This window comes from Chelonia mydas, chromosome 3 (assembly GCF_015237465.2).
Source record: "Chelonia mydas isolate rCheMyd1 chromosome 3, rCheMyd1.pri.v2, whole genome shotgun sequence".
Taxonomy (NCBI): Eukaryota; Metazoa; Chordata; order Testudines; family Cheloniidae; genus Chelonia; species Chelonia mydas.
Window position 1 is genome coordinate 10459987 of NC_057851.1, and position 72089 is coordinate 10532075.

General features: G+C 44.8%; 3 long non-coding RNA genes across 3 annotated transcripts; 2 read left to right on the forward strand and 1 right to left on the reverse strand.

Annotated features, from left to right (window-relative positions):
• Positions 1-9534: 9534 nt before the first annotated feature.
• Positions 9535-10671, reverse strand: LOC122464899. The gene is made up of 2 exons (XR_006289315.1): positions 10642-10671; positions 9535-9673 (listed from the first exon to the last, which is right to left on the reverse strand). It is a non-coding gene; the product is annotated as an uncharacterized LOC122464899 (long non-coding RNA).
• Positions 10672-37464: 26793 nt separating this feature from the next.
• LOC119565682 lies at positions 37465-42082 on the forward strand. The gene is made up of 4 exons (XR_005224493.2): positions 37465-37590; positions 39348-39435; positions 40769-40892; positions 41861-42082. It is a non-coding gene; the product is annotated as an uncharacterized LOC119565682 (long non-coding RNA).
• A 6253-nt stretch (positions 42083-48335) lies between these two features.
• LOC119565683 lies at positions 48336-56228 on the forward strand. Its single transcript, XR_005224494.2, has 4 exons — positions 48336-49167; positions 51541-51678; positions 53070-53196; positions 56005-56228. It is a non-coding gene; the product is annotated as an uncharacterized LOC119565683 (long non-coding RNA).
• The last annotated feature ends 15861 nt before the right edge of the window (positions 56229-72089 follow it).

Here is a 72089-nt window from a genome sequence, read left to right on the forward strand (position 1 = left end):
ATGTAATGTTAGATCGGCTTCTCTCCTGGGTGCCTTGTTCAGGTTTGTAATATGTCTTTGGAAGGGGTTTGGAACAGGGGTGATCTGTCCATCTAATTCCTCAGTCATTACACCCTACTGCAGTTGTCTAGTCAGTGGAGGGAGGCAGCAGTTACCTCTTTCTCCACAGAGACATGATGGAGACACTGGATGCTTCCATGCCAAGTGGGGAAACAAGAAAGAAGCACATCAACCTGACTGGCCAGCTCAGTCCTCTTCTTTCCACACAGGTGCTGGTTTCCCTCCAGCTGCTGACTGGAACTCAAGCATCTGTCTTTAATTGCAACCTGGCTGTAGCACTGATGAACACACCTGGGCTTGGGAGGAGCTGGAAACTGTGGGTGTCACAATTTGGGATGGACAAACAGCTCCAGATAAATAACAATCAACCTCTGCACAAACAATAAGAAACACCTCCTCTTCACCTTTCTCTGCCAACAAACCTCATCTTGGCCTCCTTTGAGAACCGACTGGATGGTGGAGTGAACCTTTACTGAAGTTTGAGGAAGATCAACCTGCCCTCAAAATGCTCTCATCCCTTGTTGATATTTAATCCAGGTTACTGCCAGTTAATTGGAAAGGAGAAAATTACATTGAGCCTGTGCCCCATTTTGTATCTTTATAAGGCATCCGTGAACCTGAAGGACTTTCTTTTTGAGAGTGTTTTTTTTTCTCCTTGTGATTTAACTTAGACATATCAGGAAAGTCAAGTTTAGTCTTCACTCTTTTGCTGGAGGTCTCTTTGGAGAGCACAGAGAAATGTCTGTCAGGTCCCTCTGCCCTGGAATGAAAGGGTCAATCTGTGGCATCTTCAACCACAATTTTCTCCTAACTACTTAAAAACCATTAGAAGGAAATAGTTGTTAACAACAACAACAACAATACACAGACAGTTTTAATCATTTCCTTGGCACCTGTGCTGTCCTAACCTTACCAGTTTTCTTCTTTGTGCATGAGTCTGTCTATCTGGTCCCACAGCATACACCTGGCCATTTACCTAAAGATATCAGAGAGGCTAGACACCCAGTAGAGCATATCACAACAGAAAGTATTTGGAAGAAAGTGAAGCCATTGATTGGAATGAGCTCTCTCCAATCCTGTATAGATGAACTGTAGGAACAGACCTCCTGAGCAGACCTTATTTGCATGGACGCACCTGATTTGCCGCAGTGATACATTTTGGCTGGTTTTGATTAAAATTCACTTACACTTAGATGCAGGGGTCTTGAAATCACAATGGTCCCTTCTGCCCTGGGAATCTATCAATCTGTGAAATGGTGTTCTTTTTATTGTTACTGAAGGGCCGGAGAATTGGATTCAATATGCCCTAATGGAGGGGTCACCAAAAGTGTGAACTCACTCCCTGTGTGGGGGTAGTGAGCCAACTCCAACTGAAGAATAAAATTAGGGGGAGAAATGTTTATGTTTGGTGAGGAGTCTGTCTAAGGGTTTTAGAGGCTATTTGACCTTTCTCTTCCAGTGTTTAAAGAAGGAGCTAACTACACTCAATTACAAGCCTTTGTCACTTCTTACTAATCAGTAGCAGTGAAAATGTTGATAAAGGCATCTAGGGTCTTTTGCTATTATACAGTATTAGGCTGTCTCCTGAATTCTATTGAATCTGGAAGATGCTTTCTAGCAGATGTTGGCTGTTCTAGGGAAGCTCAGCGTTCCACAAGGGAGACGCAGCCACATGAAGAGAAATATTTGCTCCTCTCCTTCTTACATCCAATCTGTTGTTTAATGCTCTTGGGGGCTCAGCACACATGCCCCAGCCCAGGAACAGGTAAGAAAAGAGGCTTTTAGCTACTTCAGTGCATCTGAAATCCTGGGACAGCTGGCAGCTGCAATAGCCCCAGCATATATTAGAACCACCCGAGTGGCTGCTCTTCCTTAACAGCAGATTTACCATTGCTGCCTGCAGTAGGCCTGTGCTAGCTGACTCAGGCTGAGGGACTGTTTAATTGCAGTGTAGATGTTCAGAGTTTTCTGGAGCCCAGGCTCTAGGTCCCTTCAAGGTGGGAGGGTCCCACAGTTCTGGCTGCAGCCCAAGCCTGTAAGTCTACACCACAATTAAACAGCTCCTTAGCCTGACCCCCGGGAGCCCGAGTCTGTTGACACAGGCCAGCAACTGGTGTCTAATTGCAGTGTAGACATACCTTAGACGTAACAGCGCACAGCAATGTCTCAAGTACCACCCCAAACCAGTGCTTGGCACAGGGACAATAGAGACCAGTTATGGCAGCTGTATCCCCCTCATGCTTTGGGAAACTTCTTCCCGAGCCCCTTGTGGTGTGGTATCTCCCATAGGATAATCCACCAGGGAAAACAAAAGTAAAAGCTCTCGGGTAGACTGTAGGATCTTTGTCTCCCCTATAACTGTGTGTATGAGATATCAAAACAACAATTAGAAATTTTAAAATAATGTAGAAAGCAAATGGAAATGGGGAAGTAGATAGTAATCAATATCAATTAGAAATACTGAAGAGCACAAATATGCTCAAGGAAGCTAAGGCCAAGGATGACAATGACAAGGAATTTGTTTTAGTGTTTCAGCAACAAAAGAGATTCTAACAATACTACAGGTCCATTTCTCCCTGGAGATGGAAAAATAATTTAGAATGATGCAGAAAAAGGCAGAAGCGTTCAACAAATATTTCTTTTCTAGAAAGAAGAGGGATGGTGCCTGCATATCACATGAGGATGAGGTATAGAATCATAGAATATCAGGGTTGGAAGGGACCTCAGGAGGTCATCTAGTCCAACCCCCTGCTCAAAGCAGGACCAATCCCCAACTAAATCATCCCAGCCAGGGATTTCTCAAGCCCGAACTTAAAAACTTCAAAGGAAGGAGATTCCACCATCTCCCTAGGTAACGCATTCCAGTGCTTCACCACCCTCCTAGTGAAAAAGTTTCTCCTAATATCCAACCTAAACCTCCCCCACTGCAACTTGAGACCATTATTCCTCGTTCTGTCATCTGCTACCACTGAGAACAGTCTAGATCCATCCTCTATGGAACCCCCTTTCAAGTAGTTGAAAGCAGCTATCAAATCCCCCCTCATTCTTCTTTTCCACAGACTAAACAATCCCAGTTCCCTCAGCCTCTCCTCATAAGTCACATGACTTATGTTCCAGTCCCCTAATCATTTTTGTTGCCCTCCGCTGGACGCTTTCCAATTTTTTCACATCCTTCTTGTAGTGTGGAGCCCAAAACTGGACACAGTACTCCAGATGAGGCCTCACCAATGTCAAATAGAGGGGAATGATCACGTCCCTCACTCTGCTGGCAATGCCCCTACTTATACAGCCCAAAATGCCATTGGCCTTCTTGGCAACAAGGGCACACTGTTGACTCATATCCAGCTTCTCGTCCACTGTAACCCCTAGGTCCTTTTCTGCAGAACTGCTGCCTAGCCATTTGGCCCCTAGTCTGTAGCGGTGCATGGGATTCTTCCATCCTAAGTGCAGGACTCTGCATTGTCCTTGTTGAACCTCATCAGATTTCTTTTGGCCCAATCCTCTAATTTGTCTAGGGCCCTCTGTATCCTATCCCTACCCTCCAGCGTATCTACCTCTCCTCCCAGTTTAGTGTCATCTGCAAACTTGCTCAGGGTGCAGTCCACGCCATCCTCCAGATCATTAATGAAGATATTGAACAAAACCGGCCCCAGGACCAGCCCTTGGAGCACTCCACTTGATTCTGGCTGCCAACTAGACATGGAGCCATTGATCACTACCTGTTGAGCCCGACAATCCAGCCAGCTTTCTATCCACCTTATAGTCCATTCATCCAGCCCATACTTCTTTAACTTGCTGGCAAGAATACTGTGGGAGACCGTGTCAAAAGCTTTGCTAAAGTCAAGGAATAACACATCCACTGCTTTCCCCTCATCCACAGAGCCAGTTCTCTCGTCATAGAAGGCAATTACATTAGTCAGGCATGACTTGGCCTTGGTGAATCCATGCTGACTGTTCCTGATCACTTTCCTCTCCTCTAAGTGCTTCAGAATTGATTCCTTGAGGACCTGCTCCATGATGAGGGAGTACATTATTAACTAAGAAAGATGTTAAAAATCATCTACTATGGATATATATTTAACTGGTGATAAAATTGGTGGATGAGACAAAGTTTGGTGTAGTGATAAAAAAGTTTGAGGACAGGGTAGTCACTCTGAGTGGTTCGGTTTGCTTGGTCAGTTGAGCCCAATTTAAACAAATCCAATTTTATATAATCAAATGCCAGGTCATATGTCTAGCAAGAAGGAAAGCAATCCAGACCTATAGAATGGGGGACTGTATCTTGGAAAGGAGTGATTGGTGTTGGTCCTGCTTTGAGCAGGGGTTTCGACTAGATGATCTCCTGAGGACTCTTCCAACTGTAATCTTCTATGATTCTAAAAAGGAATAAAGAAGCAACGTTACCTGAGCTCCCGGTGCAATGCTGTGGCAGAAAGGATTAATGTGATCCTTGGATGTCTAAACAGATGAGTAGGGACTTGGAGTAGGGAGGTGAAATTCTTGTGTATCGTGCACTGGTGAGACTGATACCAGAATACTGTGTCCAGTTCTGTTGTCCAGCAATCTAGAGAGGGAGCAGATAAGAGCCACAACAATGAGTAAAGAAATGGAAAACAGGAGCTCTATCTAGTTAGCTCAGACAGGAGAAGGTTAAGAGGTGACGTGATCACAGTTCTTAAGTACTGTGACAAAGTTTCTCCTCTATCTTGGTGGGTCTTGGGCTTATTGGCGGATTTGCTCACCTTGGAGATTCACAGCAGCCCTCAGTTTGGCCGTTTTCGTGAACCCAGAGTCCAGGTCAGCTCCTCCTGTGTCTGACCAGGAGTTGTGAGGTTTGGGGGGAACCCGGGACCGCCTTCTACTCCAGGTTCCAGCCCAGGGTCCTGTGGAATGCAGCTGGCTAGAGTGCCTCCTGGAACAGCTCTGCAACAGCTACAACTCCCTGGGCTACTTCCCCATGGCCTCCTCCCAACACCTTCTTTATCTTCACCAAAGGACCTTCCTCCTGGTGTCTGATAATGCTTGTACTCCTTAGTCCTCCAACAGTACGCGTTCTGACTCTCAGCTCCTAGTGCCTCTTGCTCCCAGCTGCTCACACACATGACACAAACTGAAGTGAGGTCCTCTTTAAACTCGGGTGCCCTGATTAGCCAGCCTTAATTGATTCTAGCAGTTTCTTGATTGGCTGCAGGTGTTCTAATCAGCCTGTCTGTCTTAATTGTTTCCAGAAAGTTCCTGATTGTTCTGGAACCATCCCTGTTGCCTTACGCAGGGAAAAGGGACCTACTCAACCTGGGGCTAATATATTTGCCTTCTATCACTCTCCTGTAGCCATCTGGCCCGACCCTGTCACAGTACCTACACTGGGGGGGGGGGGGGAATGTCATAATGTGCTCTTCAGTCTATCAGACAAAGTTATGACAAGATCCAGTATCTTGAAATTGACAGTAGAGAAACTCAGACTGGAAACATGGTGCAAAGTTTTACCAGTCAGGGTAATTAACCATTGGAACAATGTACCAAATGCGGTGGTGGACTCTTAATCACTGAGTCTGCTCTCTATTAAAGTGTATCCTGTAAATCAGAAGTGAATTCACTGAAGCCATCATAATAAACTGGGATTAAACTGGTGAATGATTTTCCCTAAAATACTAGAATAATTTTACATCATGGAAATATTTTGGCTATTTCAATCAGTCACCTGATCTCCCAAAAGCCTGTCCAATGTGGGCCTGTTCCAAGTGTCTTCTAGTGTGGCCATGGGATCACTGAGTGAGCTGAGCAGGATTTGGCCCTTTTGAGGTAAGAATTCACAAGATGCTGCAGAAAGAGCTTTGCTGAAATCCCAACATGTCACATTGGTGATGAGCCGCTCATTTTATAATTCCATCACACAAAGCCACCAGGCATCTGGCAAGGCTTGTTTTCTCCAAACCCTCATCCTGCTTCTGCCCAGAGTTCCATTATCCCCTCCACAGGGATTCGTGTCTTTTACACTATGATCTACCAGGGTAAAAGTGACTTCTGGGATAGTAATTCCCAGGATCTCTCTGTTTCCATTTGTTACAGTGTTAGCCAGGAAGGATGTTTTATGGTCAGTCAGTAGAAGGGACTGAGAAAGCCTGGGCTCATTTCCTATCTCTGCCACAAATGCATTGTGTGACCTTGGGCAAGTCACTCTGGGCCAGGTTTGTAAAGGGCCAAAGGAGAAACCTTGGCTCTTTGTCACTCTGGGATGAAACTTCTCAGGTGTCAAATAGGGTTAATAATATTTCATCTGTCTTGTCTATTTTGATTGTAAGCCATTTGGACCAGACACCATTTTTTTCTTAGGTACATGTACAGTGCCTAGCGCAGTGGGGCTCTGAGACAGATTGAGGCCTCTAATCATGGTGATACTACTAATAATTGAAAGTACGGTTTGAGCAAAAAGTACCCTGGTCATTCTGTTTACCATTTTTAAAAACTGGCACAACATTAGCTTTCTTCCAGTCTTCTGGAACTTCCCCAGTGCTCCACCTCTTGTTGAAAATCACCATTAGTAGTCCATTGAGTCCCTTAGCCAGCTCTTTTAAAACTCTTGGATGCAGTGGGGCTCTGAGACAGATTGAGGCCTCTAATCATGGTGATACTACTAATAATTGAAAGTACGGTTTGAGCAAAAAGTACCCTGGTGCTGCATAATAACAATCAGTCATTCACCACAACAATCTGCATCATGGAAGACCCTTGGGACAGGCCCACAGAACAACCTCACACAAGAAAACGCATCAGATAATGTGTTTGGCACAGGGTGGAATTCATAACTCTTGCTGCAAAGCCCTCGAGCCAGCATGAGACCCCTAAGAGGTATGGTACAGAAGAAATCAATTCTGTAATTTCCACTTGACACACCCACAGCCTCAAAGCACCCTCCAGCGTCTTCACTGCACTTCACTGAGTCTTGCTCCCACCTCCTCAGCTACCAGCCTCTGCCTGTATCCTAAGAACAGCCTCAACCACCCCCATCTTCCCAAACCATCTTAACCCCACCCTCAATTCCTCCTAATATCTTAGGCTATGTCTACACAGAAGTTGGAGGTGTAATTTCAGCTAGCCAACCCAAGTACAAACCTAGGGTTTCAGACAGAATCATACTTGAGGCGGGGAGCCAGTTCTGCCATTTGCTCTGCCATGGCTCCACTTCTGTTTTTAGTGCACAAGATCAGTCAGAGCTTGTGCGGGCTGTGACACCCTTTACCTCAAAGTAGCACCCTGGCACCCCATCTTCACCACTGTCATATACTTAGGGTATTTTTGGTACAAACTATACCTTGTGAGGTATCACTTTAAAAGCCTTGATCTGCTGAATGCTAATATCCTTTTGGATTGTATGTACTATCATTGTATGTGAAGTTATGAAATATTGTTATATGTGTCACTGAAATACGTTGTGAGGTTGGGAATGTCCACAGCCAACCTTTCAATTACAACAAAAGAGTAGCCATCATCAGTCAGATGAGCATGAATGGATCATCAACACCCAATCCACTATTCCAGAGACCTCTTGGAGAAGGCACGTACGCCATGGGGGTAGACTAACTCTGTCACTAAGAGGATCTTTTTAGCCTCTGGAAGAAAGTAGAAAAGAGGGAAAGTGACATCATCACTTGTCCTCTCTCTCCTCCACCCCCATCTTAACACCTGGCAGAACATCTGAAAGACAAAGATTTTGAACTGGGGAAGTTGGTCCCAGGCTGGAAGGTGGTCCAGCCTGTGTATTGAGGAACTGTAGCCTGCTTGTAACCTCTGTTAGGGTGAGACACTGCTTGATTCAAATCTAGCTTAGTCTGTTTAAGTTAGGATTTAGACTGGAAATTTATTTTTGTTCTTAGGTAACCAGCTTTGATTTTGATGTGTGCTACTCATAATCACTTTACAATCTATCTTTCTGTAGTTAATAAATCTGTGTTATATTTCACTTAAAACAGTGTGTTTTGGTTGAAGTGCTTGGGAAATCTCAGCTCAGATTACAAAGGTTGGTGTGTGTCTTCTCCACACTGAGGGAGTGGCAAACTATTTCATGAATTTGCACTGCCCAGGTAAGCCTACAATTCAGGGTGTAGGGCTGGATCTGGGTGGAACTGGCTAGAGCCTCTCTATTGGTTGTTCATGAGTGGCTGGGAGACCATTTGTGTAACTCAGTTGGGTGTGTCCCTGCCTGTGGATGACTGTTGATGTGCAGTGCCTGCCAGAGCCTTGGCGCTTGACATTAGCATTCTAGTGTGACAGCCAGGCCCAGTTGGTGCATTTGGAGGGGCTCAGCGATCCCACAGTTCAGGGTGCACCCCAGAGACCCTGTCACAGTGGGTACGTCTACCCGAGCTGGAAATGACACTTCAACCTCCAGTGTAGACACACCCTTGTAAGATGGGAGAGCTGATAAGCTCTGTGCAGCTGGTGAAGGGAGAGGGCTCATAATCCATGATCTATCTACATTTCTAAAGTCTATAACTGGCACACCTGGCTCTCAGCCACTAGATGACAGAGACAACAGAAAGATGCTCCTGCTAATTGAGCATCACCCTTAAAGTAGGAACCTGCTGTCTCACAGGGCAGCCTGGTGGAGTTTTGTGACATATAAAGGAGATAATCATGGAGAGACAACAGCCTCTGAGTAAGGCTGTGATCGATTTTCAAATGTTGATCCTCCACATCGAAAGGATTAAAAATAACCGGCCTGAAATTTTTGATGCATTGTCCAATGGCTGAGGTTAATTTCAGGGAAACTTTGGGATGGGATCAGTTATGGCTTTTGGGAGATCATGTGACTAAAGGAAATGTCAGAAAACTTTTTCTTTTGTAAAATTGTTCTTGTCATTATGAACAATCACGAGCTTGATTCTCATCTCACTTACTCCAGTTTACACCAGTATACCTACGATGATTTCAGTCCAGTTACTTCTGGTTTACAGAAGTCAGTGTAACACAGCCAGGGCTTAGACGCAGCTTGGCCTGATTTTTTCTTTTTCTTACTGTGGACAATGAAGTTTTAGAGCAGAGGAAAGGTCTAGGTGAATGGAGCACCGTGGTGAGGGTTGTACACCGTACAGTCAAGCTGTGACTGAACCAAGCTCCTCTGATACCACCAACTCATGAGATATGTAACAACTGTAAGAAATAAAGATCTACTCAAAAAACCTAACTGAAAAACATACAGAGATGTGTGTACTATGGTCTATAAATACCCTTGTGTGGCATTAATATGTGAAAGGGACATTTTAATTTAATTTACTTCAATTTCATTTTATTTTTAATTTAAAAAAAATAAACCAGATGGATTTCTAAAGGAGAAGAATGATAGAAACAGCCCCTGGCCTCCCACCAACACAAATACACACTTCAGCATGATGATCTCACATCAGTTTGCTTTTATTAAAAGGACAGTAACAAAACTTACATGGTGATACAAGGTCTCCCTTCTGGAATTTTTCCAGCTCACAAGGTTCTTTACCGCCCAAATGAACAGCATTTCAGGGTTCCATTGAAGCAGGATCCAATGATTTTAGAAGCAGGTGGCTGTCTCCCAGAATCCCAGAGATCCTGCCTAGAGAATTAGTCACTCCATATACACCTGCATGAAGAATGGAGACTCAAATTTTTTAATGTTTCCCATAGAACAAGAATAATATGAGGCTGGATTTCAAATCAAATGTCACGGGACAAATTGCGCATTCACTGAATGGTGCGTGAAGTGGTTTTGGGTTAACTCCAGCACAGGGAATCCATCACCCCTACTGCAATATCCTTTTATAGTGTCTTAACAGACATAGTATCTAAACTGCTGAATTGGCTGCCTACAAAAAAGGGATAGTTTAGAAAAGCAGAATTCACAGCCTTGTACAGTTGTTCTATCAAACACACCTTGTCTACAGCTGAAACTAAAATGACAGATCGGTATTTAGATGATAGATCACTAACTCTGAAGGAATGCAGGGAAATCGTAATTCTACCTGAAGCCTGACTCTGTTCTGGTGGCAGTTCCATGCTAGCAGCCCTGCCTGGTGATAGCACAGATCTCTGGGCATGCTCAGTGAATTGGCCAAGAGAGCAGGGCACTTTAGCCTAGGTCCCTGGCTCCCACTCTGCAGGCCCAAGGAGCTCCCAGCTTCACATCTCTTGCCCCCAGTCTGGCTCTCTGGTGTTTTAATTGGTGGGAAAGTCTCTCCCCATCCCATCTCTTTCTCTAGGACCTGTTCCTGCTGCAACATGAATGTGACCAGCTGAGCAGCCTGTGCAATTTATGGCACCTACAGTCAGAAAGAAGCAGATCAGGAATAGGACGGGCTGCAGATTTGCAATGTGGCCGAGTTAACTTTAGAGAGGGACCTTCATGCTTAAACCAATTCAAATGCGTTCAGAACAACGTCATCATTGATGTCACCCAGATTTTTAAAATGACCAGCCCTGGTTTGCAAACAGGGGAAAATAGAGCGCTAAGAGCTGAGCATCTATAAGGATTCATCCACTCTTAAATGGAAGGAACGTAATAAATATTTCTGTTCATGCCGGAGTGTTGCCCTTTTGGAATGTTGACCTTACCTTCAACAGCAAATGCCACTTGGATAGTACCTGCCAAGGTATTTAGAATTGAAGGGACATTGCCTCCGCCTACAGTAACCCACAATGTGACATTTGCTCATTTGGATAATCCAAGCCTGGGAGAATCCTGACAAGGCAGAAGAGTCTTAATCATCATTCTGCAGAGCAAGGTAAATAAAGGCTGGATTCCAGGGTGCCAGGCATTTCCCATTCACTGGGACCTGGCCAAATCAACCCAACTATCTTCCAGTGCAGAAGTTTATCACAGTGTTCGTGCTATTTCAGGGTTTTGTTCAGTGCACATTCAATGGCAGCCTCTGAGAACACAATGGAGCGATTTAATTAAACAGGGATGCTGACGCTTCAGCTGCAGAGTTTAGAACCGTAGCTCTGAGTACAGGCTTCCTTCACTGCCAGAAGCCTTTAAGGGACAGAAAGCAAGTGGCTGCCTGCATTGCTAACTTCCCTTTGTCACTGAAGGGTGGTTTTAATTCCCTCTGGCTCAAGCAGTGATGTGCCAGGTAGCATCATCAATGCAATCTGACTGAGTACGGTGAACTGGTTCAGCACTGGGTTGGATGACAACAACTTTCTGAAAGAGAAGGGCTTGAAAAGGTCCCTACTGGTTTGAACACCTGCCTGTCTGTGAGACTCTGTTTAGGTTTTCTTCTGAAGACTCATTCAAGAAAAGTTTCCTCATGACCAACTGCCAATTTTTGGTTATACTGGAGGGGCCTGGTATGTTGAAAATGCAGCTCAAATGTGCACAGCTAAATCTTTCAGAATATTTTGTTTAGAACATTTGTTGTGTTTTCACAAAACTGTCTACAACCAACAGATAGAAACTGAAACCGACATGATTCATTGTCATGTCTGCCAACGCTGTTCCACCCCCGGATGATATCATTTCTCGAAACAAAGCCAAGCACATTGTTGTGGCAGGTTTTGAGGCACAGTAAGACTCTGAGAGGAGGGGTTGTTCCCAGCTGTGTAACTTCTCAGTGGGACATGAGGCCTGAATTTATAATAAGTGAGTTTGTGAAAGGCACAACATTATTAACACTAGTCAGCAGCAGACATTACATTTTAAATCATGGTCTCCAGACCTGTGCACCTTCTGCCAAGCTCAAGGTATATTGAAAGGGATAGGTTGACTTCATTTGGTCAGCATCCCATCCAGAGGTTCAGTTCTGTGATTGCCCGTTATAGGAAGAGTATGTGTCATGCGGATAGAATGTGGGGTGGTTTAAGCAGCAAGCCTCAGCAAGATCTGAGGAGAACACCTAGGGGACGTGGATTTTATTTTTTTGGTGTGGTAATAATGCAGTCAGAATTATTGGTTTTTCTTAGGGCTAGCCACTGGAACTCATATGAAAAAGTTAGAATAATTTTTCTAATGAAAAGCATTAGACAGCCTTAGTACAGACTCCCACAAATCCCTCTGTATCATCCCTCATTTTCGTGTACATCTTACCTGGGGCAGTCAGGAGCACTGAGAAGACAACAGCAAAGGGCAGGTAAAGGATCTTCATGGCTGAAGGTTGGCCGGGAACTCAGTGTCACTGGAGAGAAGAGACACCAAGACAGAGAGGAGACAGAGGACATTAAGACACTGGGGATTGTGAAATGCTGAGCTGTAGAAATATTGCTTTAATCCAAATGACATTTTTAAGATATGTCCTGCTATCTCTTGAGAATAATGATTATTATCCGCACAGCACCAGAGCTCCCCAGGAGGATTTCAGAGAAATACAATTGTGTGAGGCAAGATATCTTTTAAAAGCAGATGTTTTGTAAATAATTTTATTTAGGCAATTACTTACATTAGATTTCCCATGGAAATCACCTTTTCCTTAGCCAAAGTACAGACTCGAGAATTATTGCACATGTATGTGTTTTATTAGCCAAAGTAGAATTAAAGCAATTAAGAAATTATAGAAAGCAAAAAAAGGTGATTGGATGCTCACGTTTTTGAAATTTCTATGAATTAATTCATCATGAGATGTTACAATTTACCAAAAAAATAATAAATCAAATCAATTCATTTAAGGTCTGATTGTAGTCTTATTACGTAGGAAAACCTTATCCTGGTTCTTTACTACACTGGGGAGGTGACTTTGCTACCAACTTTGAAGTAGGAATCTTTAAATGCGGATTCTTGTTCCTTTCTGATCAGTCCGTTCACCAGTGGAATTATGGGATCACCTGTGTCACTGCACCTAAGGACCTCTAATTTAGAAGTTAGAAAATCTGACAAGTTACATAAGTACTCAGACAGGCAATTCAATTAGTTCTCACACATTAAACCTCAGACATATAATAGATTTTTTTTACCTGCACTTGTTCTCTGCCCTTTTACACTGTTAAGCACTGGAATAAATTGCTTAGGGAGGTTGTGGAATCTCCATCATTGGGGATTTTTAAGAGCAGTTTGGACAAACACCTGTCAGGGATGGTCTAGATCAGTGTTTCCCAAACCTGGGACGCGACTTGTTCAGGGAAAGCCCCTGGTGGGCCCAGCTGGTTTGTTTACCTGCCGCGTCCTCAGGTTCGGCCGATCGTGGCTCCCACTGGCCGCGGTTCGCTGTGCCTGGCCAATGGTGGCTGTGGGAAGCAGCAGCCAGTACGCCCCCATTGGTCGGGCTTACACACTGCCTAGGAAAATGTAAGAAAAGTTTGAAAGGTTCTAGGATGAATGTCAAGATTAGAGGGCTCCTTGCTCCTCTGTCCCCTTGTCTCTGAGTGTCCACCTGAGGCATTGGGCCTTGGGCACTGACCTGGCCTGGGGTGGAATTTCACAAGTCTCCCACTCTCAGGATATGTCTACCCTACAATCAGAAGTGTGACTGCAGCACGCAGACAGACACAGGAACTAGCTTTGATCTAGCCAGCTAAGGCACCAATAGCAACGATGCCACAGAAGCACTTCAAGTGTGGATCCAGGGACCTGGATGGACCTTTACAGCCCGTGCTGCTGCCCAAGCTGCCAGGGCTTCACTTCTATTGTTATTCCACCGAGCTACATAAAGCTTCTTTGGCTATGACTAAACTGACTGCAAGTACACCTCTGATTGCAGTGAAGACATGTACTGTGACCAGGATTTGGTTTATTTAGCACATGAAACAAAGCGTTAGAAAAAATTATTTTAAGACAACAAAAGAGCTGACTCATATGTTTAGTTACAGGAGCACAACAGGCCTAGCGAGTGGCTTGCTGTGTGGGGAACTCCACTGGCATAACAATACCAGTACAATTATACCTCTGTAGTTACACGGGAGCAACCCCCCATCTAGGCACTTTTACCCCCTAATAGAAGTGTCTTTTCCCAGTTTATCTTAAGTCTCTTTGGAAGGGGTTTGGAGCAGGGGTGACCTGTCCATCTAATCGCCCAGTCGTTGCATCCTATTGAAGTTGTCTGCTGGGGATACCTCCAAGGAACCTGAATCACTTGCCCTTGGTGTGAACAGCGAGGTGGAGGAAGGAGAGGAGGAGGATGGAGGACATGTGACAGGGCAGTCCAGCTGTGCCACCAGCCAAGACCTGTTTGAGACACCACTGCAGTCTGGCCAGTCCTAGCAGCTGAGCATGTGTGAGCCCCATGCAGGGGAAGAAACCTTGGGGAAGTGTGAAAATGTACTTCCCATTATAGTTATGGTGCCCCAAACTTAGCAGAACACAGCTATGCACTTTTCATTAATTTACTTGTTCGGGAAGAGGAAGCGGTAGAGAAAAGCGATGTAGAATTATGTGGTTTCCATTCCCCTGTAGAGTGAGGCAGGGAAGGCCATGTGGAGCAGTTTGTTTATGTCCCCTAAATCCTCCTAAGAGTTCTGGATGAAACTTCCATGGAGGACCTCTTCAATCTCTCCTGAAGGTTTCTAGGGATGGCAGCCTTATTTCTTTTTCTGGAGTAGGACACTTTCCCACACCGCTTGGTGATAACTTCGGCTGCCAACGCTGGGATAAACAAGCTAGCAGCATGTGGGCCTAAGCAGCTTTGGGCCAACAGCAGTTGCTGTGCTCTCAGTGCCTTTGTTACCTCAGGAGTGAGATATCAGCGAAAATCACCACCGCCTGAGGAAATGGTGCCACCACTCAGTGTCATTGCCCTGTACTTGTAGTTTAATGCAACTGAGCAATTCCCTCCTCGTTTCTGTCCCCCCTGACAAGCTGGTACTGTGAGTGGCGCTGTGCGCAAACACTCCAAAGCAGAAGTGGCAATAAGCAGCTCCTGTTTAAAACTTCAGTAGAGCAAGGGAAGGGGGAGTTCAGAATCTAAAGTTTCCGTTTCCATTGTGACTGTACTGACAATGGTACTGCTGGGTGCTTTATGTGCCGCTGCAGCCGTTGCAGCCTGGAGGGGTTCCCCCTCCACCCCAACAGAAAGGCTGAGCAAGAGAATGAGGAGACAATAGAGGACTTGTGATGACATGGTCAAGCAAGATCCTGCAAGCCAGGGCTGCATCAGACTGTGAATAGAGGGCCTGGAGGATGAATATTCCAGACTGTGTGGAGAGAGACAAGGCAGACAGGAGAGGCCCAGGAAGCCCAGCAGGGAATGGAGAGGGAGCTCTGAGAGATTCCCCAAAACAAGGCCACATTGAGGAGAACAGAAGGAATCCAGCCAAGCTAATTTAAGGTCTAAAGCAGGGGTCGGCAACTTTCGGCAAGCGGCCCCTCAGGGTAATCTGCTGGCGGGCCGCGAGACATTTTATTTACATTGACTGTCCCCAGGCACAGCCCCCTGCAGCTCCCAGAGGCTGCGGTTCACCATTCCCAGGCAATGGGAGCTTCAGGAAGCCCGCGCTGCACCTCAAAAGTTCCCTGGAACTAGCCTCTACCACTGGAGCACAAAACAGAAATTTCAGGCCAGTTATTTTCTGTGTTAACTTTTCAGAGATGGGGGATCTCAGGTTGACTGCTTAGCACAGTCTTACTCAACATCCACCATCCTCATCACACTCCCTTGTCTCAAGCTTAATAATTCCTTTTCCTGCTTGGTGTTTACATCCTCTAAATATCGGTATGCTCTTCTCATAGAATCATAGAATATCAGGGTTGGAAGGGACCTCAGGAGGTCATCTAGTCCAACCCCCTGCTCAAAGCAGGACCAATCCCCAACTAAATTATCCCAGCCAGGGTTTTGTCAAGCTGGGCCTTAAAAACCTCTAAGGATGGAGATTCCACTACCTCCCTAGATAAACCATTCCAGTGCTTCACCACCCTCCTAGTGAAATAATGTTTCCTAATATCCAACCTAGACCTCCCCCACTGTAACTTGAGACCATTGCTCCTTGTTCTGTCATCTGCCACCACTTAGAACAACCGAGCTCCATCCTCTTTGGAACCCCCCTTCAGGTAGTTGAAGGCTGCTATCAAATCCCCCCTCACTCTTCTCTTCTGCAGACTAAACAAGCCCAGTTCCCTCAGCTTCTCCTTGTAAGTCATGTGCCCCAGTCCCCTGATCATTTTTGTTGCCCTCCGCTGGACTCTCTCCAATGCAATACTCCAGGTGTGGCCTCATCAGTGCCGAATAGAGGGGAATAATCACTTCCCTTGATCTGCTGGCAATGGTCCTACTAATGCAGCCCAATATGCCATTAGCCTTCTTGGCAACAAGGGCACACTGCTGACTTATATCCAGCTTCTCATCCACTGTAATCCCCAGGTCCTTTGTCTTTCACTGGCACTCCTGGCTTTCAGCCACTAGATGACCGCGGCAACAGAAAGATGCTCCTACTAACTGAGCATGACCTAGACACCTTCTCCCTCACAGTAAAACCTGCTGGACTTTTGGAATAAATAATGCAGACAATCACGGAAAGATGACAGCTTCTGCCTAAGGCTGTGATTCATAGATATTTATTTATTTATTTATTTTGGTCAGAAGGGACCATTATGATCATCTAATCTGACCTCCTGCACAGCGCAGGCCACAGAATTTCACCCACCCACTCCTGCAAAAAACCTCACATCTATATCTGTGCTATTGAAGTCCTCAAATCGTAGTTTAAAGACTTCAAGAGCAGAGAATCCTCCAGCAAGTGACCCTTGCCCCATGCTACAGAGGAAGGCGAAAAACCTCCAGGGCCTCTTCCAATCTGCCCTGGAGGAAAATTCCTTCCCGACTCCAAATATGGCGATCAGCTAAACCCTGAGCATACGGGCAAGATTCATCAGCCAGATACTACAGAAAATTCTTTCCTGGGTAACTCAGATCCCACCCCATCTAATATCCCATCACAGGCCATTGGGCCTATTTACCATGAATATTTAATTACCAAAACCATGTTATCCCATCATACCATCTCCTCCATAAACTTATCGAGTTTAATCTTAAAGCCAGATAGATCTTTTGCCCCCACTGCTTCCCTTGGAAGGCTGTTCCAAAACTTCACTCCTCTGATGGTTAGAAACCTTCGTCTAATTTCTAGTCTAAATTTCCTGGTGGTCAGTTTATATCCATTTGTTCTTGTGTCCACATTGGTACTGAGCTTAAATAATTCCTCTCCCTCTCCGGTATTTATCCCTCTGATATATTTATAGAGAGCAATCATATCTCCCCCAACCTTCTTTTAGTTAGGCTAAACAAACCAAGCTCCTTGAGTCTCCTTTCATAAGACAAGTTTTCCATTCCTCGGATCATCCTAGTAGCCCTTCTCTGTACCTGTTCCAGATTGAATTCATCCTTCTTAAACATGGGAGACCAGAACTGCACACAGTATTCCAGGTGAGGTCTCACCAGTGCCTTGTATAACGGTACTAAAACCTCCTTATCCCTACTGGAAATACCTCTCCTGATGCATCCCAAGACCGCATTAGCATATCACATTGGCGGCTCATAGTCATCCTATGATCAACCAATACTCCAAGGTCCTTTTCCTCCTCCGTTACTTCTAATTGATGCATCCCTAGCTTATAACTAAAATTCTTGTTATTAATCCCTAAATGCATGACCTTACACTTCTCACTATTAAATTTCATCCTATTACTATTACTCCAGTTTACAAGGTCATCCAGATCCTCCTGTAGGATATACCTGTCCTTCTCTAAATTGGCAATACCTCCCAGCTTTGTATCATCCGCAAACTTTATTAGCACACTCCCACTTTTTGTGCCGAGGTCAGTAGTAAAAAGATTAAATAAGGTTGGTCCCAAAACCAATCCTTGAGGAACTCCACTGGTAACCTCCCTCCAGCCTGACAGTTCACCTTTCAGTAGAACCCGCTGTAGTCTCCCCTTTAACCAATTCCTTATCCACCTTTCAATTTTTCTATTGATCCCCATCTTATCCAATTTAACTAATAATTCCCCATGTGGCATGGTATCAAATGCCTTACTGAAATCTAGGTAAATTAGATCCACTGCATTTCCTTTGTCTAAAAAATCTGTTACTTTCTCAAAGAAGGAGATCAGGTTGGTTTGGCACGATCTACCTTTTGTAAAACCGTGTTGTATTTTGTCCCATTTACCATTGACTTCAATGTCCTTAACTACCTTCTCCTTCAAAATTTTTTCCAAGACCTTGCATACTACAGATGTCAAACTAACAGGCCTATAATTACCCGGATCACTTTTTTTCCCTTTCTTAAAAATAGGAACTATGTTAGCAATTCTCCAATCATACGGTACAACCTCTGAGTTTACAGAGTCATTAAAAATTCTTGCTAATGGGCTTGCAATTTCATGTGCCAATTCCTTTAATATTCTTGGATGAAGATTATCTGGGCCCCCCGATTTAGTCCCATTAAGCTGTTTGAGTTTCGCTTCTACCTCAAATATGGTAATGTCTACCTCCATATCCTCATTCCCATTTGTCATGCTACCATTATCCCTAAGATCCCCTTTAGTCTTATTAAAGACTGAGGCAAAGTATTTGTTTAGATATTGGGCCATGCCTAGATTATCCTTGACCTCCACTTATGCATCCACCCCCTTACAGAGAGGTTTTAAATCCTTGTAAAACTGCAAAATACCTTAATAACGTTGAGGATCCAGTGAGCCTTCAATATATGTGGGGTGGAAGAGGAGCGTTATGTGGTGTATAGGAATAGGGAGGTATCCCTTTATACAGTTGGGAGCCCTTTAGTGGGCCTCCGTGTCTCCTGTTGCTGTAGCCACCAGAACTCTGCTGGAGCAGACGTGTTCATGGGTAGCCAGGCCTAGCATTATTTTACACAGTAATGAACACTGGTCTATAGATTCCAGCAAGGCTTTTGTGGTTTTCCCATATTCTTAATGGGGTGTACAGAGCAAGGGCAGAACAGGTCCCTCTAAAATGATTTTGACAGTCTTTGTCATGACCAACCCCCAGCCTTAGCAAAGAGAGTAAAAGTGCACACAGAGAACGCTGCTGGATCAGACAGGTGGGAGCCAACGGTGCCTGTAGGTGACAAGCAGCACTCAGGGTTAGCCTCATTCACACTGGTCAGATTTGCTTGTGACAGCAGGTTTCCCCATCACATGGGTCGGGTAGCCCTCATCCAAGTCAGTGGAGCTATCATGGGGAGCGGGGGGCTCTGCCCTGGGAAGCCGTGACTCTGAAAAAGATTGGGAGGTAATGGGGGATCACCAACTGACCGTGAGCTTCCAGTGCCACCCTGTGGCCAAAAGGGCTATTACAATCCCTGGATGCACAACCAAGGGAATCCCAAAGATTATTTTCCCTCTGTTTCTGGCACTGGTGTGACGGCTGCAGGAAGACTGTGTTCAGCTCTGGTGCCCACAAGTCAAGAAGGATGTTGATAAATTGGAGGGGGTTGAGAGTTGAGCCACAAGAATGATTAAAGGGTGAGAAAACCTGTCCTGTAACGATAAATTCAAAGAGCTTATCTATTTTTGTGTGAGCTTGTTCTGTTGAGTCCAAAGGGTCTGTCATTACGCAGGTTGGTGTGATCAATGGCCGGTTGTTGTTATGCAGCACCATGGAACATTTTGCTAAAAATGTATTTTCATCTACTAGTATCGCTGTGCTTAGAGGCCTCAATCTGGATCAGAACCCCATTGCTCAACGCACTGTACGTGTGCCTAGAAAAACATGGTCTCTTTTGCAAATGGCTTAATCAGGCTGTTAAACAATAACAGAATGCCATTTATTTAAATATTTTTGGATGTTTTCTGTATTTTCAAATAGATTGATTTCAATTACAACATAGAATACAAAATGTACAGTGCTCACTTTATCTTTATTTTTATTACAAACATTTGCACTGTAAAACACAAAAGAAATCATATTTTTCAAGTCACCTACTACAAGTACTGTAGTGCAATTCCTTTATCAAGAATGTGCAACTTACAAATGTAGAATTTTATGTACAAAAAATAACTGCGTTCAACAATTTAACAATATAAAACTTTACAGTCTACATGTCCATTCAGTCCTACTCATTGTTCAGCCAATTACTGAGACAAACAAGTCTGGTTACAATTTGCAGGAGATAATGCTGCCCGCTTCTTGTTTACAATATCACCTGAAAGTGAAAATAGGCATTCACATGGCACTGTTGTAGCTGGTGTCACAATATATTTACATGCCAGATGCGCTAAAGATTCATATATCCCTTCATGCTTCAACCACCATTCTAGAGGACATGCATCATGCTGGTGGGTTCTGCTCGATAATGATCCAAAACAGTGAGGACTGATAAATGTTCATTATCATCTGAGTCAGATGCCACCAGCAGAAGGTTGATTTTCTTTTTTGGTGGTTTGGGTTCTGTGGTTTCCGCATTGGAGTGTTGCTCTTTTAAGACTTCTGAAAGCATGCTCCCCATCTCATAATAATTGGTTACATAATCATGTTACAATATGTTAGCATTGGTTAGTTAAATTTCAGGAAAATAATTGGTTAAGGTATAGCTAAGCAGAACTCAAGTTTTACTATATAGTCTGAAGTCAATCAGGAAGTGAGGCGGTGGGTGTGTGGGTGGGGGAGATGGGAACAGGGAACAGGGGTAAGGAAATTGGAATCATGTTTTGCTAAAGGGGGAAATGGGAACAGGGAATGGGGGTAAGGAAATTGGAGTCTTGTTTTGCTAAAAGGGGAAATGGGAACAGGGAATGGGGGTAAGGAAATTGGAATCATGTTTGGCTAAGGGCAGGAATGGGAACAGGGACACAGGTGTAAGGCTCTGTGGTGTCAGAGCTGGGAAGAGGGACACTAAGGAAGGAAACTGGAATCATGCTTGATGGAAGTTCACCCCAATAAACATTGAATTGTTTGCACCTTTGGACTTCGGGTATTGTTGCTCTCTGTTCATGCGAGAAGGACCAGGGAAGTAAGTGAGTGAAGGAATAAGCTCTCTAACAATCCCTTTCAGATTTTGGAAAGCATTTCACATTCTTAAACCTTGGGTTGAGTGCTGTAGTTATCTTTGGAAATCTCACATTGGTACCTTCTTTGTGTTTTGTCAAATATGAAGTGAAAGCGTTCGTAAATCAAACAACTTGTGCTGGGTCATCATCCCAGACTGCTATAACATGAAATATATGGCAGAATGCAGATAAAACAGAGCAGGAGACATAGAATTCTCCCCCAAGGAGTTCAGTCACAACTTTAATTAACGCATTTTTTTTAACGAGTGTCATGAGCATGGAAGCATGTCCTCTGGAATGGTGGCTGAAGCATGAAGGGGCATACGAATGTTAAGCGTATCTGGCATGTAAATACATTGCAACGCTGGCTACAAAAGTGCCTTTTCTCACTTTCAGGTGACGTAAATAAGAAGCGGGCATTATTATCTCCTGCAAATGTAAACAAACTTGTTTTGTCTTAGCGATTGGCTGACCAAGAAGTAGGACTGAACGGACTTGTAGGCTCTAAAGGTTTACCTTGTTTATTTTTGAGTGCAGTTATGTAGCAAAAAAAAATCTACATTTTTAAGCTGAACTTTCACGATAAAGAGATTGTGCTACGGTACTTGTCTGACGTGAATTGAAAAATACTATTTCTTTTGTTTATCATTTTACAGTGCAAATATCTGTGATCAAAAATAATATAAAGTGAGCAGTGTACACTTTGTATTCTGTGTTGTAATTGAAATCAATATATTTGAAAATGTAGAAAAACATCAAAAAATATTTAATTTCAATTGGTATTCTATTGTTTAACAGTGCAATTAAAACTGTGATTAATCATGATTGATTTTTTTGTTTATCGCCTGAGTTAACTGTGGTTGATCGACACCGCTAATTATTAACCCTATTTGACAGTTGAGAAACTGCAGCCCAGAGACACAAAAGACCCAGATTTCTCCTTTGGCCTTTACAAATCTTGCCCAGAGTGACTTGTCCAAGATTACACATGGTGTTTGTGGCAGAGCTAGGAACTGAGCCCAGATTTTCTCAGTCCCCTCTAGTGACTGATCCATAAAACATCCATCCTGGCTAACACTGCAACAAGGAGCAGCAGGGTGATTCTGGGAATTATTATCCCACAAGTCACTTTTACTCTGGTAAATCAAAGTATAAAAGAAAAGAGTCCCTAGGGAGGGGATAATGGAACCCTGGGCAGAAGCAGGACATGGGTTTGGAGAGGACAAGCCTTGCCAGACACACCTGACGGCTTTGTGTGGTGGAATTATAAAATGAGCAGCACATAATTGATGTGACGTGTTGGGATTTCAGCAAAGCTCTTACTGCAGCATCTTGTGAACTCTCACCCTGAAAGGGCCAAATCCTGCTCAGCTCACTCAGGTGATCCCACGGGCACACTGGAAGACCCTTGGTACAGGCCCACATCGGACAGGCTTTTGGGAGATCAGATAGTTCCATTATGTAAACTTCTAGTCTTCTATGGAAAATCATTTGCCAGTTTTACCCAAATAGAACTATGCTGGCTTCAGTGAAGTTACTCCTGAGTTACCGCAGTCACTGTAACAGAGAGCAGACTCAGAGATGAAGAATCCACCATTAGATTTGTTACATTGGTTAATTACCCTCATTGTTAAAAACTTCACCTTGTTTCCAGTCTGAATTTGTCTAGTGTCATCTTCAAGACATTGGCTCTTGTCATACCTTTGCCTGTTAGCTTGAAGAGCCCTTTATGAAATTTTTCTTCCCCATATCGGTACTTAAAAACTGTGATCAGCTCATCCCTTAACCTTCTCCTGGTTGAGCTAACTAGATAGAACTCCTCCAGTCTATCGCTCTGAGGCATGGCTTCTGATTCTTTAATCATTCTCATGGCTCTTCTGTACACCCTCTCTGGTTTATCAACATGCTTCCTGAATTGTGGACAACAGAACTGGACAGAGTATTCCAGTATCAGTCTCACCAGGGCACTATACAGAAGAATTTCACTTCCCAGCTCCAACTCCCTATTCACCTGTTCATACATCAATTGGATCACGTGAATCCTTCTGCCAAAAATTTGGACTGGGCGCTCAAGTACCATTGTTTGTCTATTGTGATCCTTAGTCCTTTTTTAGAGTCACTGCTTTCCAGTTATACAGGTCCCCAGTCTGTAGGTCTGGACTGCAGTCCTTCTTGCTAGATGTATGACCTTGCATTTGACTGACTGTATTAAAATGCATTTTTTTTTATTGGGCTCAGCTTACCAAGCAAACCAGATCACTCAGGATGACAACCCTGTCCTCAGCATTATTTATCAATGCACCAAACTTTGTGTCATTCACCAATTTTTGTCAGCAGTTAAATGTATTTCTCTAGTCAATGATTTGAAACATCCTCATTAGTTACTTGTACACTGTCTCATCGTCATGTGATATGCAAACACCAAACTTCTCCTTTCCAGATGCAGAAAAATATTTATTGAACATTTCTGCCTGTTTCTTCATCAGTCTGAGTTATTTTTCCGTCTCCAAGGAGTAATGGGCCTGTGCCATTGTTAGAATCTCTTTTGTTCATGAAATACTTTAAAGAGCTACTTGTCATCCTTGACCCTGCCAGTTATGGAGTTTTCCCCAGTGTCTTAGCTTCCATCTTCATATTTCTGCACTTTATTACTTCTAATTTCTATTGATTACTATCTACACACCCCATTTGTTTTCCACTTGTTTCTTAATTTCTAACTACATGCAACCAGATACAAGGGAGACAAACATTATTGTAGAGATTTCACTTTTGTTCTCCCTGGTGGATTTTCCTATTCTAAAACGAAAACACAGTGTGGACAACAGATTGTTTCCAGCCCCAAACCCTGTCCCAGTGCGCTGCTCCAGCAGGGTATGGGAGATTCCACGCAACAAGGGGTTAGGAAAGAATTCTCCCATATGGGAAGGATACAGCTACCATAACTGGTCTCCATTTTCTCTGGGGCAGGCACTGGCTTGCGGTGGTACTAGAGAAATTGCTGTGGGCTGTTATGTCTAAAGGGTATGTCTACACTTCAATTAGACAACCATGGCTGGCCCACGTCATTGACTCGGGCTTCTAGGGCTCGGATTAAGGGCCTGTTTTAATTGTGGTGTAGACTTCTGGGCTCAGGCTGCAGACCGAACTCTGGGACCCTCCCACCTTGAAGGGTCCTAGAGCCCAGGCTCCAGCACCTGCCTCAAGGTCTACACCACAATTAAACAGCCCCTCAGCCAAAGCCTGAGTCCACTGGCACGGGCCTGCCACAGGGTTTGACTGCAATACAGACACAACCTAAGAGGCAATCCCTGGAGGTCTGAGCACTGTTGAAGTTTTGCACTGCTCCAGGCTGTGGATTTACCCACAGGCCCCTTGGGCAAAGCTGCTGTTAAGAAAGAGTAGCCACTTGGGTGGTTCTAATATATGCTGGGGCTACCCAGGATCTGAGACGCACAGAAGTAGCTAAAAGCCTCTTTTCCTATCTGTTCCTGGGCTGGGCCATGTGTGCTGAGCCCCCAAGAGCATTAAACAACAGCCTGGATGCAAGAAGAAGAGGAGGAAATATTTCTGTTCATGCTGCAATGTCTCCCTTGTGGAATGCTGAGCTTACTTGAAACAGCCAACAACATCCACTAGAAAGCATCTTCCAGATTGTATATTATTCAGGAGACAGCCTACTATAGCAGGTACCCCCAAAGCATATACACTTCACTCTGTTATCATGAGCCCAGGAGAATCCTGCACAAAGAAAATCTAAATTATCATTCAGCTGGGCAGAGAAAAGAGGAGCTGTGATCCCATCATGAAGGGCATTTCCCATAAACTGAATTGCCCATTCAGCAAGACCTTGCCACATCGGCGCAATTACCTTGCAGGGCACAAAGTTATCACAGTTGGAGAACTGTTTTACATGGCTGTAGTTCTCTACACATTCAATAGTTCCCTCTGAAAAGTAAACAGAGTTCTGACACATGGTTCTTTGTGTTTCTCTATTCCTAAAGGACAGACTGAAGAATTATTGCACAATTATGACTTTTATTAGCCAAAATGGAATTGAAAGCAACTTAAGAAATTACAGAAAGGAAAACAAAGGTGGTTCAATGCTCAAGTATATGAAATTTAGAACAACAAATTCATCAGGCGAAGTAACAATTTCCTAATAAATCAAATCAATCCATTCAAAGTCTTATTATGTCAGCAATCTTAGTGATCAAATCATTATCATACATTAATTCCCAAACATTGTATACAAACAATGATTAAAATTATTCCAGCTTCTCTTTATTTTTCAACAGTACTGTCTGCTTTTAGACAAATTTAACTGTATAATGAAATGGTGGTAAAGATCTTTAGCTTACAAGCCAATTAAGAGTTTCGTCCCCTTCTTCTGCCAGAATCTCTCCATTTCTCTTGACCACAAAATCTATACGATTTCTGGGCTAAACTCTGAAACATGCAGGTTTTTTCTCAGCTATCTTTTGTTGTTGGTAAGTGCAGTTTCTTGTTACAGATATTTCTAGACTTCAGTAATTTGAATTACTGAGTTACTGCAGTTTCTAATTCAATTTTTTTGTGAAATGCAAGTATATATCACACATTTTAGTTATTGACATGGTTGTAGTTTGGGTACATACTTTCAGAGAAGCTTTAAACTAACCAAGTTTTCATTTGGGAAACAAAATACATGTATTTTTGCCACTTATGCATTGAAAGTGGCATGAAAGCAAATTCTCCAGCTCAGCCTCACGGATGCCCCGACTGGTTTCTTGACATAGATAGAACATTCATTCAGTAGTTCATTCCCTTAGGGGGTTATGACATTTGTGTGCTTTTTCTGGATTTTGTACCTCTGAGACTTGAGCTGTTACTAGATGAGGGGTGCTCTCAGTGGCCAAGTGACAGCAGGTGCTCTCTGTCTCTTTCATGCAGATATTTTAGTTTTTAGAAGCAACATTTTCATCCAAACAGCCTATATATAGAGTATCTGAGAGGTGGCATGGCTTGGCTTCTCTTTTGGTTAAAGTTGCTCTGGACCAACCAGAAAGTGACCCGTGCTCCTGGCAAAGATTGTAAATGTCCTGCCAGGACACAAGTTGTCCCTTCTCATTGTCCAACGAAAACATGAGACATCTCTTATGAGTTCTTCTAACTTTCTCTCTGCATAATTCCATGGTCTTCGTGCAAGACACCATGTGTTATCCCCATTTGTGTAAGACACATTAGGCCGCAGCGGTTTGTGCAAAACATGTTGTGACACACACCGAACACCTACTGGTTTAGGTCTATTCAGCACCGTGCTTCTGCGGACCTTTTCCCATTGGAATCTTTCCCATGATTTCTATTTAAAACACACAGCATGGTCTAAAATGCTCCCAATATTCTTTTTAGTGAGATCACCTTGGCAATGAAACTTCCTCAGTCTCCAAGGCTCTGTCTCAGAAAGCTCAAGCTAGACTTTATAGTTTATAAAGTTATCCATTATATTGTCATATCAGGTAAGCGCTTGATCCACTATATGTCTATTATGAAATTCTAGGAATAAAGCTTACAATGTAAAAAAACTGATAAAAGAGGAAGTTACTTCACAATTTAGGATGACTTTATGGTTAGCTGAGTCAGTGACTGTTGCTTACACAATCCAAATCCTCTATGAACCACAGCTATCTTAGATGTATTAAGAAGTTAGGCATAAATTATGCCAAGGGTTCTGGCTTATGCCGGGATGTCTATGAAATAATTATTAATAAAAAATTCCATAATTTCTGTGTCATCATTACAGTTGATAAATCCTTGCCGGGAGGAAGTTACAATCTTGGGCAGTGGTTCCCAAACTTGTTCCACCGCTTGTGCAGGGAAAGCCCCTGCCGGGCCGGGCCGGGCCGGGCCGGGCCAGGCCGGTTTGTTTACCTGCCGCATCCGCAGGTTTGGCCAATCGCGGCTCCCAGTGGCCGCAGTTCACTGCTCCAGGCCAATGGGAGTTGTTGGAAGTGGCGGCCAGTACGTCCCCTCGGCCCGCGCCGCTTCCAGCAGCTCCCATTGGCCTGGAGCAGTGAACCGCGGCCACTGGGAGCCACGATCGGCTGAACCTACAGACGTGGCAGGTAAACAAACCGGCCCGGCCCGCCAGGGGCTTTCCCTGCACAAGCGGTGGAACAAGTTTGGGAACCACTGATCTAGGGTGATATGCTGGCCCCATGGAATTCAATGGGAGTGTTGTCAATGACTTCCATGGAGCCAGGATTACAGCCTGAATATCTACACCCATTAAACATCATTAGCCTGCCACAAAACTGACTGAAGTGAAGGGAAAAGTCCCATTGTCTTCAGTGAGCTTTGGATAAGGCCAGTGGTGCACAGAGGAATTCAGAAAACAGCTCCCCGGAGAAGTGGCTTCTCACTAGACTGTGTGTGTGCAGGTTGTGTATTTAGTTTATTTTCCGATTTTATGCACACACCCTATACAGAGAGGTTACAAATGGTGGCAAAATAGCAAAATAACCGTAATAACTGTTCATACGTTGCTGAAGGGCAGGGTGGATGGTGCCACTCTGCAGAGAATGACTCCCTCAGAGCTGTGCAGAGGCCCGTGTGGAAGTCAGTGGGTAGGGCTGTGTGGTGGAGGTGCTGGCAGTGAAGCCACTGACAGCATGGAGAGGGGCAGTCTGGGCTGCACTGAGCAGGGGCTGGTATACAGTGCAGAGGGCCCAGCACAGATGCCCCTTGGTGTTTTCCTGTAGTTCTTCATTACAGTAATGAGACTGGAAATCTGGCTGTCCTGTGTGGTGTATTGAAAACTGGGTTAAAATTACAAGCTGTACTTTGAAGTTTGTCTGACATATCCTGATCCTGCTTTCTGGCTGGCAGGCTTGGAAGGAAGCGTGCAATCTGTGTCCTCATCCTTCAGTCTACAGAGAGCCAGCTCAGAGGAAGGTGGGATGAGTTGGCCCCTCTGTTTTAGGGAACAGCCTGCTTTGTCTCTCTCAGTTTTGGGGTTCTTGTGTGTTATCATTCTGAATTCTAAGAAACGAAATAGGGTTATGTTGCCACCTTCCTGCAAGAGTATTTTATGTTTTTTTTATCTCACTTCTCCATTTGTGTGCCACGAACATAATCCCATGGAGCAATGACATGAGAGGTCATAGACCGTACAGACAAGCTGTGCCAGAACCAGCTCCTCTTGAAACCAAGAAATGAAGCAGATTTTTAGCATGTACAAGAAATAGATTCAGATCAACTGACGTGAGTTCTTAGAAACACAAACAGCTTCATAGACCAGGGTGACATACCTTCCCATAGGGATTCAACGTTCCATAGGGATAAGTGTGTTTTCGTTCGTTTGTATTGTTCTTTCCTTTAAAACAATGGATTTCTAAAGAGTAGGATAGACACAGCCCCTCCGCCCCCGCACGCACGCGCACACACACAGAAGTTCCATCATGACACACATGCACTTGTCAGCATTGTGATTTCACAACAACTAGATTTTATTAAAAGGGGACAAGCCAATCTCTTTCTGGGTGATAAAAGGCTCCCGTCTGGATTTCTCCAGATCACGAGCTTCTTTGCATCCCGAGGGATCAGTGTGCCTCACTCAGTTTTATCAGAAGATTTCTGACCAGCTCTAATAAGCCCCTTTATCCCAAGAGAACAGTGTCCCCAGTACCAGGGTGGTACTGGACCAGTAACCAGATGTTTAGACAAACTCTGAGGAAATAAATCCCATGGGTCTTGTGATTCTAAATGATCACTGGTGTCCTGTCTCAGGTGTGTAGTTTGATGTGTATCCAGACTGTGATTTCTTTGCTGGATTTATAGGCACTCATCTAAACACAAAAGTTGTACCACTCTAACTATACGGCTCCAGATATATGGGTACAACCCATCTCACAACATCCCTGTAGGGCAGGTAAGGAAAGTGCCGGTCTAATTAAACCAAGTGCTGCAGCCCAGAATTCATTTTAACCCTTTCATTACCAAATTAAAGTTCGCACAAAGCAGATAAATAACAGATCAGCAATCAATGCATGCTGCAGACCTTCTGAAACCTGCAGACCTGCATCCTGCCCTGTGACCATCCACAAAGAAAGCTGATGTCTTTGTGTAGCAAAAACATTTAATTGCTACAAAGCCATCCCACAGACCTGAGTTTGCAATGTGATATAGAATCATAGAATCATAGAATATCAGGGTTGGAAGGGACCCCAGAAGGTCATCTAGTCCAACCCCCTGCTCAAAGCAGGACCAAGTCCCAGTTAAATCATCCCAGCCAGGGCTTTGTCAAGCCTGACCTTAAAAACCTGTAAGGAAGGAGATTCTACCACCTCCCTAGGTAACGCATTCCAGTGTTTCACCACCCTCTTAGTGAAAAAGTTTTTCCTAATATCCAATCTAAACCTCCCCCATTGCAACTTGAGACCATTACTCCTCGTTCTGTCATCTGCTACCATTGAGAACAGTCTAGAGCCATCCTCTTTGGAACCCCCTTTCAGGTAGTTGAAAGCAGCTATCAAATCCCCCCTCATTCTTCTCTTCTGCAGACTAAACAATCCCAGCTCCCTCAGCCTCTCCTCATAAGTCATGTGCTCTAGACCCCTAATCATTTTTGTTGCCCTTCGCTGGACTCTTTCCAATTTATCCACATCCTTCTTGTAGTGTGGGGCCCAAAACTGGACACAGTACTCCAGATGAGGCCTCACCAATGTCGAATAGAGGGGAACGATCACGTCCCTCGATCTGCTCGCTATGCCCCTACTTATACATCCCAAAATGCCATTGGCCTTCTTGGCAACAAGGGCACACTGCTGACTCATATCCAGCTTCTCGTCCACTGTCACCCCTAGGTCCTTTTCCGCAGAACTGCTGCCTAGCCATTCGGTCCCTAGTCTGTAGCGGTGCATTGGGTTCTTCCGTCCTAAGTGCAGGACCCTGCACTTATCCTTATTGAACCTCATCAGATTTCTTTTGGCCCAATCCTCCAATTTGTCTAGGTCCTTCTGTATCCTATCCCTCCCCTCCAGCGTATCTACCACTCCTCCCAGTTTAGTATCATCCGCAAATTTGCTGAGAGTGCAATCCACACCATCCTCCAGATCATTTATGAAGATATTGAACAAAACCGGCCCCAGGACCGACCCCTGGGGCACTCCACTTGACACCGGCTGCCAACTAGACATGGAGCCATTGATCACTACCCGTTGAGCCCGACAATCTAGCCAGCTTTCTACCCACCTTATAGTGCATTCATCCAGCCCATACTTCCTTAACTTGCTGACAAGAATGCTGTGGGAGACTGTGTCAAAAGCTTTGCTAAAGTCAAGAAACAATACATCCACTGCTTTCCCTTCATCCACAGAACCAGTAATCTCATCATAAAAGGCGATTAGATTAGTCAGGCATGACCTTCCCTTGGTGAATCCATGCTGACTGTTCCTGATCACTTTCCTCTCCTCTAAGTGCTTCAGGATTGATTCTTTGAGGACCTGCTCCATGATTTTTCCAGGGACTGAGGTGAGGCTGACTGGCCTGTAGTTCCCAGGATCCTCCTTCTTCCCTTTTTTAAAGATGGGCACTACATTAGCCTTTTTCCAGTCATCCGGGACTTCCCCCGTTCGCCACGAGTTTTCAAAGATAATGGCCAAGGGCTCTGCAATCACAGCCGCCAATTCCTTCAGCACTCTCGGATGCAATTCGTCCGGCCCCATGGACTTGTGCACGTCCAGCTTTTCTAAATAGTCCCTAACCACCTCTATCTCTACAGAGGGCTGGCCATCTCTTCCCCATTTTGTGATGCCCAGCGCAGCAGTCTGGGAGCTGACCTTGTTAGTGAAAACAGAGGCAAAAAAAGCATTGAGTACATTAGCTTTTTCCACATCCTCTGTCACTAGGTTGCCTCCCTCATTCAGTAAGGGGCCCACACTTTCCTTGGCTTTCTTCTTGTTGCCAACATACCTGAAGAAACCCTTCTTGTTACTCTTGACATCTCTTGCTAGCTGCAGCTCCAGGTGCGATTTGGCCCTCCTGATATCTTTCCTACATGCCCGAGCAATATTTTTATACTCTTCCCTGGTCATATGTCCAACCTTCCACTTCTTGTAAGCTTCTTTTTTATGTTTAAGATCCGCTAGGATTTCACCATTAAGCCAAGCCGGTCGCCTGCCATATTTACTATTCTTTCGACTCATCGGGATGGTTTGTCCCTGTAACCTCAACAGGGATTCCTTGAAATACAGCCAGCTCTCCTGGACTCCCTTCCCCTTCATGTTAGTCCCCCAGGGGATCCTGGCCATCTGTTCCCTGAGGGAGTCGAAGTCTGCTTTCCTGAAGTCCAGGGTCCGTATCCTGCTGCTTACCTTCCTTCCCTGCGTCAGGATCCTGAACTCAACCAACTCATGGTCACTGCCTCCCAGATTCCCATCCACTTTTGCTTCCCCCACTAATTCTACCCGGTTTGTGAGCAGCAGGTCAAGAAAAGCGCCCCCCCTAGTTGGCTCCCCTAGCACTTGCACCAGGAAATTGTCCCCTACGCTTTCCAAAAACTTCCTGGATTGTCTATGCACCGCTGTATTGCTCTCCCAGCAGATATCAGGAAAATTAAAGTCACCCATGAGAATCAGGGCATGCGATCTAGTAGCTTCCGTGAGTTGCCGGAAGAAAGCCTCATCCACCTCATCCCCCTGGTCCGGTGGTCTATAGCAGACTCCCACCACTACATCACTCTTGTTGCACACACTTCTAAACTTAATCCAGAGACACTCAGGTTTTTCCACAGTTTCGTACCGGAGCTCTGAGCAGTCATACTGCTCCCTTACATACAGTGCTACTCCCCCACCTTTTCTGCCCTGCCTGTCCTTCCTAAACAGTTTATAACCATCCATGACTGTACTCCAGTCATGTGAGTTATCCCACCAAGTCTCTGTTACTCCAATCACGTCATAGTTCCTTGACATCACCAGGACCTCCAGTTCTCCCTGCTTGTTTCCAAGGCTTTGTGCATTCGTATATAAGCACTTGAGATAACCTGTTGATCGCCCCTCATTCCCAGTATGAGGCAGGAGCCCTCCCCTCACAGACATTCCTGCAGACATATGGCAGCAAGAAGACCACTATAGTGTTTGGCCTCCCTACAGAGGGGCATAGTGTTCTGGACTGCGAGGTAATCGTCCCTCTCCACACATCCCTGGTGTCCTTCCATAAGGAATAGTGTGTGCAGTTCTGGACTGTTCCTTCTCTGACCAATACTGGGAATCTGGTGAGAGATGAATGAGCAATGAGCAGAGTGCAGGGAAGGGACTGAACTGGGTTTTAAATATGAGACTGTACATGTATCCCTTAGCAAGTCAAAAACATGCTTCTCGCTACTTCTACTTTGGAGTGCTCGCACTCAGCCCCTCTCACAGCACCAGCCAAGCTGAGTACAGGGTGCCAGGGTCAGCGACATGACCAGGGAACTGTTCGGTTCCATAAAAGATGCGTATAGGGCACTGGCACTGAACGCTGGCACCATTTTCCACTGATATCTCACTCCTGAGGTAACAAAGGCACTGAGACCACAGCTGCTGCTGGTGTCCCAAAGTCTCCTGGGCCCGTATGCCACTATCCTATTTACTGCAATGGTGCCTGTCAAAGTTATTGCCAAGTGGTGTGGGAAAGTGTCCTGCCATGCAGGAAGAGATAAGGCTGTCATCCCTAGAAACCTTCAGGAGGGGATTGGAAAGGTTCTCCATGGATGTTTCATCAAGATCTCTCAGGAGGATTTAAGGGACATCCCTGTGTATGTAACCCTTCTGCCTGTCAGAGTTGGCAGCAACAAGGGCCAGGTTCAGTATCTAGGGGTTCCATTCCAATAACACAATGCAAAACCGGCTCGAGCCCCCACCCAGTGACCTGGGACAAATATATACCACCCCCACTGAGCGCCTCCAAGAGGCAATACTTCCCCTCTCGCAAGCACAGAGTCTGAGTGTAGCAAAAAGCCTTTTAATAACAGAGAGAAACAATGTGGCATTATGTTGGGGAAACACCACCAACTGGATTCATAACACAACCCATGAGCAAAAAACCCACCCCAAGCAAATTAGGGCATGTCCTTTCCCTTTGGTTCTTGAGTCCAGCAACCCCAAATCACCCAAAGTCCCAAAAGTCCAACGACCCAAAAGTCTCTGTCCCTGGTCAGGGCAGTCCCAGAGTTCAAAAGCTTATCTGCAGAGTTTTACCTCCCAACCTGGGTGGAGATGGGGGGGGGGTTAAGGGGCACCTTACGTGGTCCAAAGCTGATGGCCCCACCTCTCCACTCTGCCAGCTGCCCTATGAGCTGTTCTAGGCATCCAACAAACTGCTCTGCTCCACCAGCCATTCTGCTCACCATCCCACAAACTGCTCTGCTCCACCAGCTGCTCTGCTCACCATCCCACAAACTGCTCCACCATATATCTTCAGGCTCCTCCACTACTTAACACAACACTCAGTGATTTCAGCTTGTAGGAGGGGAGCCTCAGTACTGGTGCACCATTAGCCCAAAGTGAATTCAGCTCAGCAGCCTGTAACTAGACTCCTAATGGAATCAAAATTAGCTCTGATATTCCACAGTGGAGAGAGGAGGAAATGCAATTAGCATGTAAGACCCTCACCAGGGGGCCCATACCACTAAGTATTAATATCTACCCCCAGCCTCTCTCAATTCACAGAGAATTAGAACCCATGTCCCTTGCCTAGCAAGTGCTATTTAGTTGATGGCGAGTCCCTCCATCATAACAAAAGGCCAAGTACAGTTCCACTGTCCTTGATTCCCATAATCAGGGTAATAACAATTTATTCTTCCTGCCCCAATAACAGAGTCCCTGGGGATCCCACAGCAGCCAAAGTGACCATTTGGGCAGCTATGGGCTCATTCTAGGCGGGGTGGGTGTGCCTATGCAAATGAGATCGGCCCCTGAAGTTCTTTTCCACAACTTGCCACACCTCACCACCAGATGTCAGGGTGGAGCTCATCCTGACTCTGCTTACATGTACATAAACAAACTGCTCCACATAGCCTTCCCTGCCTCACTCTACAGGGGAATGGAAACCACATAACAACTCTTCCTCTCTTTGTTGTACCACTACCTCTTCTAGTATGAGTAAATTAATGAAAAGTCCATAGCTGAGTCCTGCTAGTTTTGGGCATCATCATTGTAATGGGAAATAAATGTACACACTTCCCCAAAGTTTGTTCCCCCTGCATTGGGCTGAACTGTGAGGACTGGCTAGACTGGTGGAGTCCCAAACATGTCTTGGGTCACACGACAGCTAGACTGCCCAGTCTCATGTCTGCATCCCCCTCCTTTTCCTCCTCCTCCTCCTCCTCCACCCCCTCCTCATCCTCATCCTCGCTGTTCACACCAGGAACCTGTGACTCAGGCTCCTCAGAGGTATCCCTGTGGTCAGTGGGGTGGTGATAGGTTATCCCCAAAGCATGGCATGCAGCTCTTTGTAAAGATGGCAGTTCTGCAACTCGGCAATGGATCAATTCTGGGCCTCCCTGGCCTTCTGGTATGCCTGACGCACTTCCTTCCCTGTGACGCGGCACTGCTGCTGGTCCCTGGCATAGCCCTTCTCCTGCATCCCCTGAGCAATCTGCTCATAGATGTTCATGTGACCACAACTGCCCCATGGCTGCGCTTGCACAGCCTCTTCTCCCCACAGGCCCAGCCGATCAAATATCTCCTGTCTGCTAGAGGCAAGAACATGTCTGGAGCATGTAGCTGGCATGGTCAGCTGGGCAGTTGGGCACAGCAGATAGGGATGTGCTCACCAAGATGCACATCCAGAAAAAAGCATTTCAAAAATCCGTGTGGGTGTTCAGAGGGGAAGGGGCTTCCAGCCTCTGTGCCCCTAAGCAGTGGAGGTAACAGTTGTGACCAGCACAGTCAGTGTCAGGAATTGTGGGATGGCTGGAGGACTGTTAGGGTTAACCTAGGTAACACAGCCTCTACACTTGTGCTGCACCAACCTCTGTACGTGGACCGTGGCTCAGCACCACTCAGGGAGGTGGAGTTACTCTGTGGGTGTAACTGGACACCAGGCCTCACATTTCTGGGTGAGAGCCATGAAACAGGGTAAAATAGGACAGTTGATTTCTGATCAAAAGTCACAGCAAGAATTGGCCAGTCACTGAACGGTGAGTCCAACATTCCCTGTTACCTGCTGCACAGAGAATTCATTTCCCTGTTGCAACAGTCTGCTCCAGAGATTTTGTCAGCAAACTGAAATAAAGTTAATACCAAAAACAATCACTGAGTGCCATGAATGGATGGGCGTTATTGTAAATCTAATCTGGTAAATTTAACAGCTTTTACTGGAACTTTTCGATTATTTCTTGCCAGGCAAATCCTCACCTTCACTATAACAAGCAAAAGTAAACACACGACCTGTTGATGTGTCAAGCCGGGCTGCTGCTGCAAATCACCTCTCAAGGTTCGCCTCATTCCCACAATTCAGGGAGGAGAGAACCAGAAGTGATGGGGCTCAGATTCTGGCTAGGAAAATGTAAGAAATATCAAAAAGGTTCGATGATGGATGTCACAGTTATGGGGCTGCTGGCATCTCTGTGACCCCTCACTGGTCTTTAGTCTGCCCCCCACCCCACCCCACCCCAACTCATCTCAGGCATTAGGCCTCAGGCTCTGACCTGCCCAGGAGTGGAGTTACACAATTCTTCCACTCTTTCATCAGGATCTGGGTACAACACCCCATCCATGCCAATTCTTTATTGCTAGACAGCTCTGACTAGACACCTGCGCCTCTTCTCTTCGACAGCCTGAGACCAGAACGGTACAGTGACAAACAGCCTTCTGAGAACAACTGGGTTTATTCTGCAAAGGGTAGAAAGCATTAGAGCATATAATTTTAAAACACCCAGCAGCCAACATACGTTTCGACTCTTCTAACGTTATGCTTCACTTCTAGTTAAGCTACATGGGATTCATTCCTAAGTTACAGCAGAAGAACAAACCCATGCCCGAGTGGGTCTCCGCTGAGCTAGGTGAGGGGACAGGAGTCTGTCCCCCTTGGTGCCTCTGGCTCAGGAGTAGAAGCTGTGGCTGCTGCTGTCCTGAACAAGTGTTCAGGCTCTTGAGTGCGGGGCTGAAAATAGGGTGCAATGGCGGTGGGATTAGATGGACACGTCACCCCTGCTGAAAAACCCTTCCAAAGAGACGTAAGATAAACCAGGAAAAGGCACTGCTTTAGGGGTAAGGGTGTCCAGATGGGGGGTTGCTCCAGTGTAACCACAGAGGTGTAATTGTACTGGCATAGTTATGTCAGGAGATTTTCCCACCTAAGCCACTAGCTAGCCCTGCTCTGCTCCTGTAACTCAGCAGAGAAGCCCTTCTATGTAACATGCAGTGAAGTGTAAGGTTAAATAAATCTGAACAGGTGTGTCAGCTCTTTGTTGTCTCAAAATCATTTTCTCTAATGCTTTCTTCCATTTGCTAGATCTACCCCCTTGTTCTCAGAAGGTTGTTTGTCACTAGCTCTTCTCACAAGCTCCCAAAGGCAAGAGGCGGAATCCAGACCGATCTGCATGGTAATAAGTGGTTGACATAGACGGGTTGCGGTACCCAAACCCTGGTCACAGGGTATGTCAGCACTGCAGTCAAAGGTGTGTCTGCAGCCTGTTTAGAGGTACCCGAGCTAGCTGTATCTAGCTAGCAGGAATAACAATATCAGTGAAGTCCTGGCAGCTCAGGCAGCAGCAAATACTGTAGAAGTCCACACGGGACCCTGGATATGTACGTGAGTTGCTCACCTCTGCTTCTGTGGCATCGCTGCCATTGGTTCCTCAGCTAGCTAGATCAAAGCTAGTCCGGGTGTGGGTCCATGTGCTGCAGTCACACCTCCGATTCCAGGGTAGACATATCCTGAGAGTGGGAGACTTGTGAAATTCCACCCCGGGACAGGTCAGTACCCAAGACCTAATGCCTAAGAGGTACACCCAGAGACCAGCGAGGGGACAGAGGTGCAAGCAGCCCTGATCTTGACATCCAGCATGGAACCCTTTGAATTTTTCTGACAATTTCCTACTCAGAGTGTAAGCCTAATCATTTCTCCTTCTCTCCTATCTGAATCATGTGAATGAGACGAACCCTGAGAGGTGTTTAGCACCAGCAGGCACCTTTGGCTTCACCAGGCTTGGCACATCAACAATTTGTCTCTGTACTTTTGACTAGTATTGTTTCACATGGAGTCATGTCAAGCTGGCCAAGCACCACACTGCAGGGAGGCCCCTGGGAAGTGGCCTGAAGAAGTAAGTTGCTGATCACAGCTAAACCAGTAGGTGTTTGTTATATGTCCCAAGACGTTTTGCACAAACCACGGTGGCCTAACGTGTTTTACACAGCCTGGGATGGCACAAGATGTTTTGCACAAAGAATTCCAACGTCCAAATTGTGGTTGGACATTTCAAATCTTCCCCAGAAGCAGGGGGTCACCTTCTGATTGGCCCACAGCAGCTTTGCCAAGAAGAAACCAAGCCCTAGGAAACTGTATAAAAAAGGCAGTTTTAGTCAAAGCATCACTTCCTGAAGCTAAAATATCTGGACGAGAGAGACGGTGAATAGGACTGTCATCACCTGGCTACTGAGAGCACCCCTTTCCTGGTAACTACTATAGTCACTTCTCTGATAATCACCCCGTTAATTCTTCCTTTAAAGTCCTGTCTAGGGAGACGGCTGTGAGATCCAGAAAGGGAAGAAGAACACAGCTGTCATAACCCCTTGAGTGAGTGAACTACCTAAATGAAGTTTCTAGGTATCTCGAGAAACCACTTGGAGTTCTGTGAGGCTGAGCTGGAGAACATGCCTTCCTACCAGTTTGAATGGAGAAGTAGCAAAATTACACACATTATGTTTATTCCAATTTATAAGTTGATTATTTTAAAGCTACCTGAGTTAAAACCATCTACAGGATAATTCCAGTTATCCAAATTCCCTTTATCCGGAAATCCTAGTTATCCAAATGCATAGTGTGTGTCCCCCTGCAACCCTGTGTTAGTTAATCCCCCCACTGGTTGCCTAAGAGTAAGACTGTGGGAACTTTGAATTGGGAGGATTTCTTGCTTTAGGGATGATGACTGCAAGAAAGGGAGTGGAGGGGAAGGATGGAGAAGGAGGGCAGGAGAGAAAAGGTTGCGGGAGAGAGAGAACAGGCAAGAAAAAAACAGATGAAGGGGTTAAGGTGAAGACTGAAAGGAGAAGTGTTCAGGGAGAGAAAGGACAGGGAGAGACAGAGAAAAAGCAGGGCAGGAGGGAGGGGAAGGAAAGGAGGCAGAGAAGAGGGAGGAGGAGAGAAAAGGGGAAGAAAAGGAGGAGAGATGCAGGAAGAGAAGGAGTAGCCAAATGGACTGGAGCCTCATGGTGCTGCTTGAGCACTTTCAAGCACTATTAGCCCTGGGTTCAGCAAGACCTGGTACAAATAGGGAGGGGTGGGTCCAGCTCCCTCCTCCAGTGCCGTCAGTGCCAGGAAGTATCATAAACATGATCATCTAACCACTGTTCTTCTTTCTGTGATTTCTGACTTCTTTTAAGTGCTGCGTTAAAGCATATAGATTATGTAAATGTGTAATAAATCCCCATTCTGCACTTTGACAAAAAGAGGAAGAAGCTTTGAATTGTGTGGTAAGTGAAACATTGTTTCCACTATTTGAATATTTAGTAAAAGTGGCCTAAGACCAAAGGTTACTGGTAAAATTCCAGAGTAACTGGAATAGTTTCAATGAGAAGTTCTCAGCCTGGGGGAGGGGCATGGCACACTTTCTAAGGGGGGAGCGTTGAACCTTCTAGTAATTCAGTCATGATATAGTGTTGCAACACCACGCACTCAGTTTGGCACTGCTGGCCTTCCCCATCACGACAGAGGGGCAACTGGGCCAAATTTGAGTGGCATTGTGGGTGGCTGGGTCAAACTTGAGTGAGTGGTGTGGAGCCCCTAGGTGCCTGGTAACAAGGCCACTCACTCAAATTTGGCCCTCCATAATGACTATATATTTGCAACCCCATGAGTGAGTGACTTTGCAACTTGGCTCACGGGGTCACAAAAAGTACTAGAGGTCTTCAATGCTGAAATTAAGAAATATGGTCCTGAAAACTTTGTGACTATTGATATATGTGCTTTGAAAAGGCCCCCGATACCACAAACTCATTACCATAGCTAGGTGGCAGTATCCTTCCTGTTATTGTAAAAGGACAGGTGCAGGTAAAATAAATGCTAACGTTGGGCATGTTTCAAAAAAGATTGCAGAACTCATATTAGAAATGTCCTTTGCATTAAAGGAATATTTCTACAGCTCAGCATGTCACAATCCCCAGTGTCTTAATGTCCTCTGTCTCCTCTCTATCTTGGTGTCTTTTCTCTCCAGTGACACTGAGTTCCCAGCCAACCTCCAGCCATGAAGATCCTTTACCTGCTCTCCGCTGCTGTCTTCTTGGTGCTCCTGACTGCCCCAGGTAAGATGTCAATGAAAACAAGCGATGATATAAAGGGATATCTGGGAGCCATTACTCAGGTTGTCTAACACTTTCTACCAGAAAACTTATTCTGACTTTTTCTTATGATCTCTAGCGCCTGCCCCCAAGAAAAACCATTGAGATTTGACTGAATTATGACCAGTCAAAGCAAAATCCATATCCCCTCAGTGTTATTTCCTCAGCATTTACTGAGGCTTGCTGAGTAAGCCACCCCACATTCTATCTGCACAGCATGTACTGTCCTTATAACAGGCAATCACAGAACTGAATGTCTGGAGGTGATACTGACAAATGAAGTCCAGCCATCCCCTTTCAATCTACCCTTGGGTTTGGGAGACGGTGCATAGGGCTAGGAGCCAGGAGACCATGACTTAAAGTGTAACTTCTGCTGCTTGTTAGTGTTAATAATTCTGTGCCCTTCACAACTTGACATTATAAAGTCAGGCCTCGTCCCACTGAGAGGTTACACATCTAGGAACAGAACCCAGATCTCTAAAATGGCAGCCTCTCATCTCTGTGTCTTAGCCCCACCGTGTCTCAAAACCTTCCACAACAAGGGGCTTTGCTTTCTTTACAGAAATGATGTCCTCTGGGGGTGGCACAATGTTTGCAGACATGACAATGAATCATTTAGGGGGTCAGTTTCTATCTGTTAGTTGAAGATAGTTTTGTGAAAGCACAACAAATGTTCTAAACTAATCAACAAGATTTGGCTGTGCACATTTGAGCTTCATTTTTAAAATAAGAGTCCCTTCAGGTATAATCAAAAACTAGCAATTGCTCATGAGGAAACTATTCTTGAGTGAACCTTCCAAAGAAAATCTGAACAGTCTCTCTGAGACGGGCAGGATTTCAAACCAGAAGGGACTTTTTCAAGCCTTTCTTTTTTGATAAGTTGTAGTCATCCAACCCAGTCCTATGCCAGTTCACCCTGCTTAGCCAAATTGCATTGATCATACTGCTTGGCCCATCACTGTCAGAGCCAGAGAGAATCAAAACCACACCCCCACCACAAAACCACTTCCGTCGTTTAAAAGTGTGGAGCAGTAAAAGATGCCTGAGTTCAGAGCTATGGTTCTAAACTGCAGCTGGAGAGTCAGTGTCCCTGTTTAATTCTCTTCTTTCCGATTGCCATTGAACGTGGGTAGAACTGCAACCCTGGAAATAGTACTAAAACTGTGATAAACTTTCATACTGGAAGATAGTCGGGCTGACTTGGCCAGATCTTAGTGAATGGGAAATGCTTGGCATCCTGGAATCACAACTGTAAGTTCCCCTGCTCTGCAGATAATTAAGACTCTTTCTTTGTTAGGATTCTCCCAGGCTAAAATTAGTCCAAACAAATGTAAACGCCGTGGCGGTTCCTGTTACTTTAGGGGATGTCCCTTTAGTTCTGTATACCTTGGAAAATGCTGGATTGGTTCTTGCTGTCAAAGGTAAGAGACCCTGCAGTGTAAGCAGGAATTTTCATTACTCTCTTTCCATTTAACACCTGGTGAATCCTTCCGTCTTTAAAGCAGCTCAGCTCTTAGCCCTTTATTTTCCCACTTTTGAAAACCAAGGGAGGTCATTATAAAAATCTTGGTGATGTCAGTGTGAACATTGTTCTGAATGAATGTGAATGGTTTAAGCACGAAGGTCCCTCTGTGAAGTTAACTCGGCCACATTGCAAATCTGCAGCCTGTCCTATTCCTGTTCTTTGTGACTGGAGGTGCCATAAATTATACAGGCCACTCAGGTGGTCACATTAATGTTGCAGCAGGAACAGGTCCTAGAGAAACAGTTAGGAGGGTGAGACACTTTCCCACCCACGAAAATACCAGAGAGGCCACTTGGGGAAGGAGATGTGATGCTGGGACCTCCTTGGGCCTTCAGAGCGGGAGCCAGGGATCTCGGCTGGAGTGGCCATGCTCCCAACTGCAGGGCTACTCTCCTGGCCAATTCACTGAGCATGCCCAGAGATCTGTGCTCTCCCCAGGCAGGGCTGCTAGCATGGAAATGCCACCAGACCAGAGTCAGGCTTCAGGCAGAATTAGAGTTCCCCTGCATTCCTTCAGAGTTAGCAATCTGTCACCTAAGTAAGTCGCATTTTACCTTCAGTTGCACACGATGTGTGTTTGATAGAACAAGCGTACATGGATGTGTCATGCTTTTATGATATATACTTGTTATAGACAGTGATTTCACCCATTTAGACACTTATAGCTATCCCCATTAAAACTCTCTAACTGAATGTCGCAGTAGCTACAATGGATTCCATGTGCTGAGGTTAACCAGGAATCTCTTCACTCACCATTCAGTGACTGGGCAATTCCTTCTGTGCCTTTGATTTGAAATCAAACATCATATTAGCCCGTTTCTATGGGACAACATCAAAAAATCTGATTTTCTTTCCTTTGTACAGGCTATTTACTGACTGATTGTCCAGGCAGGATCTCTGGGAATCTGGCAGACAGCCACTTGCTTCTAAAATCATCAGATCCTGCTTCAATGGAACTCTGAAGTGCTACTTATTTGGGCTGTAAAGAATCTTGAAAGCTGGAGAAATTCCAGAAAGGAGCTCTCTTATCACCATATAATATTTGTTACTCTTCTATTAATAAAAGCAAGCTGGTTTAACATCCTATTACCGAAGTGTGTATGTGTTGCTGGGAGGCAAGGGGGTTGTTTCTATTATTCTTCTCCTTATGAAATCCAGTTTGTTTATCTTTTTAAAATTGAACGTAAAATGAAATACCCTAACAAAGCCCCTATCACGTGTTAATACCACACAAGGGTATTTATAGACTATGGTCCACACATCTCTGTAGGTATCAATGAGCTCCTGTGAGTAGATATTTATTTCGTATAGTAATTGCAAATCCTATCAGTTTGTGGTGTCACAGGAGCTGGGTACAGTCCCAGTTTGACTGTACGGTGTGTAACCCTCACCACAGTGTTCCATCGCACCTAGACCTTCCCTCTACTTTGAAACCTCATTGTCCACAATGGGGAGAACAGAGGAAATCAGACCAAGCTGTTTTAAGCTCCGAGCCCTGATTCTGCTCCCTGTTACACTGAGTGCTGTAAATAAGGAGTAACTCTACTGAAGTCATCGAAGCTATGCTGGTATAAACTGGTGTAAGTGAGATCAGAATCAAGCACGCGATTGTTCAGAAAAAGATGAGAACAACTTTACAAAAGAAAAAGTTTTCAGTTATTTCAGATGGTCCCAAGATACCAAAATGGCCATATCTGATCCTATTCTAAAGGTTCCCTGAAACTGACCTCAGACATTGGAACATGCATCAAAAATTTCAGTCAAATCTTTTTTTAACCCCTTCAGTGTGGGGAATCTACAGTGGAAAATTGATCACAGCCTTCGGCAGAGGCTGTCTTTTCTTGATTGTCTCCATTATATGTAGGGTCACCAGATAGCAAGTGTGAAAAATCAGCACACTTTTTTGGAGGATGGGGGAAGGGAGGTTGTTGGGCATATAAGACAAAGCTCTTAATATCGGGTTGGTCCCGATAATATCGGGATGTGTGGTCACCCTAGTTATACGTCACAAAAGTCCAACAGGCTCAACTGAGAGTCAGAAGGTTCCTATTTCAAGGCTGATGCTCAATTAGAAGGACACAAACGTCTTTCTTCTGTGGCTGTCATCTAGTGGTTGAGAGCCAGGAGTGCCAGTGAAAGACACTTTAGAAGTGTAATTAGATCATGGATTATGAGCCCTTGACCTCTCCCGTTTCCAGCTGTACGGAGCTTATCAGCTCTCACATCTTCTAAGGGCATGTCTACACAGAGGTGGAGGTGTCATTTCCAGCTCGTGTACACACACCTGTACAAGCTCTGGGTGAGCTGGTGCAACAAAAACAGAAGTGTAGCCATTGCAGAGCAAGTGGTGGAACTAGCTAACCACTCCCAGTATGATCCCATCTGAAATTTGGACGCATTCTCAGGGTGGCTAGCCAAAATTACACTCTCCTTCCAGTATAGACATAGCCTTAGGGACACTTGGCACTAGAAGGAGGTAGGGGTGGGGTTAAGATGCTTTGGACAGCTTCGGGGGGGAGGGGTTGAGGCTGTTCTTAGGTGGCAGGCAGAAGTTGGTAGCTGGGGAGGTGGGGGGCAGGGTTTGCCCATGCAGTGAAGATCCTGGAGGGTGCTTTGAGGCTGTGGGCGTGCCAAGTGGAAATTACAGAATCAACTTCTTCTGTAGGTTACATGTCAGGTGTCTCATGCTGGCTTGAGGGCTTTGCAGCAACAGCCATGAATTCCACCCTGTCCCAAACACACTGGGTACATTATCTGATGAGTTTTCTTGTGTGAGCTTGTTCTGTGGGCCTGTCCCAAGGGTCTGCCATGATGCAGGTGGATGTGGTCAATGATTGATTGTTATTATGCAGCCCAGGGTATTTATTGCTCAAACCATACTTTCAACTATTATTAGTATCACCGTGATTAGAGGCCTCAATCTGGATCAGAGCCCCATTGCTCTAGGCGCTGTATACGTACCTAGGAAAAGATGGTCTCTTCTCCAAATGGCTTACAATCAAAATAGATGAGATAGATGAAGTATTATTAACCCTATTTGTCCCTGAGAAACTGAGTCCCAGAGAGACAAAGAGCCCAGATTTCTCCTTTGACCCTTTACAAATCTGGCCCAGAGTGACTTGCCCAAAGTCACACATGGAGTTTGTGGCAGAGCTAGGAACTAAGCCCTGACTTTCTCATTCTCCTCTAGTGACTGAGCTATAAACCATCCTTCCCAGCTAACACTGCAACAAAGGGAAGTAGAGTGATCCTAGGAATTACTATTTGAGCAGTGACTCATATCCTGATAGAGCAAAAGGTGAAAGAAAAGAGTCCCTGTGGAAAGGATAAGAGAACCATGAACAGGAGCAGGATGTGTGTTTGGAGAGAACAAGCCTTGCCAAACACACCTGAATGCTTCCTTAATGATTCTGTTCTGGTTTCATAGCTCATCATGCTGCAACATAAAGGCATTTGACTCGGTTTCTTGGTTCACCACCAATAATACTGATAACAGTTAATGGGGTAATAAGATAAACAGCTGTATCCTCACCTGATGGTTCTCCACATTTCATTTGATAGTTAGAAGGTTGGATACATATGTTATGAGATCTCTTTGGAACCTACAGTCAGATAGATGATCAGGCAAAGTGCCATACAGGCCTTGTAATCATTTTTCAGAGGGAGTCACTTTGCAGATTTTCACTCTTCATTGGTTTCACAACATATCAGCTGAGGGTATCATCTCCTTTATTCTAAAATAATGCTTTGTTATCACTTTGCTAATGATTAGTTATATCTATAGTCTAAAGTACTTGCAATATCCTTTTTAATGAGATCACTTTGGCTATGAAACTTCCTCAAGCTGATGGCTCTGTTGCAGACTGCTCAAGATAGATTTTAATTTTCTGTACAGTTTCTAAAATTATACATTATACTGCCATATCAATTCACAGCTGGATCTACTGTATCCCTTTTTGGAACGTCTAGGCACACAGCGTATCATATAGAACGAACTGTTATAAGATGAAGTTACTTCATAGCTTAGTAAGAGTTTGTGGTTAGCTTAGCTAGTGCCTGTCGCTGTCGCTCAGTGTAACTCCTCTATGAACCACAGGCACTGCATCTGCCATTGGGCATGTTTTAAGAATTTAGAACGAAGTTATGCCAAGGATTCTGGCCTGTGCCTTTAGTAGTAATACAGTCCATGTTTTCTGTGTGGTCATTGCAGTTGACAAGTCCTTGTCTTGAAGAAATTACAATCTTGGTTGACATCCTGGCCCCAGGGAAGCCAATGGGAGTTCTGTCATTGACTTCCATTGGGTCAGGACAAGTTCCTGAACATCTACACCAATTAAACATCATTGGCCTGATACAAAACTGATTTAAGTGAATGGAAAGAGTTCCTTTGATGTCAGTGGTCTGTGGATGAAGACCTTTGGTTCAGAGATGAATTCAGGAAACAGCTCCCCTGAGAAGTGCCTTGGCACCAGACTGTGTGTGTGTGTCAGGTGTGTATCTCTTTTATACACTACTCATCAATATTCTATGTGTTTTTAGTTTATTTTCCTATTTTTAAGCCTCCATCCCCTTACGGAGAGGACTCAAATCCTGGTAAAATCACAAAATAACAGTAATATCACTGAGGATACTGTGAGCCATGAATCATGAGTCTGGTGGGTGAGGATATTATGTGGTGTACAGGAATTGGGTGATATCCTTTTAAACAGCTGGAAGCCCTCTAGTGCGCTTCCCTGTCTCCTGTTACTGTAGCCACCAGAACTCTGCTGGAGCAGAAGTGTTCGTGGGTAGCCAGGCCTAGCATTATTGTACCTAGTAATACACACAGGAGAGAACAGGGTCCCAGAGCCTAGGCTCCAGCCTGAGCAGAAACGTCTACACTGCAATTTTAAACCCCACAGCCCAAGCCCCGTGAGCCCTAGCCAGGTGACCCAAGCCAGCCAAGGGTGTTTAATTGCCTTGTAGACATATACTTTGAGTCTGTCACTATAAGGCATGCTTTCTAATCCTTTAATCAGTCTTGTGGCTCTTCTCTGAAACCTCTTCAATGTAATCAACATCCTCTTGGAACTATGGACCCCAGCACTAGACACAGTATTCCACCAGTGCAAAATACAGAGGTCAAATAATCTCTCCACTTCCTCTCGAGATGCCCCTGTTTATGCATCCAGGATTGCCTGAGCTCTTTTGGCCACAGCTTCACATTGGAAGTTTATGTTCAGCTGATTATTGACCACCACCCCCAAGTCTTTTTCAGAATCACTCCTTCCCAGGATAGAGTGCCCCATCCTGTTTCTTTGTTCCTAAGAGTTTAAAGGGTTCTAGGAGCCATTTGACCCTCCCCATCCAATTTTTAAAGACAGACGTGACTAGACTCAATTGAGAGATCTGGTTCTTTCTCAGTGATCACTAGAGCTGATATCAATGATAAGCTGACCTAAGGGGGCAGTGTCATGGTGTGGAGACAGTGCTGCGGTGAAATGACAACACAGAAGAGGCAGCAACAGAGAGATTTCCACTACCCAGTGAAGTCACGAAGAGCTGAAGTCACGAAGAACTGGGCTCGGTGGTGGAACCTCAGAACACGGCAAGCAGCTGGGGGCATCAGTGACAGTGGCAGCAATGAGCCGTGGCAGAGAGGCCGACAGAGACAGCGACCGCAGCCAGCCGCGGCAGTGACAATGGCCGAGAGAGCGGCAGAGACATTGACAAGAAGTGGCACAGACCGCAGAAACAGTGGTGACCAGAGATGGAGGCATCACTCAAACCCCCCTTGCCCCAGAGGTGGGAGGTCCCCTGGACTCTGGGATGGCACTGACCTCAGATAGCAAACCATGAGTGGGAGGCACAGGAGGGAAATGGGGAGCGGCGTATTAAAGGACTTTCACACTGTACTGTGGGAAACTGAGGCAAAGGACTCTTGCCCAAGATACTGCAGAATGGGTGTTTTACTTATTGTTTGCTTTCTTTCAAGTCATTGTTGCAGCATTTTCCCAGATTTGTGCTGTATTTTCTTCTCTTAATAAACATTTACTTCTCTTATACACACTCTCAGTACCTGCAATTGGGGAACTATTCCCTCTAAAAGGGGCCCCGAGGTGGTGGTTTTTTCCCCCCAGATTTCTGGGTGGGGGCTCGAGCTGGTTCTGCTTCACAATGATAAGAAGTACCCCTGTTACTGCCGACACCACCTGGCAGAAGGGTTACAGGAGGAATAAAGATTTGCACACATGAGATCATTGAAACATACAGAGATGTGTGGACCATGGTCTATAACCACCCATGTGTGGCACTAACCCAGAATAGGGACTTTTTAGGGTATGTTATTTTATTTCTTATTTTGAAAAAGGTAAAAGAAATGGATTTCTAAGGAACAGAACAAGAGAAACAATCTGCACTAGGGGACTCTCCAAAGCCTGCTGATGCCAATGGAGGGTCTTTCCATTGACCTCACGGGGCTTTGGACCAGGCTGTAGATATTCGCCAGGTCTAAATATACATAATGTAAGTTCTTCAAGGCAGCAGGGACTTGCCAGTTACGTTTCTGTAACCTACTCTGGTGCGGAGTGGATAACAGTCATTATTATTAACTGCAGCACGTGTGTTTTAAACACCATTTGGAGCAAAACAAGATTTCTACAACTCAGTACATCACAATTCTCAGTGCTCTAAATACAGGGATGCTCTGTCTCCTCTCTGTCATGATATCTCTTCCCTCTAGGGACCTGAGATCCTCAATGACCCTCTGCCATGAAGATCCTTTACCTTCTCTTTGTTGTTCTTGGTGCTCCAGATTGCTTCAGGTAAGTTGTAAATAAAATCTAGGGATAATATAGAGGGACTTTTCTGAGCTTCGAGTTCAGTTGCCTAATTCTTTCTATTAAACTTCTTCCAGTTCCTTTTCTGAAGACTTCTAAAGCCTCGATGGGTTGCAGCAGAAATGTGAAATTTGATAGGTGAACAGCCCTGACGCCAGGAAGGTTCCTTTGCTGCATCCATGGAAATCCATTCAGATTTGGTTAAATTCTGAACTAACAAAAATAACATTCCCAGCTGTGTTTTCCTCAGCAGAGCTTAGATGCTTGTTGTTAAAAAAAAAAACCAAACTCAACAGTTGATCTGCACCTCATGGCACCAAGAACTGTAAATACTTTCAGTTTGGAAAAGTTATAAATAATTGAAAACAGTGTCAAATGAAAGAAAGTGTCTAGTAACCTCAATTTTAGGTGTTGTTACCTGTGCCACCTATAATGTCTAACTAATTATAACACAGGGAACAAAGCATTTGATTTATGAGCCAATATGAAGTGAAAATTTGTAAGGTGAACTCAACTAAAATGTAATAAAGCCTAGACGGCAACAAAGCCTAATCAGCATTTTGACTGGTGCAAAAACAGATTATATTATTATTCTTAATTGTTAGTATTTTTAAACTTATGATGCAATCCTACTAATTTACAAATGAAATGTAGAAATTACCCAGCTGCCGGTACAGTGCCATGTAGAGCAATTTGTCTAACTATTGATTTAATTGTAATAAACATTGTAAGTAATGAATGAGTCAAATGACTTTATGCTGCAGCATGATGAGCTATGAAACGCATACAGAATCATCAAGGAATGTGAAAGGACTTTACATAAAGAATCTCTCCTGCCTTCAAAATGGACATTTCTGCTGGCAGCTCAAACTGCTGATGGAGAAATTGTTTCTTGGGGAAGGACACAGAGTCATGTCAAGTTGGCCAAGGACCACACCACAGGGAGGCCAACGGAAAGGGGCCTGAAGAAGTAAATTGTCGACCAGAGCTAAACCAGCAAGTGTTCGTTATATGTCCCAAGACATTTTACACAAACGTCTGTGGCCTAACGTGTCTTGCACAATCCGGGAGGGCACAAGATGTTTTGCACAAAGACCATGAAATTTTCCACAGATAAAGTTGCAAGAATTCCAATATCCTAATTATGGTTGAACATTTCAAATCTTCCCCAGAAGCAGGGGTCACTTTCTGATTGGCCCACAGCAGCTTTGCCAAGAAGAAAACAAGCCCTCGGAAACTGTATAAAACAGGCTGTTCTGTTCAAAGCCTCGCTCCCTGAAGCTCATAAATCTGGATCAGAGAGACGGTGAGCAGGACTGCCATCACCTGGCTACTGAGAGCACCCTCTGTCTGGTAACTTCTAAAGTCGCTTCCCTGAAAATCACCCCATTAACTCTTCCTTTAAAGTCCTGTCTAGGGAGATGGCTGTGAAATCCAGAAAGAGAACAAGAACACAGATGTTGTAATCTCAAGAAACTACCCAGGGCTACTGTGAGGCTGAACCAGAGAACACACCTTCATGCCAGTTTTGAGGGATAAGTAGCAGTAATACATGTGTTTTATTTGCCCAAATGAAAACATGGTAATTTTAAAACTACCTGAGTTAAAACCATCTACAGGATAATGCCAGTTATTTGAATTCCCTTTATCCGGAAATCCTGGATATTTGAATGCCCAGTGTGCTCCCCTTGTTGTGCTGTGTTAGTTAATCAGCCACTGATTAACATTCACACTGTGGGAACTGCAATTTGAGAGATTTCTGGAGTTAGGGATGAGAAAAGGGGAGAAAGAATGAGAGGCAAGGTAGGAGAGGAGAGAAAAGATAGGGAAGAGAGAGAAAAAGAGCAAACAGACAAGAAAGAAACAGATGAAGGGGTTAAGGTGAAGAGTGAAAGGAGAAGCGTTCAAGGAGAGAAAGGACAAAGGGAGACAGGACAGGAGTTAAGGGAAAGAGAATGGGTTAAGAAGGAGAGAAACAAAGGTGGGCAGAGAGGAGGGTGTAGGAGAGAAAAGGGGGATGAAAGAAGAAGAAGAAAGGGAGCGAGGGAGTCGGGAGTAGCTACAGGAAACAGGACCCTCCTTGATACGGCTTGAGCACTTCCTGGCCTGATAGCCCCGGGCTCTTTATGCACCAGTGCAATTAGTGAGGGGCAGGGCCAGCTTCCTGCCCGGGGCTGTCAGTGCTGGGAAATTTCATAAACATGATCATTTAACCATCTTTATTCTTCTTTCTGTAATTTCTTAACTGCTTTAAATTCTGACTTGGCTAATAAAATATGTCAATGTGCAATAATTCTCCACTCCACACTTTGACAAAAAGGGGAAGAAGCTTTGAATTGGCTGGGGAAGGAAAACCATGTTGACTAAATATTCAGATTGTGGTAACTTTGACTATTTAGTCACAGTGGCCATAGATACTAGTAAAATTCCAGAGAAATAGGAATCATTTAAATCAGAGGTTCTCAACTAAGGGGATGTGTCAAACTTCCTAGGGGGTAGAGGCAAGCCTTCTAATAATTATACAGGTTCACCATGCCATTCATTCCAATCTAGCCTAGCTTCTCCCCTCCCCCGTTCATGATGGAGGCATGCCTGTGTCGAATTTGAGAGGTATTGGGGTGGCTGGGCCCAGTTTGAGAGTTTGAGTGAGTGAAGTTGCAACCTGGCCCACAGGGTCATACCTGAGGGGCAGCCAGGCCAGACTGGAGTGAGTGGCGTTGCAACCCCACGTGCCAGGATATAAAGCCACTCTCTGAAAATTGGCCCTACTTCATGGCTATACATTTGCAATCCTACAGGTGAGCGACTTTCTCGTCTGGCACATTGGATCACAATACCCTCTGCACTCTTTGAGGCTTTAACTGAGTTTTGAAAACTGGGCAGATATTAATGTAGGCTCTTTTAAAAAGGTTACTAGGTACAACAAATACATTAGCAATACTCGGTGCCAATTATTGTAAGTGGGGGCCGCTGGGAGGGGGATGCTAAGGTGGGGAGTGATTCTAAAAAGGTTGACAACGTCTAGTTTAAATCATTCTCTGTTTGGAATTCAGTTCTTGATAACTAATTGACTTGGCATTCTTAATACTTAAGTAACTGCTTGGATGAACTGCCGCAGGTATTCCCATAATTCCACTGGCAAACAACATGAATAGAAATGGATAAGGATCTGCATTAAAGAAGTCATAGTTCAGTGTTGGTGCCAAAGTCACCTGCCCAGTGGAATACAGAGCTGAGGTAAAGTTTGCCAATGTAACAAGACCGTGATAAGACCTAGAATTAATTGATGTGATTGATTAATTCTTGGTTAATGGTAACATCACATGATGAATGCATTCTTATAAATTCCATAAACATGAGCATCCAACCATCTTTGTTTCGCTTTCTGAAATTTCTTAATTCTTTTCCATTCTCTTTTTGCAAATAAAATACATAAATGTGCAACAATTCTCCAATCTGTATTTTGGCTCAGGGAAACAAGATTTCCATAATAACCCAAAATTAAGTAACTGCTTAATTACAATTATTTATGAAACATCTGTTTTTAAATTTATCTTGCATCACACAATTGTATATCTCTGAAGTCCTCCTAGGAGATAGATCTAGGATGCTGTCTAGAATATGATCATTATTATTGCTAGCAGATTGCAGAACACATACTATAATTGCCATTTAAATTAAAACAAAATCTCTAGAACTCAGTATATCATAATCCCCACTCTCCAGCAACTACAGGGGCTCTGTCTCCTTGCTGTCTTGGAATCTCTTCTCTTCAGTGACGCTGAGTTCCCAGCCAACCTTCAGCAATGAAGATCCTTTACCTGCTCTTTACTGTTGTCTTCTTGGTGCTCCAGGGTGTCTCAGGTAAGATGTAAATGAAAATGAGGAATGATATAGAGGGTCATCTGTGAGCCCATACTAAAGTTGCCTAACACTTTCAGTTAGAAACACTTTTCTGACTTTTTTCTTATGAGCTTTAGTGCCCTGCCCCCAAGAAAAAGCACTGAGATTTGACTAAATTATGACTGATAAAAAAAAAATCTAAATTTCCCTTAGTATTTTCCTCAGTTCTTGCTGCTTTAACCACCCCACCTTCTATCCATATTGCACATACTCTTCCTAAAATGAGGCAATCACAGAACTGACCATCCAGATGGGACACAGACCAAATGAAGTCTGGCCAACCCCTTTCCATATTCCCTTTGGACTAGGAGAAGGTGCGTAGGGCTGGAGGCCAGGAGACAATAACTTAAAATATAACTTCTGCTGCTGACAACTGTTAGTAATTCTGTGCCTTTCACAGCCTGTATCATAAAGTCAGGCCTCATGTCCCCCTGAGAGGTTACACAGCTGGGAACAGAACCCAGACCTCTAAAATGGCAGCCCCTCATCCCAGTGTTGTAGCCCCATTATCTCTCAGAACCTACCACAGCCATGCGCTTAGCTTTATTTCTAAAATTATATTATCTGGGAGTGGGCCAGTGTTTGTAACCATGACAGTGCATCATTTTAGGGTTCATGTTTCGATCTGTTGGTTGTAGATAGTTTGGTGAAAACAAAACAACCTCCAGTTAAAAATGTTCTAACCTAAATAGTCCAAAAGATTCGGCTGTGCACATTGGGGCTGCCTTTTCAAAATGGCAGGCTCTTCACGTATAACCTAAAACTGGCACTTGGTTGTGAAGAAAGTATTCGTGAATGAGTTTACAGAAAGAAATCTGTGCAGAGTCTCACAGACAGTCAGACTTTCAAACCAGAAGGGACTTTTTCAAGCCCTTCTGTTTCAAAAAGTTGTCATCATCCAACCCAGTTCTGAGCCAATTCAACCCTACTTAGGCAAATTGACTTTATCATACTGCCTGGCATATCACAATTAGAGCCAGGGGGATCCAAAACACAGCAGCAGCCACTAAAGAAAGTGGGTGATGTAGGCAGATATTTGTTTTCCATCCCTTAAAGGCATGGGGCAGTGAAGGACGCAAGTGCTCAGAGCTACAGTTCTCGACTCAGCAGTCAGAGAGCCAGTGCTCCATTTCAATAACTTTCTCCATTCTCTTCTTAGGGGCTGCAATTGAATGTCCACGGAACTACAGCCATTTAAATAGTACTAAAGTCGTCATAAACTTTTGCACTGGAAGATATTGGGGCTGAAGTGGTCAGGTCTCAGTGAATGAGAAATGCCTGTCATACTGGACTCCAGCCCTTATTTACCCTACTCTGCAGAATGATGATTAAGACTCTTTTTCTTTGTGCAGTATTCTCCCAGGCTGAGAGGAGCAGCTTGGCGTGTGGAGAGCTTGGAGGTGCCTGTTTCCCTCTAAGATGTCCGTCCAATTCTGTGCACGTTAGAAGTTGCTATCCACAGGGCGTTTGCTGTCGAAGGTAAGTTCAGTGTTCCACAAGACAGACATTGCAGTGTGAACAGAAATACCTGTTCCTCTCCTTCTTACATCCAAGCTGTTGTTTAATGCTTTTGGAGGTTCAATGCTTATGGCACAGCCCACGTTCTAGGCCATGTGGGGGTGGGAGTGGTCCCAGAATATATTAGAATCACCCCAGTGGCTGTTCTTCCTTATATCAGCTTTACTCAGGATGCCTGTGGGCAACTCTAAAGCCTGGAGCTGCCCCACTTCTCTGCAGTGCTCAGTGCTACAGGGATTGCCACCTCAGACCCTCCAGCAACGTCTCCAGCACCACCCCAACTCCAGTGCTTGCAACAGGGACAGCATAGCCCTATTATGGCAGTCGTGTGCTGCTCATGCTTTGAGCGAATTCTTTGCCAGCCCCTTGTCTTTCTTTTACAGCCTCCTTCTGCTGCTGAAGCATCATATATGGGGAGGGGTTGGAGCCAAGACACCCTGTTGTCAAACATTGCTTTTATATTTTAGAGGAGTGAAATCAAGCAGAAGCAACAAAAGTCTCCACAAGAGAGTGTGGGGGCTGTGTCTCCTCTGTATCAGTCTGCTGGGGAAGTGAAGGCAACAATTAGAAACGAAACAATATCTGTAACAAATGGGAAACAGCGGAAGTAGATAGTAATCAATATAAATTAGAAGTCATGAAGTGCAGAAATATGATAAAGGAAGCTAAGGACATCAGGGACGAATCTATGGCTGGCAGGGCTAAGGATAGGAAATCATTTTTTAAAATATCAGGAATAATAGAAACCCTAATAATGGTATAGGTCCATTCCCTAGAGGTGGTAAAATCGTTAATAATGATGCAGAGCAGGCTGAAGTGTTCAATAAATATTTCTGTTCGGTATTTGGAAAAAAGCTGGGTGATGTACTGATGTTACATAAGGATGGTGAACTACTGTCTAGTCCAGTGGTTCCCAAACTTGTTCCACCACTTGTGCAGGGAAAGCCCCTGGAGGGCCAGGCCAGTTTGTTTACCTGCTGCACCCGCAGGTTCGGCCCATCGTGGCTGCCAGTGGCCACGGTTCGCTGCTCCAGGCCCATGGGAGCTGCTGGAAGCGGCGCGGGCCGAGGGACGTGCTGGCCGCCACTTCCAGCAGCTCCCATTGGCCTGGAGCAGCGAACCGTGACCACTGAGAGCCGCGATCAGCCGAACCTGCGGACGCGGCAGGTAAACAAACCAGCCCGGCCTGCAGGGGCTTTCCCTGTACAAGCGATGGAACAAGTTTGGGAACCACTGGTCTAGTCCATTAGTAACTAAGGCGGATGTTAAACAGCATCTACTAGGGATAACCTTTTTTAAATCAACAAACCTGGATATTGCACCACGGAGTCCAAAATTGCACCACGGAGTCCAAAAAGCGTTCACTGAGGAGATCTCTGTTCCACTGATTATTGTTAATACAGTAGGAAAATACCAGAAGACTGGAAGAGTGTTAATGTTATGCCAATATTCAAAAACGGCAGGCAAGATGATCCAGGTAACTATAAGCCAATTAGGTTGACATCAATCTCTGGCAAAATAATGGAAAAGCTGATTCAATCAATCAATAATTAAATATTAGGAATATAATTAATGACTGTCAACATGCACACAAGATCTTCTTAAATAGACCTAATTAAATTGTTGATGACATGATAAGTTCGGTTGATCAAAGTAAGTTTGTAACTGTAACATGCTTATACGTTTGTAAAGAGTTTGTATTTAGTACTGCACAAGATTCTGATAAAAAGACCTAGCATCATACAATTTCAGCAAAGCTCACACTAATATAATATAACAACCTCAAAATAGCTGTCATTGGGAATCATCATTGGATATGGGTGTCTCCCAGGGGTTCTGAAAGGATAGGTTCTAGACCAGGGATCAGCAATCTTTGGCACGCAGCCTGTCAGGGAAAGCCGCTGGTTGGCTGGGACAGTTTGTTTACCTGCAGCTTCCGCAGGTTCGGCCGATCGCAGCTCCCACTGGCCACAGTTCTCCGTTCCCGGCCAATGGGGGCTGCGGGAAGTGGCGCGGGCCGAAGGATGTGCTGGCGGCCGCTTCCCACAGCCCCCATTGGCTGAGAAAGGCAAACCGCGGCCCATGGGAGCTGCGATCGGCCGAACCTGCGGACGCTGCAGGTAAACAACCCAGCCCAGCCCATCAGCTGCTTTCCCTGATGGACCGCATGCCAAACCTTGCCAAACCCTGCTACACAGGATACCCACCATGGGCAAATTAAAGTTATAGCTGGGAGAGATTTCAGAGAAGCAATTGGGAGGGTGAGAGATTTTCCCACCTACTAAAACACCAAATATGCAGGAGATGTGAAGCTGGTAGCCCTTTGTGGTTGCAGAGGGAGAGCCAGGGAACTCGGCTATGAGTGGCCATGCCAGCAGCTGCTCATATGCAACTATCACCTGAACAGAGTTGGCCTTCAGACAGAACTGGAATTTCCCTTCATTCTTTAAGAGTAAGTTCTTTATCATCCAAGTAATTATCTGTCATTTTAGCTTCAGCTGTGCACAAGGTGTGTGTGATAGAACAACTGTACCTGGATGTGAGTCGTGCTTTTCTGCAGTATAGATTTTATAGGCAGCCAGTTCACCTGATTAGACACACCTGACTATCCCCATTAATACTCAATAACACAATGTCACAGTAGGGACCTCTTTGCCCACCACAGAGTGACTAGGCAATTCCTCCTGTGTAACTGATTTGAAATCAAACATCATATTATCCCTGTTCTGTGGGAAAACATCACAAAATCTGATTCTTTTCTTTATACAGGAGATTTTTTTGACTGATTGTCTAATCAGGATCTCTGGGAATCTGGCAGACAGCCACTTGCTTCTAAAATCATCAGATCCTGCTTCAATGGAACCCTGAAGTGCTGCTTATGTGGGCTATAAAGAACCTTGTGAGCTGGAGAAATTCCAGAAGGGAGCCCTTGTGTCCCCCATATAAGATTTGTTATTCTCCTTTTAATAAAAGCAACCTGGTATGAGATCATATTCTTGAAGTGTGTGTGTATATGTGTTGGTGGGAGGCAAGGGGGCTCTTTCTAGCATTATTCTCTTCAGAAATCCATCTTGTTTATCTTTTTTAAAATAACAAATTAAATAAAATACACTAAGAAGTCCTTATTGCATGTTAATACCACACATGGGTGTTGATAGATGATGGTCCACACATCTCTGTAGGTTTCAATGAGCTCTTGTGGGTAGATATTTATTTCTTATAACTGTTACAAATCCTTTCAGTTTGTGGTGTCAGAGGAGCTGGGTTCGGTCACAGATTGATTGTACGGTGTTACCCAGCGTGGAACTCCATGGCAACTAGACCGTCCCTCTGTTTCAAAACTCATCATCCACATTGAGGACAGCAGAGGAAATTAGACCAATCTGCATTAAGGTCGAAGGCCTGATTCTGCTCCTTGTTACATTGACTGCTGTAAATCAGGAGTAACTCTATTGAAACCATCAGACCCTTGTGTAAACTGGTGTAAGTGAGATCATATTTAAGCACATGATTGTCCATAAAAAGATGAGAACAATTTAGAAAAAGGAAATATTTTGTCTACTTCAGTTGGTGATATGATTTCCCAAAATTCAAATCGGATCCTTCCTCGAAGGTTCCCTGAAACCAACCTCACCCATTCCACCATGCATCAGAATTGTCACATAGATATTTTTTTAAGTCTTTAAATGTGGGGGATCTCCATCTGAAAGTTGATCACAGCCTTTAACTAGGCAGATTGTGATTGTCTTCGTAGTTCTGTCACTAAAGTCCAGCAGGCTGCACTGTGAGACAGCAGGTTCCTACTTCAAGGTTGATGCTCAATTAGCAGGAGCATCTTTTTGCTGCTGCCGTCATCGAGTGGTTGAGAGCCAGGAGTGCCAGTGAAAGACACTTTAGAAATGCATGTAAGCAGAGTCAGGATGAGCTCCACCCTGACATCTGGTGGTGAGGGGCTGATCTCATTTGCATAGGCACACCCACCCCGCCTAGAATGAGGCCATAGCTGCCCAAATGGTCACTTTGGCTGCTGTGGGATCCCCAGTGTCTCTGTTATTGGGGCAGGAAGAATAAATTGTTATTACCCTGATTATGGGAACTGTGCTTGGAACTGTACTCGGCCTTTTGTTATGATGGAGGGACTCACCATCAACTAAGTAGCACTCGCTAGGCAAGGATCATGGGTTCCAAAACTCTGTGACTTGAGAGAGGCTGGGGACAAGTATTAATACTTGGTGGCATGGGCCCCTTGGTGAGGGCCTTACATGCTAATTGTACTTCCTCCTCTCTCCACTGCGGAATATCAGAGCTAATTTTGATTCCATTAGGAGTCTAGTTACAGGCTGCTGAGCTCACTTTGGGCTAATAGTGCACCAGCACTGAGGCTCCCCTACTACAAGCTGAACTGCCTAAGAGCTGAAATCACTGAGTGTTGTGTTAAGTAGTGGGGGAGCCTGAAGATATATTGTGGAGCAGTTTGCGGGACGGCTGGAGTGCCTTGTGGACCGGCTGGTGGAGCAGTTCATAGGATGGCGGGAGCTGCTTGTGGGCCGCAGAGCGGAGCTGAGCGAAGGAGTTCGTGGGGTGGCTGGTGAAGCGGAGCAAAGGTCTATGGAGCTGTGGGACGGTCAGCTTCAGATCATGTAAGGTGCCTCTTACCCCCTGCCCCCATCTCCACCCAGGTTGGAAGGTAAAGCTCTGCAGATAAACTTTCGAACTCTGGGGCTGCCCTGACCAGGGACAGAGACTTTTGGGTCATTGGACTTTTGGGACTTTGGGTGATTTGGGGTTGCTGGACTCAAGAACCAAAGGGAAAGGACATGCCCCAATTTGCTTGGGGTGGGTTTTTTGCTCATGGGTTGTGTTAGGAATCCTGTTGGTGGTGTTTCCCCAACAAAATGACACATTGTTTCTCTCTGTTATTAAAAGACTTTTTGCTACACTCAGACTATGTGCTTGCGAGAGGGGAAGTATTGCCTCTTGGAGGCGCCCAGCGGGGGTGGTATATATTTGTCCCAGGTCACGGGGCGGGGGCTCGAGCCAGTTTGCATTGTGTTATTGGAATGGATCCCCTAGATATTGAACCCGGCCCTTGTTGCTGCCAACTCTGACGGGCAGAAGGGTTACATGCATATAGACGATGGAATCGTGATCTCTCCCTTCCCTAGCTGCACAGAGCTTATCAGCTTTCACATCTTCTAAAGGTATGTTTACACTGGGGCTTAAGGGGTCATTTCCAGTTCAGGTAGATGTACCACACAAACTCTGATGGAGCTAGCACATTAAAAATGGAAGTATAGCCATGGAAGTGCAAGGGGTGGAACAGGCTGAGTATGATCCCATCTGAAACTCCGGACACTTTCTTGGGGTGGCTAGCCAAAATTACGCCTCCACGTCCACTGGAGACATAACCTGAAGGACGCTTGACATCTGGAGGAGATGGGTGTGGGTTTAAGAGGGCTTGGGCAGCTGGGAGTGATTGAGGCCTTTCTTAGGGTGTAAAGAGAGTTGATAGCGAGCGAGGTGAGGGTCTATGAGGGTTTGTCCACGTAGTGAAGACTCCCCAGGGTAGTGTGCAAATAATGATTTAAACCATTCCTGTTTCTCTGGAATTTGATGAACACTGTCTGCTCTTAGGCAACTTTAACTATATAATCAAATAGTGGTAAAGATCATTAGCTTACAAGACAATTGACAGCTTCTTCCTCTTTTTGTGCAAGAAGCTGTCAATATCTCTCGACCACAAATCTGTAAGATTATTAGGCTTTACTCAGCCTTTCTCTGCGCAGTCTTTCACTGTTGATAAGTGCAGTTTCCTGTTACAGCTATTTCTAGACTTCAACAATCTTAAACACATATTGAGTTACCACAATTTTGAAACAACAGGGATTCAATTTCTTAGAGAAATGCAAGTATATATCACACATTTTAGCCATTTACATGGTTTTAACTCAGGTACATACTTTCAGAGGAGTATTCAGCTTTAAAATAACCAAGTTTTCATTTGGGAAACAAAACACGTGTATTTTTGTGTAAGCAGAGTCAGGATGAGCTCCACCCTGACATCTGGTGGTGAGGTGTGGCAAGTTGTGGAAAAGAACTTCAGGGGCCGATCTCATTTGCATAGGCACACCCACCCCACCTAGAATGAGGCCATAGCTGCCCAAATGGTCACTTTGGCTGCTGTGGGATCCCCAGTGTCTCTGCTATTGGGGCAGGAAGAATAAATTATTACCCTGATTATGGAAATCAAGGACAGTGGAACTGTACTTGGCCTTTTGTTATGATGGAGGGACTCGCCATTAACTAAGTAGCACTTGCTAGGTAAGGGACATGGGTTCCAAAACTCTGTGAATGGGGGAGAGGCTGGAGATAGGTATTAGTACCTAGTGGTGTGGGCCCCCTTTGTGAGGGCCTGAAATACCAATTGCATCTCTGTCTCTCTCTACTGTAGAATGTCAGAGCTAATTTTGGGTCTATTAAGAGTCTAGCTACAAGTACTGTGCTGAATTCACTTTGGCCTTATGGTGCACCAGCACTAAGGCTCCCACTACTACAAGCTGAAATCACTAAAGAGCTAAAATTACTAAGAGCTGAAATTGCTGAGCACTGTGTCAAGTTGTGGGGAGCCTGAAGCTATAGAGTGCAGCGGAGCTGTTTGTGGATGGGCTGGTGGAGCAGTTCAGGGGATGGCGGGAGCTGCTTGTGTGATGTGGAGTGGAGCAGTTCGTGGGATGGCGAGCAGAGCAGAGCAGCTTGTGGAGCGGATCAGAGTGAAGCCCTGTGGAGCTGTGGGGCAGTCAGCTTCAGGTCACGTAAGGTGCCCCTTACCTCTTCCCCCCCCCCCCCCCCCACACGCACGTTTTTACCCAGACTGGGGAGTAACACTCTACAGATGAACTTTTGAACTCTGGGGCTGGACTTTTGGGGTTGTGGACATTTTGGACTTTGGGTGATTTCAGGATTGCTGGACTCAAGAGACATTTGGTTGTGGGACTCAAGAACCCGAGGGAAAGGACATGGCCCAATTTGCTGGGGTGGGTCTTTGCTCATGGTTTGGTTGATGAACCCTAGTTGTGGTGTCTTCCCAATTTCATGCTGATGTTGTTTACCTCACGTTATTAAAGATTCTCTGCTACACCGAGACTCTGTGCTTGCGAGAGGGGAAGTATTGCCTCTTTGAGGCGCCCAGGGGTGTGTGTAAGATTTTCCCAGGTCACTGGGTGGGGGCTCGAGCCAGTTTTGCATTTGCTTTGATGAGAGGGAACCCCTGTGTACTGAACCCAGCCCTTGCTTCTACAACTCGGCCTGGCAGAAGGGTTACATTTGTGACTTATCCATTGAAAGGAGCATGAAAGTGAATTCTCCAGCTCAGCCTCATGGTAGCACTGACTGGTTTCTCAATATAGATAGAAAGTTCATTCACTCAGGGGGTCATGATAGTTACATCCTCTTCCTGGATTTTGCAGTTGTTACCTTAGGTAGGACTGTAGGACTTAAAAGGATCAATTTACTAAATTGCTTCTCGGGAAAGAGACTTGAGTTGTTACTAGACAGGGAGTGCTCTCAGCGACCAAGTGATGTCAGGTGCTCTCCCTCTCTCTCATTCAGTTATTTTGGCTTTAGGAAGCAACACTTTGATCAAAACAGTCTGTTTTATGCAGTTTCTGAAGGGTGTCACGGCTTGACTTCTCGTTAAAACTGACCTGGACCAATCAGAAAATGACCCATGATTCTGGCAAAGATTGGAAACATCCAACCTGAATACGAGCTGTCCCTTCTCATCATCCAATGACTAGGGTGACCATATTTCCCAAAGGGAAAACGGGACACCACTTGGGGCTAGCCCGACCCCTTCTACCCGCCTCGTGCAGGCCCGAGCCGCTCGCCCGAGGCCCCCTCCAAGCCCTGCACTCCCCTACCCAGCGGGGCTGGTGTCACTGCTCACCCGAGCACTGCCTGCCCCCCACCCAAGCCCTACATCCCCCTGCATGGTGCTGACATCGCCACTCAACACACACACCCCATGTTCCTCCACAGCCCACCTTTTTGACAAAAGTGGGCATTTGTCCCATTAGTTCTCACCAACTGATCAAATTGGCAAAAGCAAATGGGACAAATGCCCAGTTTTGCTTAAAAAGTCAGGATGGCTGGAACAGGGCTTAAAAAAGAGACTGTCCTGGCCAAAACCGGACATACAGTCACCCTACCAATGACAAAAAGAGGCATTTCTCATGGGTTCCTCCAGCTTTCTCTCTACAAATTCCATGATCTTCATGCAAAACATCTTGTGCCATCCCAGTTTGTGTAAGGCACATTAGGTCACAGTGGTTAGTGCGAAATGTCTTGGGATACACACTGAACACCTGCTGATTTAGCTCTGATCAACAACCTACTTCTGCAGGCCTCTTCCTTTAGACCTCCTTGTGCTGTGGTCCTTGTGAAACTTTGCACGACTTCGTATCCTTCCCTAATGGTAGTCACCAGGAACCTATCCTTGCAACAAAGCCCGTTGCCAATTGTGTCCACATATCTATTCAGGGGACACCATCATAGGGCCTAATCACATCAGCCACACTGTCAGAGGCTTGTTCACCTGCACATCTACCAATGTGATATATGACATCATGTGCCAGCAATGCCCCTCTGCCATGTACATTGGCCAAACTGGACAGTCTCTACGTGAAAGAATAAATGGACACAAATCAGATGTCAAGAATTATAACATTCAAAAACCAGTTGGAGAACACTTCAATCTCTCTGGTCACTCGATTACAGACCTAAAAGTGGCAATTCTTCAACAAAAAAACTTCAGAAACAGACTCCAACGAGAGACTGTTGAATTGGAATTAATTTGCAAACTGGATACAATTAACTGAGGCTTGAATAAAGACTGGGAGTGGATGTGCCATTACACAAAGTAAAACTATTTCCCCATGTTTATTCCCTCCCCCTTCTGTTCTTCACACTTTCTTGTCAACTGCTGGAAATGGCCCACCTTGATTATCACTACAAAAGGTTTTCCCCCGCCCCTCACTCTCCTGCTGGTAATAGCTCATGTTACCTGATCACTCTTGTTAAAGTGTGTATGGTAACACCCATTGTTTCATGTTCTCTATCTGTATAAATCTCCCCACTGTATTTTTCACTGCATGCATCTGATGAAGTGAGCTGTAGCTCACAAAAGCTTATGCTCACATAAATTTGTTAGTCTCTAAGGTGCCACAAGTACTCCTCTTCTTTTTACTTGACTACCAGTTTGTCACTTGACAGCACTTTGAGCTGCCTACAAAAATGTTCATTTTGAAGTCAGAATTTATTTATGTACAATCTTTTCACATTCCTGGATGATTCCGTTCTTGTTTCATGGCTTATCATGCCGCAACATAAAGTGACTTGAGTCTTTTACTAGGTTTGCAACTAATAATATTGATAATTTTTTGGAGTAGTAAGATAGAACAGCTGTATCCTCTGCACCATACCTGATTATTCTCTATACTTAATTTGATAGTTAGGAGGATGGCCACATATGTTTTCAGATCTCTTTGAAATGGGCAGTGAAACAGATGACCCGATCCACTGTCATACAGGCCTTATAATATTTCAGTGGGATTCACTTTACAGGTTTTCATTTTTCAATGGGGGGAGGTCCCGGACGATTGGAAAAAGGCAAATATATTGCCCACATTTAAAAAAGGGAAGAAAGAGAATGCGAAAAACTACAGACCAGTCAGCCTCACTTCAGTCCCCGGCAAAATCGTGGAGCAGATCCTCAAGGAATCCATTTTGAAGCACTTGGAGGAGAGGAAGGTGATCGGGAACAGTCAACACGGATTCACCAAGGGCAAGTCATGCCTGACCAACCTGATTGCCTTCTATGATGAGATAACTGGCCCTGTGGATATGGGGACAGCGGTGAATGTGATATATCTTGACTTTAGCAAAGCTTTTGATACCGTCTCCCACAGTATTCTTGCCAGCAAGTTAAAAAAGTATGGATTAGATGAATGGATTATACGGTGGATAGAAAGCTGGCTAGATCATCGGGCTCAACGGGTAGTGATCAATGGCTCGAAGTCTAGTTGGCAGCTAGTATCAAGCGGAGTGTCCCGGGGTCGGTCCTGGGACCAGTTTTGTTCAACATCTTTATTAATGATCTGGATGATGGGACTGATTGCACCCTCAGCAAAGCAGGACCAACACCAACTAAAACATCCCAGCTAAGGCTTTGTCAAGCCGGGCCTTAAAAACCTCTAAGGATGGAGATTTCACCACCTCCCTAGGTAACCCATTCCAGTGCCTCACCACCCTCATAGTGAAATAGTGTTTCCTAATATCCAGCATAGACATCCCACACTGCAACTTGAGATCATTGCTTCTTGTTCTGTCATCTACTACCACTGAGAACAGCCTAGCTGCATCCTCTTTGGAAATCCTTCAGGTAGCTGAAGGCTGCTATCAAATCCCCCCTCACTCTTCTCTTCTGCAGACTAAATAAGCCCAGTTCCTTCAGCCTCCCCTCGTAAGTCATGTGCCCCAGCCCCCTAATCATTTTTGTTGCCCTCCACTGGACTCTCTCCAATTTGTCCACATCCTTTCTGTAGTGGGGGGCCCAAAACTGGACACAGTACTCCAGGTGTGGCCTCACCAGTGCTGAATAGAGGGGAATAATCACTTCCCTTGATCTGCTGGCAATACTCCTACTAATACAGCCCAATATGCCATTGGCCTTCTTGGCAACAAGGACACACTGCTGTCTCATATCCAGCTTCTCATCCACTTTTCTGGAGAACGGCTGCTTAGCCACTCAATCCCCAGCCTGTAGTGGTGCATGGCATTTTTCCTTCCTAAGTGCAGGACTCTGCACTTGTCCTTGTTGAATCTCATCAGATTCTTTTTGGCCCAATCCTCTAATTTGTCTAGGTCACTCTGGACCCTATCCCTACCCTCCATCGTATCTACCTCTCCCCCCAGCTTAGTGTCATCTGTGAATTTACTGAGGGTGCAATCCATCCCATCACCCAGATCATTAATAAAGATGTTGAACTAAGAGTATTAATACCTCCATGGTTTGCAGCAGAAATATTAAATTGGGTAGGTGAGAAGTGTTGAGGCCAGGACTGTTCCATTTCTGCCTCCATGGAACTCCATTCAGGCTTGGTTAAATTATAGCCTAACAAAAAGCCCATGTCCCAGCTGTGTTTTCCTGTACAGATCCAGCTAGAGGCTTGTTGCTAAAAAAAAACCAACACTGGATTTGCACTTCACACCACAAGGAACTTTATACACTTTAAGTCTGGCAAAGTTGTAAGTAATTGAAAACAGGGGCAAATAGAATAAAGTGTCAGGCAACCTCAACGTTAGGTGTCTCTACCTGCTCCACCTGAAACATCTAACTAACGTTATCAAAGGTAACACAGCTTTTGATTTATGTTAATGAAGGTGATAACATTCAAAGCCAATGTGAAGTGAAAATCTGTAAGGTGAACTCAACTAAAATCTTATAGGGCCTAGGCAACCAAAAGAGCCAATGATTGGCACAAAGCAGAGGCAACTTTATATTGTCGTTGTTATTATTATTATTATTTATTAATTATTAGTATTTATTTCTAAATATTTCATACCATTCTACTATCTTACAAATGAAATTTAGAGATTACCCAGCTACTGGTGCAGAGCCATGTAGAGCAGTTTGTCTTACTGTTGATTTAATTGTTACCAACTTTATTAGTAATGCACCAAGCAAATGAGCCAAGTGGCTTTATGTTGCTGCATGACGAGCTATGAAACACATACAGAATCATCCAGGAATGTAAAAGGACTTTACATATAGACTCTCTCCTGACTAAAAGAAAGAGATTTCTGCCGGCCGCTCAAAGTGCTGACAAAGAAACTGAAGCTTGGGGAAGTGTCAAGTTGGCCAAGAACAGCGAGGCAGGGAGGCCTATGGAGAGTGGCCTGAGGATGTTCATGGATGATCAGAGGTGTTCATTATATGTCCCAAGACATTTTGCACAAACTTCTGTGGGCTACCGTGTTTTACCCAATGTGGGATGGCACAAGATGTTTTGCTCAAAGACCATGGCATTTTCCCAAAAGAGAGTTGCAAGAATTCCAACGTCCAGATTGTGGTTGGACATTTTAAATCTTCCCCAGCAGCACAGATCACTTTCTGATTGGCCCACGGCAGATTTGCCAAGAAGAAAACAAGCCTTCAAAACTGTATAAAACAGGTGCTTCTGTTCAAAGCCTCATTCTCTGTAGCTCATAAATCTGGATCAGAGAGACGGCGAGCAGGACTGTCATCACCTGGCAACTGAGAGCGCCTCCTGTCTGGTAACTACTCAAGTCACTTTTTTAATAATCACCCTTTTAACTCTCCTTTTAAAATCTTATCTAGGCAGACAGCTATGAAATCCAGAAAGAGAACAAGTAGTGAATGAACTACCTGAATGAATGAATTTTCTAGCAACCACTCAAGGCTACTGGGAGGCTGAGCTGGAGAACTCGCTGTCATGCCAATTTAAATGGATAAGTAGAAAAACTGCCTGTGTTTTGTTTACCTCAAGGAAAAGTTGGTTATTTTAAAGCTACCTGAGTTAAAATCATCTGCAGGATAATTCCAGTTATCTGAATTCCTTTTATCCAGAAATCCTAGTTATCCAAATGCATAGTGTGTCCCCTGTAGTGCTGTGTTAGTTAATCACCCACTGATTAAGTAACCTTAAGGCTGAGAACTACAATTTGGGAAAACTTCTGGAGTTAGGGATGAGGACAGCAAGAAAAGGGTGAAGAATGAGAGAGAAGGTGGGGGAGGAGAGCAAAGAGGGGGACAAAGAGAGAGAGCAAAGAGGCAAGATAGAAACAAATGAAGGGGTTAAAGTGAAGGCTGAATGGAGAAGGACTCAGGCGGAGAAAGGACAGGGGAAGAAAGGAGAGGAGTTAAGGGAAAGAGACCACGGTAGGAGTGAGGTGAATGAGAGGAGGGTGGAGGAGAGAAAAGGGGAGGAACCAAAGGAGGAGAGAAGAGGGTGTGGAGGAGCCACAGGAGACAGGAGCATCCTTGGTGCTGCTTGAAAATGTTCTGGCACTGACAGCCCTGGGTTCTGCAAGCACCAGTACAAACAGTGAGGGGTAGGGTCAGCTTACTCCCCCGGGGCTGTCAGTGCTGAGAAGCACTCATGCAGAACCAAGGAGGCTCCTGTCTCCTGCAGCTTGTCCCCCTCTCCTCCTTCTTTCCTTCTCCTTTTCTCTCCTCCACCCTCATCTCTGCCTCTCTTTGGGCTCTGTCTATATCCTGCTGGGACCCACATCATTGCAGCATAGCACAGCCCCTCATGTTCCTCCTGCCCCTGGCTTCTTGCACTAAATTTCCTAGCATTTCCCTTTAGCCAAACTCCCAGTTATCCAAAAGTTTCTGATATCCCCAGGCCAGGAGGATGGAGAAAAGCAAGCTGTTATAGAGTGTGTGACATATACTTGTATTTCACTACCAAACTGAAGCTTAGTTGTCCAGAAATTAGAGTGACTCCATACGTGATTTTGAGTGCTGAGGTTGAGAAATACTTGTAAAAGGAAATATTTCCTACAGCAAATGATAGCTGAGAGAAACCCTGAGTGTTTCAGAGTTTATCCGTTTTTGTGGTTGAGCGAAATTGACAGTTCTAACCCAAAAAGAGGAAGAAGCTTTGAATTGCCTGGTAATTGTTACCACTATTGGAATATTTAGTTAACCTTGGATATTTAGTTAAAGTGGCCTAAGAGTGTAAAATATTGGTAAAATTCCCGAGAAACTGGAATACTGTAAATCATTATCTGCATTATCTGTCTGGGGTTTAATGTGTGATAACTAATTAAATTATCATTCTTAGAACTTAAGTAACTTGTTTGGTTTTCTAAACTGTAAATTTAGAGCTTTTTGGTTCAGTTGCCATAGGCATTCCAGTAATTTCACTGGTGATCAGCTTAATTAGAAATGAATAAGAATCTGCATTTAAGGTTTCATAGTTCCATGTTGGTACCAAAGTCACCTGCCCAACATTGTACAGAACTTCGGTAAAGTTTAACTAAGAAACATGACTATATAACCTAGAATGAATTGATGTGATTTATTATCTCTTGATAAACTGTAACATCACGTGATGAATTTGTTCTTACAAATTTCACAAACGTGAGCATCCAACCGCCTTTATTTTGCTCTGTAATTCCTTAATTGCTTTCAATTCTATATTGGCTAATAAAATACATAAATATTTATGAACTGATAATTATCCAGTCTGTACTTTGGCTAAGGAGAAAGAGATTACCATGAGAAACCTAATTTAAGAAACTGGTTAATTACAGTTAGTTACAAAACATCTGTTTTTAAAATATATATTGCCTCACATAATTGTATTTCTATAGTATTTCTATGGATCTATATTGATAACAATCATTATTATTGAGAGATTTAGAATTCAAAAAAGAAATACCGGTAGATAAATTCATGAACGATAGGTCCATCAACGGCCATTAGCCAGGATGGACAGGGATGCAAAACCATGCTCTGAAGTGTCCCTAGCCTTATTTCACCAGAAGCTGGGAATGGGCAACAGGGGATGGATCACTTGATGATTACCTGTTCTGTTCATTCCCTCTGAAGCCCTTGGCCTTGGCCACTGTCAGAAGACAGGATACTGGGCTAGATAGACCTTTGGTCAGACCCAGTACGGCCGTTCTAATGTTATGTTCTTATTACAGAACACATATTACAAATTTTTAATTTGGATTAGAACAATATTTCTAGTGCTCAGCATATCACAGTCTTCAGTGTCCAAGAAATATAGGGACTCTCTGTCTCCTCTCTGTCTTGGTGTTTCTTCCCTCTAGTGACACTGAGATCCCAGCCGACGTTGAGCCATGAAGATCCTTTATCTGCTCTTTGCTCTTGTCTTCCTGGTGCTCCAGGGTGCCCCAGGTAAGATGAAAAGGAAGACAAGGGATGAGCTAGAGGGATAGCTGGGAGCACACACTAAGGTTGCCCAATGCTTTCTATTAGAAATAAGTTTTTGACATTTTCCTTATGAGTTCTAGCACCTCTTCAGTTTGCAGACAACATATGAAATTTTAGAGGCATTGTCCTGAAGGCCGGGATGTGTCTTTGCTGCCCCCAGTAAGAATCATTGAGATCTGACTGAATTATAACCAGTCAAAAAAAAATTCCCTTCAGTGTTTTCCTCAGAGCTTGCTGGGACTTGCTGTAAGCCACCCCATGTTCTAGCTGCATGGCACATACTCTTCCTCTAACAGGCAATCACAGGACTGAACATCCAGATGGGATACAGAAAAAATGAAGTCTGGCCAACCTCTTTCAATATACCCTTTGGTCTAAGGGAAGGTTCATAGGGCTGGGAACAGTGGGACAGTTTTTGCCGACACAACCATGTTCCATTTAGGATGCCCAATAACCTCCAGTTTAAATGCTCTAACCTAAATTCCCAGAAGCTGGGAATGAGCGACAGGGGATGGATCACTTGATGATTACCTGTTCTGTTCATTCTCTCTGGGGCACCTGGCATTGGCCACTGTCGGCAGACAGGATACTGGGCTAGATGGACCATTGGTCTGACCCAGTAGGGCCATTCTTATGTTCTTACGTAAATAGTCTACAGGGTTTGGCTCTGCACATTTGAGCTGCATTTTCAAAATAAGGGTCCTTCAGGTATAAACAAAAACCGGAAAATGGTCATGAAGACACTATTCCCAAGTGAATCTTCAGAATAAAGTTTGGGCAGAGTCTCACAGACAGGCAGGCATTCAAACCAGAAGGGGCTTTTTCAAGCCCTTCTCTTTCAAAAAGTTGTAGTCATGCAACTCAGCGCTGAGCCAGTTCAACCCTACTTAGCCAAATTACATTGATGGTACTGCCTGGCACATCACTCTCAGAGCCTGAGGAAATCAAAACCACAGTAGCGGCCACTAAGGGAAGTTAGTGATGTAGGCAGCTTCTTGCTTTCCATTCCTTAAAGCAGAGGTCTCAAACTCAATTTACCTTAGGGCCAGTGCCAGTCCTCAAATCCTCCCAGCGGGCCAATAATGTCACTCATGCCGCCCAGAACCTGCCCCCCAAAACTCCACCCCCCACCTGCCTAAGGCTCTGGGAGGGAGTTTGGGTGCAGAAGGGGTGAGAGGTTGGGCTCTCGGAGGGAGTTTGGGTGGGGGAGGGGGTGGGGTTGTGAGCTCTGGGAGGGAGTTTGGGGGTTGTGGGGAGGGGGTGCAGGCTCTGGGAGGGAGTTTGGGGCGGGAGGGGGTATATGGGGAGGGGGTGGGGGTGCAGGCTCTGGGAGGGAGTTTGGGGGCAGGAGCGGGTGGGGGTGCACGGTGCAGGCTCTGGGAGGGGATGGGGGTGTGGCGCTTACCTGGGGCACCGCCCCCGCAGCTTCCTATTGGCTGCAGGGGCACTCGGGGCAGGGGCAGCACAGAGGCACAGCCCCTTCCAGCCCCAGGGCCACCCTGGGGGGGCCAGCGGACACATGGCGGAAGCAGGCAGAGGTTGCTCAGCTCCGCTGCGCTGCCAGGGCCCCGGGCCATTGTAAATCACCTGGGGGGGAGCGCCCAGGAGCGGCAGGTGGGGCTAAGGGAGAGACCAGGCCTCAAAACTGTTGGAACCCCGCGAGCCACATTGGGGAGGTTCGCGGGCCGCAAATGGCCTGCGGGCCGGGAGTTTGAGACCCCTATCTTAAAGGGATGGGGCAGTGAACGACAGCTGTGCTCAGAGGTACGGTTCTTAACTCTGCAGTTCAGGAGTCAGTGCCCCTGTTTAATTCACTCACGCCATTGTTTTCTTAGAGGCTGTCACTGCATGTGCAGAGAAATGCAGCTATTTAAATAGCACTGAAGCTGTGATAAACTTTAGCCCTGGAAGATAACTGGGCTGACTTCCCCAAGTCTTAGTGACTGTGAAATGCCTGTTATCCAAGAATCTCAACTCGATTTTTACCCTACTCTGCAGAATGATGATTAAGACTCTTTTTTTCTTTCTGCAGAATTCTCGCAGGCTTGGAGGTCCAGGAAGCGATGTGGCCGTGTTGCTGGTATCTGTTTCACTGGACCATGTCCCTACAATTATATATTGATTGGAATATGCTCTCGAAAGTACAGCTGCTGTAAACTGTAAGTTCAACAAGCCACAAGAGAGACATCGCCGTGTGAACGGAAATATTTCTTCCTCTTTGTCCAATATCCAAGCTGAAGTTTAATGCGCTTGGAGGCTCAGTGCTTGTAGCACAGTCCAGAGGCAAGGGACAAAGGAGACTTAAGCCACTTTTGTGCTCTCCACATTCTAGGCCACCAATGGCTGCTCCTACTTACAACTGCCTTACCCAGGTTTTCTCAGGGTTAATCCACAGCCTGGAGCAGCTCAGAGTCTGCACAGTTCTCAGTGTTACTGGGTATGTCCCCTCAGACCTGACAGCCTCCAGCAATGTCTCCAGCACCACCCCAACTCCAATGCTTGCAACAGGGACAGCATAGCCCTCTTATGGCAGCCATGTACTGCTCATGCTTTGGGCGAATTCTCGCCCTAGGCCATTTTGGTGCTTTTACAGCCTCCATATGCTGCCAAAGCTTCATATATGGGCAGGGGTTGGGGCCCAAAAAGCCCGTTGTCTACATTGCTTTTATATTTTAGAATAGAGAAATCAAGTAGTAACAAAAAAAAAGTCTGCAGGAGAGAGTACAGGAACTGTGTCTACTCTATCAGTCTGCAGAGGAATGAAGGCAATTAGAAATAAAATAATATCTATAACAAATGAGAAACATGGGAAATAGATAATAATCAATCTAAATTAGAAGTGATGCAGTGCAGCAATATGATAAGGGAAGCTAAGGACATTAGGGAAGAATCCATGGCTGGCGGGGCTAAGGACAAGATGGCATTTTTTAAATATATCAGGAAGAAAATAAATCCTTACAATGCTATGGGCCCATTCCTATATGGTGGTAAAATTGTTAATAATGAGGCAGAAAAAGCATAAGTGTTCAATTAATATTCCTCTTCTGTATTTGGAAAGAAGTAGGTTGATGTACTGATCTTACAGGAGGATGGTTAACTACTATCTAGTCCATTAGTAACTAAGGAGGATGTTAAACAACATCTACTAGGTATAGACCATTTTAAATCAGCAGACCTGGATAACTTGCACTGCAGAGTCCTAAAAGAGTTGGCTGAGGACATCTCTGTTCCACTGATAATTTTTAATAAATTTTGGAATGTTGAGGAAATTTCAGAAGAGTGTGGCTGTTATGCCAGCATTCAAAAAGGGTAGTCCAGGTAACTATAGGCCACTTAACCTGACATCAATCCCTGGCAAAATACTAGAAAAGCTGACTCAATCAATAAAGAATTAAAGATTAGAAATATAGATAATACCATTCAACATGGCTTTTTGGACAATAGGTCATGTTAAATAAACCTTATTTAATTTCTATGACATTACAAATTTAATTAATAAAGGTTTTTGTGTAGATGTAATATACTTATATTATATAATAGTATATAAATAGTTTGACTTAGCACTGCACAAGATTCTGATTAAAAACCTACCACCATACCACCTCAGTAAAGCATTATAATATAATATAATATATAATAATATAGTTGTCAATGGGGAATTATAATTGAATGTAAGTGTCTCCAGTGACTTGATTAAAGTGTATAAGTTTATTCACAGGGAAAAAATACCAGGTTCTCAAGGACTCTTTACTTGAACAGAGAAGGCAGAACAAGAACCAATGGCTGGAAGTTGAAGCCAGGCAATTTAAGTTAGAAATAAGAAGTAGATTTTTAACAGTGAGGGTGATTAACCATTGCAACAAGC